At 49.4% G+C, this 70,033-nt stretch overlaps 6 protein-coding genes across 6 annotated transcripts; all 6 read right to left on the bottom strand.

Moving 5' to 3' along the window:
* Positions 1-397: 397 nt before the first annotated feature.
* Positions 398-2,030, bottom strand: HOXB1 (homeobox B1; the record flags this gene model as incomplete). Its single annotated transcript, XM_080359782.1, has 2 exons — positions 398-723; positions 1,433-2,030. 2 exons carry the CDS (start codon positions 2,028-2,030, stop codon positions 398-400), a joined length of 924 nt encoding a protein of 307 aa, XP_080215908.1.
* An 8,072-nt stretch (positions 2,031-10,102) lies between these two features.
* Positions 10,103-12,122, bottom strand: HOXB2 (homeobox B2; the record flags this gene model as incomplete). The annotated part of the gene is made up of 2 exons (XM_080360054.1): positions 10,103-10,704; positions 11,738-12,122. 2 exons carry the CDS (start codon positions 12,120-12,122, stop codon positions 10,103-10,105), a joined length of 987 nt encoding a protein of 328 aa, XP_080216180.1.
* A 5,126-nt stretch (positions 12,123-17,248) lies between these two features.
* HOXB3 (homeobox B3) lies at positions 17,249-19,519 on the bottom strand (the record flags this gene model as incomplete). Its single annotated transcript, XM_080360001.1, has 2 exons — positions 17,249-18,012; positions 19,084-19,519. The coding sequence occupies 2 exons, from the start codon at positions 19,517-19,519 to the stop codon at positions 17,249-17,251; spliced, it is 1,200 nt and encodes a 399-aa protein (XP_080216127.1).
* A 22,242-nt stretch (positions 19,520-41,761) lies between these two features.
* On the bottom strand, positions 41,762-43,271 carry HOXB4 (homeobox B4; the record flags this gene model as incomplete). Its single annotated transcript, XM_080359848.1, has 2 exons — positions 42,845-43,271; positions 41,762-42,078 (listed from the first exon to the last, which is right to left on the bottom strand). Exons 1-2 carry the CDS (start codon positions 43,263-43,265, stop codon positions 41,762-41,764), a joined length of 738 nt encoding a protein of 245 aa, XP_080215974.1. The 5' UTR covers positions 43,266-43,271.
* A 13,723-nt stretch (positions 43,272-56,994) lies between these two features.
* HOXB5 (homeobox B5) lies at positions 56,995-59,478 on the bottom strand (the record flags this gene model as incomplete). Its single annotated transcript, XM_080360021.1, has 2 exons — positions 56,995-58,024; positions 58,929-59,478. 2 exons carry the CDS (start codon positions 59,476-59,478, stop codon positions 57,777-57,779), a joined length of 798 nt encoding a protein of 265 aa, XP_080216147.1. The 3' UTR covers positions 56,995-57,776.
* Positions 59,479-62,460: 2,982 nt separating this feature from the next.
* HOXB6 (homeobox B6) lies at positions 62,461-64,363 on the bottom strand (the record flags this gene model as incomplete). Its single annotated transcript, XM_080359918.1, has 2 exons — positions 62,461-62,720; positions 63,955-64,363. 2 exons carry the CDS (start codon positions 64,361-64,363, stop codon positions 62,461-62,463), a joined length of 669 nt encoding a protein of 222 aa, XP_080216044.1.
* Between the last annotated feature and the right edge of the window lie 5,670 nt (positions 64,364-70,033).

Genomic DNA, 70,033 nt, shown 5'->3' with positions numbered 1-70,033 from the left:
TACAGTCTCGCAGGGAAGAAAAACACATGAAACGCAGGATTCTTGCGGGCAAAAGTCGTTGTGCACATTTTGAACACGGGAGAAAACTAAATTCGTTTTAAAGTTTCTGTAGTTGAAAGTGCAGTTCCTGTAAGGGAGGGAGAAAGGAGAGGGAGAAACGTCCCTGAGCCAAACGCCTATTGCTAAGGATGTACGAGGACACGGCTGCTCCTTTGGAGTCCAGTGTTTGACAGAGGGTCTATAAATTAAGAGAGAGAAATGCAAGTGGGGGAATTGATATCACACGTGTGGAGACGGCCAAAGGGACTGCGTGGAGGCTGCGTGACCTCGCGCGTCCGTGTGTGTGTCTGCCGGGTGTGCAGGGAGCAGCTGGTCCTGTGTCCCGGGGGGACACGGCTCAGGAGGACACGGAGCTGGGGGAGGCCTCAGGTGAGGTGCAGTTGGACTGATCTGAGGCTTCACTTGCTTCCTTCGCAGCCCTGGAGGCAGCAGCCGGGGCAAGACCTTCTTTTTCCCTCTTCTTCTGCTTCATCCGCCTGTTCTGGAACCAGATCTTGACCTGGGTTTCGTTGAGCTCTAGAGTAGCGGCGATTTCCACCCTTCGGGCCCGGGTCAGGTACTTGTTAAAGTGAAACTCCTTCTCCAGCTCCGTCAGCTGCTTGGTGGTGAAGTTGGTGCGGATGGTGTTGGGCTGGCCCAGCAGTCCGTACTCCGACACTTTGGCTGTTAAGAAGCAAACACCAAGAGGGCAGAAGCAGCCAGAGCAATTAATTCCCTGGCTGGGAAGGGCGGGCTGTGGGTGCGGGATTTCCCCCCGCTCCCCTCCTCTCCTGGGCGTTTGGTCCCTTCACCGCCCGGAGCTCCGTGCTCCCCCCCGATCCTCAGCTACTCCTGGCTTCCCAGCCCAGGGATCCAAGCTGGAGGGACAGAGCTCCCCCGGCTCTGCAGGGCTGACCCCTTGTCTTACAACCATTCCCTCCCAGCTCCCTCCAAACTGCCATGAAACTTGAACGTGCGTGGGAAGAAGTGGAAGGGGAGGGTGATGATGGGGGGAGGAGGGAAGACTGTGATTTAAGGAAGATTGTGGAGAAGGAAGTTGAACAATGGGAGAGATGGAAGCCACAAATGTGGAAGAAGCAGGAAGCTTGGAGCGCTTCCTATTCTGAGCTGGGCTTAAATCACATTCGGCCTGCGGGAAACTGAGCTCAGGGACCCTCCATTAGATGTGTTTGGAAAATCTCTAGCTGGCTTTTCCGCAGAGAAAAATAAAAAAGGCAAACCAGATCCGTGGTCCCCTGGAAGATGAGCCCAGTTACCTTGGGTACCAACCCCGGGGAAGGCAACTTCTCCTTGTAGGGCTGAGGACCTGTCCCACCGCCCTTCTCCCCGACTGCGGCCCATCCTCGCCCAGCTCTGAGCTCCCCAAACTCACCTGTCTTGGGTGGGTTCCTCTTCACTTTCATCCAGTCGAAGGTCTGCGTGGCGTTGGGGCCCGGCTCGGAGGGGCACGCAGGCTCTTTGTCCTCGTTTAAAGAAGGCGAGAGGTTGCTGTAAACGCCGGGCAAGTAGCTGGGCTGTTCCTGCCCGTAAAGGTGCTGCTGCTGGTACTGGCCAGCGGCCACCGGCCCGCAGTAACTCTCTGCCAGGGAGCTGAGGCTGGAGCCCGCGCTGGCCGAGTACCCGGCCGCTGGGAAGTACAGCCCATCCGCGTCCTGCTGCCCGAGATACAGCTGCGGGTGCCCATAGCTGGGGCTGCAGGTCTGGGCTGGGTACCCTACGGCTGGGGCAGCGGCCGCGAAGGGGCCCGGGCGGCCGGCGGAGGGCGGGGGGCAGCCGGGGTTCGGCTGGGGCAGAGGGGCGGCCGCGCTCCCCCCCACGCCAAAGCGCCCGTCCCCATTAAAAGTGTCACTGGCGGGGCTACCTGAGCAAGAGGGGAAGGAAGGGGAGCTTTGCTCTAAATGGTGGTAGGCGCCCGTCCCACGGTTACAAATTGCATACTCCAAGAAGGAGTTCATCCTAGTATTGTCCATCTGCCACTGATGGAGGAGGGTCAGCCTGTTTTGGGGGGGATTCCGCCTGCCCTACAACCTTTAGATAGTATGTCAAAGCTGTAAAACTTCCTTCCATGCATCGCTGGCCCTCGAACCCCGCAGCCTTCGGCGGGGCCGGGGGGGACCAGGGGGGCGGGCACGTGGTCCGGCCCCAGCCCAATGAGCGAGGGGCTCCTGAAGTTTGTCACATCTCGGAGCTCATCCATCAAGGCCCTGACATTTGCATGACAAAGGGGTTTCAATCAAACCCTGCCCATCAATCTGATAACAACACGAATACGTCAAAATCTTTCCTCAAAGACTTTAAAAGAGAAGAGGGAGGTGGGGTGCGGGGAGGTGGGGGCAAGAGGGGCCGGGGGAAGAATTAGAATTATCCACGACTGTTTTAAGTGCTAAAAAGGCCTCCAAGTTATGCGTTTAGCCGATTTCAGCAGAACTTCCCCTCGTCCCAACTTAAAAATAAGATTTTCCCCAGCCCCAGCTCCATGTGACAAAAAGGGATACGGAGGGAAGTGGTGGAGCTTCTCCCGAACCACAAAAGGATGCTCTTCCCTTCGTTTCGAAACTTTTCCCTAGCAAGTGGCTTGAACATGTTTGGTGTTTTCTGGGCTGAGCCGTCTCATAAAAGCTCCTAAGAAAAATACACTCCATGTGTTTTAATTTTGCCGCACGGGCTTTGTGTCTAGGGCCAGCGTGGGTAAAAGCACCGTAATTAAATCAATATTCTAATGAGGCAATGAAATAAAGTTAGGAAGACAGAATGTCTTTTGTTGGAGAAATACCATGCCCAGCTTAGCAGTTGGAGGAACGGAACGAAAAATAATCCATGTGTCCACCTATATATCTCTCTGTCCATCTTTCTCCCCTGCATCCACATATCTGCACATTTACCACTGAAAACAGGGCAAGTTTGAAGGGCTTTAACCAATGCTGGAACTTTGAGCCCTGCTTTTCTATGGCGAACCCGGTTTGATGTTTCCCCTGAATCTGTGGTCAGGCTGGAGCAGAGTCCAGCTGATGAGTAGGTGGAAAGACCCTGAGTTCAGCACAGCCACTCCACTGCTCACAGAATGGAAACATAGGTAGGCAACATTTATTTACTTGTTAGCAGAAGGAAGACAAGAGCACCCAACAATATGACGCCCACAGTCATTTGTTACTTGTCAGGATATTTACTGGTTGTTCAGCCTCTAAGAAGAACCAGGAGGGCTCTTTTTTTCCCCCCCTAGGCCAAAAGTTCACTTTGAAAGGCATAAACACCTCCTTTAGTTGGTAGGTTTGGCTGATGCAACACGTTGGAGCGACATTTGTTAAGAAACTGCGACACAGGCAGCGATGGCACCAACATTCTCCCTCCCTTAAATCCCCCCGGGAAAACGTGAGTTTTAGCCACATGCAACTCTCGTCCTTCAATAAAAAGAATAAGGAGAAAACGATTTCCAGAGACGCGTGCCTATTTATTCATTTATTCTGCCCACTTTGCTGATACTGAGATATTCAATAAGAAAACAGTTTAGGTTACAAATGTTCTCTGAAACTCGCTCCCTCCTTTTTTTTGCATAAAACAACCGAAAGCGATTATAAAGATTCAAAGCAACTCTCATGTCATTCCCCTTGCAAAAGAAACCACTTTCTAATTTGATTCCAGGAGTGCTTTTTGTATTATGTTGCATTCGTGTTTAAATTGGATGTATTATATTTAAATGATGCTTACAATAGATGATTTATGGGTGTAAAATGAAAAAAAGAAAAGGATAGATGTTTATTTCATCCTTGAATCAATTGTTTCATATTGTCTGATAATTTTCCACCATGATCTCACTCCACTGTTACATTAAGGGGATGCTTTATGTCATTAAAATGGAGCTGTCTTGTGGAGTTCCAGAACTGGCTCCGAGAGCTCTCTGCTGTCGAGTTAGGAAGGAAAAACTTTTGCTATCCATCTCATCCCCGTGAAAGTTAAACCAAAGTTTAGACCTGAGGCGGCTCTGGGGTGAAAGTGCAGAGTTTCTTTGGTTGATGCGAAAATCGAATGGGAGAGAATCAAAATTTGAGGCATTAAAAGCAGCAAACAGCCCGGCCCGAGCAGGGGTGAAGGGCAGTGTTGGGAGCCCCCCTAGGCCCGGCTTTGGGCCAAAGTAGAGATACGGGTGAGCTGGGGGAGTGGGACAGGTTGTTGTTAACAACCAAGTATTGGGTGAACCTCATTCGATCACTTACACATTTATTTCTTAAAAACCTCCTTTATGGGAGGTTGAGAGAGGGAAGGTGGTCAAACAAAAAGTATCGGTGAAGATTTCGCAAATTATCAGAGCTCAGTCCTACACAGCCGACAAACAGTTGCTTAGCCTTTCGTTATATTTATTACTCGATTTTCACTTAGCTATTGAAGGAAACCGTAATTATTCCAACTCCCTAAACCACAGACAACTCTTTTTGGTGGCTGCTGCTCTCTTTCACTCAACAGGATTAAAATAAAATATCTGGAGATACATGGAGACAGAGGATGAGGGGGATTTTTAGCTCTTTGATTCCTGGGAAAAGAAACTGCTCCCTCCTCCCGACACCTGATGCGGGCCTGAAGCTCCTCAGGAGCCACCACGCCAAGGCTCAGGCTCTATTCGATGAGCAGGCAAGAAATCAGGGGCTCAGCAACAGCGTAAGATGGTTTTTCCGCGGAGCTCTTGGTGGCAGGGGACCCGTCATGTCCCCCAAAGGCACCCCGTGCCCTTGGCCCCTCCATCCACCCCGAGGGACACGATGTCACAGAACCTGAGGCCACTCATCGGTGAAAACACACCCTCACCCCTCACCACTAAATCAGCAAAATGCGGCTTTTTGATCCCCTAGGGAAAACCCCGCCTTTTGTTCCAAGACATCTTATTAAAATCAACCTTTTCTTGAGAGCAGTTTCTCCCTTTTAGCGGCATAAAGCAGTTCCACCAAAGCCGGGGCTGAGCAGCCTGTGCGGGGAGCGAGGGGACGTTTAGTCCTTCCCTAAGGGATGGATTGTTGGCTCTGGAACAGCCCTCCTGGCATGTAGGACAGGGCCCTTCTGGAAACACCTCTTGCAAGAATCCTGACCCGAGGAGTTTTCTATTAGGCGACACAGAAGGACTGAGGCATTTCCAAAGGCTCCAGAGTGCTCGGAGTTTTCGGATGCTTCGTTTTAGAGTTAAATATAACTCTCTGCGGAGAAAGTTTGTGTTGTGTGTAAGAAATGTCACTTCTGGCTCCTGGCGAGGTGATTTATAAGAAGCGCTACTGACGCTTGGGGTGCGTGTTTGGCTGCGGACTTCGTTATCACAAAAAAGGACTTGTCCCTAGAATTTGTCAGAGACATTTATAGCCCCGGCATGTGTCTTGGTTAAATCATAGCCTGCTGAGATATATTTGGGGCCGAAAACTGAAGAGGGAAAATAAAATACTCTATGGAAAAGATGCTTTAGAGTTTGGGAGTCTAAAGAAGCACAGAAGGAATCCTCTGAACGAGTCGCAAGCAGCGAGCTATCTCCGAGCTGCGCAATAAATACGAGGCAATTAAGATAAAGTGCACTAATCCTCGGGGCGGGACCGGCGGGGCTTTCCAGAGCGGGACCGGGACCGCGCCGTGAGGTCCCTGGCCGGGCACGGGTGGTCAGTGTCCCCCGGAGGGGTGGGAAGCTTGTCAGCCAGGGAGAGGGACACGGTTTGTGTTCTTGGGCTCCTGACCAACACTTGGAGTGGAAGATTTGGGTGGGAAATGCCTCTTTCGATATTTTTCCTTTTCAGGGTGGCACAAACCCTTCACATCCCATCTCCTGCGCCAAAAGATCCCATTCTCCCTCCGCGGGCTCTGAGGAACCTGTTGTGTTTCCTTGTGAGTGGCATCGGCTATTTCTATGTGGTTCCCAAGGCAGAGGTGTGTCTGTAAGCTGGGTCTCCTCACTAATGAGGTTCATTTAAGCCTTTCACCTCGGTGAGAGCACAGGACAGGTCTGTATCTACTGCTTCTGTGCACAGCGGGGAGGACCCGATGGGCTCTTCACCCCGGCGCAGGCCCGCTCCGGGCGCTCCCTGCCCGCCCCGGGGACCCTCGCCCGGGCCCGGCTGGCTCTGCGCTCAGGGCCGGCCTCGGACAGCTCCGGGAAAAACCAACCGGCAAAGCTGGGATCGCTGTGGGAGGTGCCAGCATGGCGAGCAGAAGGTGGGTCCCTCTGGCAGCCCCTTCCTTCGCTGATCCTGGAGACTTGGGAGCGTCCCTCAGCCGCACAGGACTGGGGAAGGATGTTCAGCTCAGCTGGGGAAATACTCCCCGGAGGGATATTCCCGGAGAGCCGGAGTCAGAAGGAAGGTAGGGGTGGTTCCTCTGGTGAATTAACTCTTCCCACCTCACACCTCTAAAGTTCAACTCCTGCCTCGCTGCTTCACCCGCGTTTCCTTCCCAGAAGCTTTTCTGCCTTGAGCCTTCTCATGGCTCCAAGGGGTTGGGTCAACATCTTCAGGGCTTCGAGTAGCTCTTTAGCAAACATATCCCCAGACTAGATCAGCACAAGATAAATATTACTTTAGCATCCCTAAAACACGTGTGAACGTATCTCATTTGCATATTTCTAGGTTAATAATCGTGAGGCAATTGCAGTGTTTTGACAACGATCAAGAGCTGAATACGTTTAATATGCTTAATATATGCCCTCCAGTTGCACAGAACAGAAGGGCAGGGTTGCAAATATGCATTCCCCATTTGTTTGACATTTTGAAGAAGGTAAAGAATGGCTGAACTAATGGCAAAATCTTACAGTCATTCAATAATTTAGATTTTATTGAATATTCCCCTTCTTTCCTCCGACATTTCAGTCTTGCTAATTAGGACAAATAAGAAGGGGCCTGCTGTTAGCAAGGATAATAACTGGCGAGGTTCCATTTATTAAGTCACTTTCCGTGGGTGTAGAATTGATCTGTGGCTGTGACTGGCATGCTTTCTAGACCTGCAGCAACTTGGAGAAGTCATTATAATCTGCAGAAGGGCCCTTGTTAGAGATTTCTATTGATAAGGTGTCAGGATTTACTTTGGGGGGTTCGTGGAAACCCCTTCCCTGTCTCCGTCCCACCCCCGCTGCTTCCTTCATGTGTCCCATGCAGAGAGGGGGACCTTACAGGAGACGATGTCCCTCTTGTCCCCTCCCCTTCCCCTCCTCCCATCCCCACGGAAAAGGCGTGTGTGTTTGTGGAAATCCGTTGCAAAGAATCGATTTGCGGAGAGATATATGTCTATATGCACGTATTTTGCAGTGGAACAAGAGGCAAAAGGAGACCGGGAAGGGCTGAGCCACGCACACCAAGACCCCCGAGTGTCACCGGCCACCCCAGCCCGGCCCGCCCGGCGACACTCGGGGCTCTTGGCGTGGGCCATTCCAGACCATCTGATCCCCTGCTCCCGCCGTCCCCCACTAAGCCTGTATTCAAGATTGCGAGGGGGAGGAGGCAAGAGGGAAAATATGTAAAACACTGGAACAAATGGCTCTTTGATAGACAACGTCTGGCAGTGCCAACTCTGCCGCTGAGTATGTTCCAGAAGCTGGAGATATTAAATAAACTTAAAGATAATGAATAGCCTTCTGTGGTACTTGGGCTGTGTCTGGGCTTTTTTTTTCCAACCCCCCCGCATGGGACTTCGAGAGCGGAGAGGAATCGGTGAGATGTGGGGGGGTGATGCGGACTCACAGCCTGGGATGCGAAGGCAACTCGCCTGCAGGCACTGCAGACGGTGCACTGGGCGCTCCCTTCTATTTGTGGGAAGGTGTTAAGTAATGTTCCCTTGCATACTTTAATTGCAAGCTACTTCGATTTTCAATATAAACCTACTCCTTCTCGGAGCGAGGTCTGAAACGTCTGCTCATTTGGTAGGGAAAGACGCTGGCAATATTGTTAAAAATACAAAGGTAGCCGTAAAATCAACCTCCTCTTTGTTACAGCAGAAGAGATAATCCAGATCTTCGAATAGCAATTTCGAAAACATCTGTCGAGGGCTTTCTGTGCTTCATTTTATTTCATTTTACAGCCCAGAGTAGAAAGCAAGCCCAGCTCCGATGCTTTTAATCCGAAATAGAATATCGGCCGACCAAGCGAAGCTTCCCGGACTCCACGCTTTCCCTGGGGACTCCGGACTGGAGGGGGAGGATGTCACCACCCAGGCGAGCTCCAGGCACCGAGCAACCCGGACAAGGGCCTAGATCTGTGCGGGGGGAGCCGGGGGCCCCAGCGGGCTCGGCTCCGCTCCCCGCGGCAGCGCCTTCCCCGCCCGCAGCCCGGAGAACGGGGCTGGTGGCCGCGCCGCCGGCCATGGCTGCTCCGCTCCTCTCCGCGGCTCCCCGCACCATTTTAAGGCCACCTCCGCGGGTGTGTCACCCCCCCGGCCCCGCCGCTCGCCCCCTGCCCCACGCCGCCCCCCCGGCTCCTCCGTTCCGCGGCCCTTTTCGCACAAACCCCGCTCGAACGCCCACCGAATTTCTGCCGTGTCTGAGGAAACACCAATGACTTAGCAAAGACGTAATATGATTTATTTTGGGTGTCACCGCGATTGATTTCTGCGCTGACCCCTTTTCATTCGTAAGCCTCCCCACCCCCTCTGCCTCACCCTCCCTGATATATGAGTTTTGTATTTAAAATTACATGTTGCGAGAAAGCTTTGGGAAAGGGATCGGCGAGCGGGACGGAGCAGCACAAACGGCCGTGGAAAGAAGGAGATAATGGATTTATAAGGCCGGGGAGGTTCTGGTTTGTACTGCTGAAAAAGGGGCAAGGAAAAAAGAAAGAAAGGCCTCTCGGCCTGAGCTCTCAGCCCTCTTCCCTGTGTAGCTTTTATTTGTTGAGCAAAGTGCCGGCACGCACAACGTTCCCAGGGTGGATTTTTTTGTACTTACATCGAATCCTCCCTTTCTGCCTTTTTTTTTTGGTTGTTGTAGTCTGGAACGTTTAAAATACCAAGAACTGCGCTATGGCACGTCTCTATTTTCTGCTGCAAGAGAGGAGAGGAGGAGGAGTAGGCTGAAGAAGCAGAGCTGGCTGGGGGGTGAACGGCCTCGCCACCCCCAGACCGGCCGCGGAATGTGCGGGGGCTCCGCGGAGCAGGCGCGGCCCCAGCGCTGCCTTTGTGTCCTTTGCCATCCCTCCATCCGGCCATTGCCTGCTAGCAGGGATGGCTTTTTGAGTTACCCAAATATAACGGCGAATGTTAAAATTGGAAACAAATGTCCTACTTTGATTTAGTAAAAAATACAATAAATAAAAACCGAGCTGAAGGAAAAGGCAGACAGAACTCAATAAAGTAAATATTTCTGGCTCCCGAAGCCTCTTGAATTGTTAGTTGGGAGCAATTCCTTTTGTCTCCTTTCTCAGTGCACACGAGGAGATTATTAGGAGATCATCACTGCAAAGCACGAAAGAGAGGAGCAAATGATTGAAATAAAAACCAGCACATTTTCGAATTAAATATGTAGGAACACACGTTTCTTGGTTTTATAAATACATTTATTTACTCTATGAAAATAATGTACAATAAATAATTTCCCTTTTACTATTAAAGGATTTGAATAAATAGTCTACATCTAAAACTTAAAAAGAGGAAGGTAAATTCCCCTGTTGTTTTTTTATTATTATTTCATTTTATTAAGAAATCTAAACGTCTCGTTCTGATTCCTGAGATAGTCATTTGAAGGATTTACAAATGTTTTCTCTGGAGGGCTGACATCTCTGATGTGCGTGAGAACCATCGGGTGCTTTCGTTAAAATAAATAAGAAAAAATAAACCTATCATTAAATACCTGCATTTAGCAAAAAAAACGGGCTGATTTTTCACGTGAGACTTTTAAAATAAACACTGGGAAACTGATTCTCGTCCCACAATGTGAAAAGATTTAAAAGAAAATGTTCGGGGGGCGGGAGGTGGTGATTAATGAGAGATGGCTTGGGGTTATTTTGGGGGGTGACCCCACCTCTGATGGAAGATTGGGGTGACTTGGCAGTGGCTCAGGAAGGGGCAGAAACGGCGAGCGGGCGTGGAGCGGGGGTGGCTACTGAAAATGGAAATGTTGCAAATCTATAGTACAAAGTGCGCTTGTAAAGAAGTCCAGGTCTTCCTCGGAGAAGTGGACGGGGCTGTCCAGGGAGCCCTGCAGGACGGGGGAAAGCCCCTCCGAGAGCTGCAGGCAGGACTCTGCCGAGAAGATGCTCAGCTCTGGCAACAAAGGCGAGTCCTGGCTCTCGGGGCAGCCCCGGGCCGAGGGGCCGCTGGCGCTGGGCTCCCCCGCAGCCGCCCGCTCGCTGCCTGGCTCCTCGGTGCGGGGGAAAACGTGGGGCTCCGGGCCCGGCCCGGCCGCCGGGCTCCCCTCCGCATCCTCCGCGGGGTCGCTGCCCTCCTCCAGGCCGGGGTAGGCGAGATCCCCGTCGGGGGGTTCTTTGTACTGGGTTTGCCTCTTGTGCTTCATGCGGCGGTTCTGGAACCAGACCTTGACTTGCCGCTCGGTGAGGTCGAGCAGAGCCGCGATCTCCACCCGCCGGGGCCTGCAGAGGTATTTGTTGAAGTGAAATTCCTTCTCCAGCTCCAGCAGCTGCGTGTTGGTGTACGCGGTCCGGAGCCTCCTGGAGCCGCTGGTGTCTGCCAGCCCCTGGGTGTCTTAAACACAGAGAAAACAGCACGTTGCAAAGAGAGGGAGCGGGGCAACGGAGGGTCTGGATCCGTCCCCTCCTTGTTGCAGGCAAGGCAGAGCATGGGAGCGGGGGGAGCCGTACGGGAGAAAATAAATGTTTAATTAAACCCTTCCCACTGTGGAAAAGGGTTGGAAATCACTCCGGTCCCCTTGCGCCGAGGAGAAAGGATTTTGCTCCCTGGCCTTTCCATTTCCTTCTCTGCCACCTTCTCGTAAAAGGGGAATTTCGACCCATTGCGCTTCTTCTATTTATTTTTTTATTTCCCCAGTAGTTGAGGGACGAACACGGCGGTGCTTTGATTTCATTATTGCTGTATTATCCGGCCAATGAGCTCCGGTGTCCGCCCTTCTCCTGCCCGAGCATTTACCTGAACCGTGCCGTTAAAATACCGAAACAGTGAATTGTGCCTTCAGCGTTTTGTCCCGGGGGATGAGGGTCCCTGGACAAGGCTGCTGAGCTGTAGGGGAGAGGCTGCTGCTTTACCGAGGGGCTAGGGGGTGTATTTTATTTTGCAATGGAGAGCTGGCTCTCCCCACGGTGCTGGACACTCAGAGTCCGGCTTTCGCTCTTTCCACTCCCCACCCTGCTGGCAGCGGCCTTCCCGTTGCCCACCCGTCTTTCTTTTTATTTTTCCCCTGTAGGCTGTAAAAATAGGGAAAATTCTGGGCTGGGAGGGAAAGTCAAGCTCCTGGAGGTTCCCCCGTGGAACCCACAGCCCGACTCCCACGGCCCCTTCTCCCTCTTCGCTTTCGCAGGAGTTACAGGAATTTTATCTTCTATTGGGATGGGGGGGGGGCAGAAGACACCTCCCTTCCCCGTCTGTGTGCATTGCTGCGCTGTATTTTATTGCGTGACACAGTTTCGGGGGAGGTGCGGGGTAAAGTCTGGTTGGGGGGGGCGGGGTGGCTGGGGTAGGGCTGCTCTGGGCCGGGGATTGTTTATTATTCGGCTTCTCTCCGATTTCAGCAAACACCCCCTCACCCCCTCATTATACGAACCTGCAGGAGATCCTGCGGCAGGGACCGGCACCGAGGAAGATGATGGGAGGGAAGAGGAGGATGGAGCCTGGGCAGCTTTCTTGGAGGATTTCTTCTCTTTCATCCAGGGGAATTCCGCGGCCAAGGGGCCGGGCTGTGCCGGGGGCCGAGGCTGCAGCTGGAACAGGCCATGGGATGCTCTTTTTTGGCTCTTCGGTCTTGCTTGGCTGCTGGAACAAGGATTCAGGCTGAGGACGGTTTGCTCAAAAGGAGGAGGAATTAATGTCGAGTCCTTGATTGATGAAGTTTGAAATGTCTCCAGGACAGCGGGAAGAGACGTCAGGCACTCTGCGAGCGAAGGCTGGCTATTTATAAACCCGATCTCCCTCTCAAATTCAAAATTCATGGCTTTTCCAGGGCCCAGGGTTTAAAAAGCGGGAGGGAGGGAGAGGGAGGAGGATGGGGAGAGGGAAAGAAATCTTAGGGCCTCAGTTTTTATGGCAGTGATGATGATGGTTCTCAGGCTTTTTATAATTGTTATATTGCTGATAATACAGGCGTATGGGGACCTTGCTCTATTAAACTCGAGACTGGGGCGAAATTGCAGCCAATTCCTGGTCACGTGGCCAGCCCTGGCCAATGGCAGGCGGGGCCTGGTGGCAAACAGAAAGCATTATTTTATTTAATTGATTTAAAAGGAAAAAAAAAACGGCGAGAGAAGATCCCCAGAAAAGCCTCCCCCAGCCCCGCCACCCCTCCTCGGCTGGGCAGGGAGCTGCTGCCTGCGCTGCCTGTGCTGCCTGTACTGCCTGTGCTGCCTGTGTTGCCTGCACTGCCTGCGCTGCCTGTGTTGCCTGCGCTGCCTGCGCTGCCTGTGCTGCCTGTGTTGCCTGCACTGCCTGCGCTGCCCGTGCTGCCTGTGCTGCCTGTGTTGCCTGCACTGCCTGCGCTGCCTGTGTTGCCTGCACTGCCTGCGCTGCCCGTGCTGCCCGTGCTGCCTGCACTGCCCGCACTGCCTGTGCTACCTGTGTTGCCTGCACTGCCTGTGCTGCCTGCGCTGCCCGTGCTGCCTGCACTGCCCGCACTGCCTGTGCTACCTGTGTTGCCTGCACTGCCTGTGCTGCCTGCGCTGCCCGTGCTGCTTGCATTGCCTGCGCTGCCCGCGCTGCCCGTGCTGCCTGCGCTGCCTGTGCCGGGGCTCCGACCGCCCTCACTGAACTGCCAGAGTTTGTACCCTCTTTGCAAATCCTATATATATACACGCACACATTTCAGAGCTTGGAAAGTTCAAGTAGGAGCGTTTGGTCCGGTTTGTGTCTGAGTCTGGGAATGAGCACTTAGGAAAGTCAAGTATAGTTAGACCGGCCTGATTTACCCGTTTAAATTACTTCTAAAGAACAGTGTAATCCTTGTGCTTCTAAAGCCAGATTTCATGGACCTTTTACACTTTCCTTAAAGGCCAAACATCTTTTAAGGTCACGGATATCTTTGAAATCACATTTCTTCCTTCTCATCTTTTTTTTCCCCTTTCGCCCCACCGTCAATAACCAGCTCCACTTCCACAGTTTACAAAATAAATACATAAAACGAAAAGTCTTTTCCCAGGAAGAGTTTTTTTTCCCCCTTTAAAGTGCCCGGATCCACACAAACCAAAAAGGAGAGAGAAACGATCAATCTTTTCCTTGAAAGACTTTTGACAGCTCGGCCTAACTCAGCAAAGAAATTTGCCTTTTGCTAAAGAGCGACTTAAACCAAGAACGATTCAAAGAGTTTCATCCAAGGGCCTGAATTCGGGAAGTCTCTAAAATCAAACTTTCGGGGGGGAAGAAATAAGCTGCGTGCTGCAGAATGGAGATGTAGCCGGTTTGGGGTTGGTTTGTTCAAGCTCCATTTCTCCTATTTTGCAGCGGAGGGACCGGAGCCGCATTCACGCAGGGACAAGCCTGGAAACTTTTGTCACTTCAAGCATCTGTGTGGGTGGCAAGAGGTTCTGAGAAACACATAATAAACCGAAAGCTGCAGCCGAGACCAAAGTGCAGTTTAGCAAAGGGGTGAAGAAAAACAACGTTTTTAAGCATTTACAAAACGCAGCTCGGTTGACGGGAGAATTTCCCTGAATATCTCGTATCTGTGAATGCGTTTATCAAAACTAGCATAAATCTACTCAGCCTCAGGACCGATGTAAAAAATAACCGTTGAATTTCCGTTCATTTCTTGCTTGTTTGGGTTAAAATGGCATTTTGGGGGTCTCGGCCTCCTCTTTGAGGGATGGTGCGAGTGGATAAGGAGAAAGAGTTTGGGATGCGAATGGAAACTCTGCCCGGCCGCTCCCACTGTTCGCGCTGCTGATGCTGACACTGGAGTCAGAAAACACATACACACACACACACAAAAACAACAACACACCCCTTCCCCCCAATAAAAACCACCCCGAACCTCCTCGGGAAGGATTTAAGGATTTTTCCCACGCACCACGCAGAAGCAGAAGGGAAAAAATATCACTGTGCTTAAGGGAAAAGGCATTACCTTTAATAATAATAATAAATAAATTCACAGGGTTAACGAACGACAGAGAAATGCAATAATTGTGAAGCAAACCAGGGCCTGTTTCTTTAATGCAGCAGCACAAATCCCTCGGAATTTGCTGCTTTTTCCCCATTTTAATGAGTTCCCGGGAATTCCGGCCACAAACCCAGCAACATGGCGACCGCGGGGCGACACTGGGAACATTTGACTCCAGGGGGGATCGGGGGCGGGAAGCCGCGGAGAAGCCCCAACCCGAGCTCTTGTGCTCCGAGCCGATCCCATCCCAGCCCGCACACGGTTCTTCTTTTACATTCCCGCATCTCCGGACGGTAAATTCTCCTCTGCATGGCCAGAACCCAGCCCAGACCTGGGAAGAAAAACAAGCCCTGTCTCTCCCTTACACCGTTATTTATTATTGCGCGAAGGTTATAATTATTAACTTGGAACTTCATTTATTAAGGGAGATCAGAGATGGAAAGGAGCAGGAGACCATTTCTCATGGAGAGCTTCCTCCAGTCCCTTTTCACATGGGGGGTTTATCCAGCACGTCCCTGGGTGTGCGCACAGGTGGATAAAACACACACACACACACTCCCTGGTTCTACAGCCCGGCCCTTTTCTCGGTACCTTTTACAGCCTTTTCTCCCGGCAACAGTCAAAATCCGCCTCTGCTCTCCTTGAAGGGCACCGTCCCCTTTCAGCAGCCACAGCGACGGAGCGTTTCCAGCCTCACAAGCACTTCACACCTTTTCCAGAACAGTAAAACTTTTATTTGCCCTCTCTGCTTTAATATAAGTTTTCTCAGGGCTTTAGAGCATGAAAAGCAAATTATTCACGGTATTGACGCATCTGCTTTTGCTGCTGACAAAGGGATTTTCTCCCTTTAGCTTGCACTGAGAATGGAACCTTTGACGGTGGCTTTCCCCCCCCTTTAATAACAATTTTAGGGTGTAGGCCTGTGTATGTTTGTGTGTATGTTTGTGTGCACATGCATGTGTGTGTGTGCACGTGTGTGTGTGCACATGTATGTGTGTGTGCCTGTGTGTGTGTGCACGTGTGCGTGTATTTTAACAACAATTAATTATAGTAAGTAATTGATTTTCTCTTCACTTTTAAGGTCTCCGTATAGAAACTCTGGACTCTTTTTTTTTTTTGTGATTAATCCTTTTCCTTTGTTTTCATTCGCGGCCCAATGGCAGCCCGGCCCCGGCACCACGTGACCGCCTTTGTGGCCGCGGGCGCGCACGGAACGCGCACGGAGCGCGCACGGAGCGCGCAGGGGGCGCGCAGGGAGCGCGGGGCCGCCCCTGCCCCAGCCTCGGGGTCTGGGCCCAGAACGGGACACAGACACGAACCCCGTTGTCTGGAGCGCTCGGAGCGGCCCCTTTCCTGCCGTCTCCTCCCGTTTGACTTACACGTTTGTTTCTTTTTGCCTTCAAATCCGACTGATAGGACAAAGTAAAATTGATAACAGAAAGTTTATTTAAGAATTGTTCAACAGACAATCCTTAAGCAAGGAAAGAAAAGAACTACCATAAGAACAAAGAAAGAGGAGGGGTGAGGTGGGAGGGAGGGATTAGCTATAGTTCTTCTAATTCAGGACTATACAATTACAGTCTGGTTCTGCTCTCATGCCTCCAGTAGAACTAATTACATTATTCATAAGTACGAAGGTAACATAAAACTACTGGTCTTTCTAAATTACAATAACTAAAATAGGCTTGTTGTACAATGACAAGGAAACACAATGTCCTTTATAACAAGTAAATACTAAAAAAGTACAATTTGTTTCTTTTTTCCTCATATAAATACATAATATTGGGGATAAATAATACAAAAAAAAAAAGAAAATATTTTAAACTGGCTATAACCAATAAATATATATGAATGTTCACCAGAACACACACCCATTGAAGGACATCTCGACTGAGTTGGACGAAAGCCCTTCAAAGTTGCTTTTATACCCATTATATGTAAACTCTAAGTGCAACAAAGATGTCCAGACAAGAAAGCATTAGCAAATATGAGAGATCCATTCACTTCTGCTTTGATGGAAGGACATTCCGTTTGTTCAAATATACCCTGTTTTCACATAAGGTCAAGAAAAGAGGAGGAAAGAAGCATAGGACTTCCAAGTCTTAAGATTGCTTTTCTGTTAATGAACCCTAAGAAAAATACCCCCAAATTAAAAACCCCGGCACTGTTGAATGGAGACTTCACGTCATCAGAGGCAAAGGTGGGAAAATATTCAGACCTGTCAACTCCTCCTTCCTCCCTTTGGGCTGCGGTTATTGGTGGTGGGGGCTTTTAGGCATTTCAATTTTGATTTCCCAAACCTTTTGCAATCCTTAGACCTCTCTTATTCTATTTTTTGAAATAGTTTTGAGAGGGGAGGCAGGGGCCAGAGGGGAAGAGCGTGAATCCCACGTGTTGGCAGGTTTGTATATTTGCAGTTTCCATGGGGACTGGTGGCAGTTGCTCCCAGACAAGGATGCACGAGGTTCCTCTGAGGAGCTGGAGAGGAGGGCGGCTCTCTTGCGAATCTCTTTTGATTGCATACGTGTACACATGGGCATGTTTACGTGCAGAAACACCCACTGGAAAGCCTTGGCTGGCTGATTATTCTCCTTTCCAGTGTCCAAGAATTACGAGTGACGATCTGTACTTGCTTTGGAAACGAAGGGTGTTGCTGCTTCGAATCTGCTAGATTGCCACAAAACTACCCCAAAGCCATTTCAGAAGCATTTGTGTTGAAACACAGGAGGTATATCTCTTCAGAGAGAGAACTGATCTTGGCAGGAAACACTGAAATGATTGGAAATTGTGCCTAATAAAACCCAGAAATAATAATAGCAAGCACAACAACCTGGTGGAAATTGCCCTGTCAAAGAAAATAAGAAAACAGCTCAACACAAATGTTCCTGAAGCCGATCCTGCCCTCTTCCCCTCTCCCTTGCCCTGTGATGAGGTCCTGTCCGCGTCACCTGAGCCCGTCCCCGCTCCCCATCACAGGTGGGTCAGCTTGGGCGCCTCTTGGATTCTGCCCTGAGAAGAAGCGTGGTGCGTGGAAAGCTCTGTGTAGGTGGGGTGGCTCTCGCAGGGTCCGTGGTGCTGGCTCGGGGGCATCTGCGGGGGCCCGTTGTAGTCCATGGTGGCCGCCTGGTGATGCGGCAGGTGGTTGAGGCCGTACAGGGACGGGCCAGAGGTGGGCATAGAATCCACATAGTTACCTCCAACATAGACGGGGCTGCCCTGCAGACTGGGAGTCCCGTAGGCCACCCCGTTCCCTTGTAAGACGTGGGGGTCGTACTCGGGGGCCGTGTTGGCGTATTTCTGTTGAGAGGGGCAGCTTTTGATGGGATTTTGGTAGTTAGTGGACATGGCGTAGGCATTTTGGTGGGGCTTATTGAAGGAAGGCGGTGAGGGGGCATCATAGTTACTGCTCATGGTGTGCAAGGCGTTGATGAAGCCAGCGGAGGATTGCATGGGCTGGGGTGGGCTGCCCGTGGGGGACGGCCCTCCAGAAGAAGACCCCATGCCTTTCGACTTCTGATCTTTCTTATATTTCATCCTCCTGTTCTGGAACCAGATCTTGATCTGCCTCTCGCTGAGGTTCAGCAGGTTGGCCATCTCCACGCGCCGCGGGCGGCACAGGTAGCGGTTGAAGTGGAATTCCTTCTCCAGCTCCACCAGCTGAGCGCTGGTGTAGGCTGTGCGGGCTCTCTTGGAGGCCGAGGAGCCTGGAGGGCTTTTCTCGCCACTGCAGGTTTCTGCCGGCCGTGAAATGAAATAAAAGATAATTACTTACATGCAGAAATTGAATGCATCGTTTCTTAATAAATCCTGGAACAGGCACAAGAGTTCGCCCCCCCTCTTTCCTCACCCCTTTGCATTAGCCTGCACTCCATAATCATGTCATTTATTAAGAGTTCTGTTCTCCAAAGCTGCCCCTGGTTTATGAAAATTTGATCATGTCATGTAGAAAAGGATTCCAGGGCCATTTATTTAGGAGTCGATTATTTCCAACAGATAATTTTGAGAAAATAATATTTGACACGGGGGCAGTCACTGCAAAGCCAATTAATACTAACACAGGTCAGTGTTGGGAGGTATTTTGTTTGCCAAGGTATGAATGCACACACACACACATCTTGTGTGCGTCTTTTATTTGTGTAGTGCAAATATTTGTGTGTACATTGTTAAACACCAAATCGCATCTGTGCCTACCTTTTTGTGAGATAGACACACATATAACAGATAAACTATATTAACACAAAGTATGTGCTGTGAAGTTTGTATGAATGTATTTCTCTCAACAGTAGTATTTCCATACTGATTTTTTTTTCTTGATTGCATTAGGGATGTGCGTGTATGCACACAAGAATACCCATGTGTTTGTGCATATGCTTTATATATGCACAGACAGAATCAGAGCACCACATTCAGTGCTGCGTCTGGAGGCGGAGGGTGGGAAGAGAACAAGCCCTCTGCTTGGGCATCGTGGGGTGAGCAGTGGGGAGACGTGTCCGTGGGTCTGTATCTACCCAGCTGGACACGGGCTCTGGACATGGGCCTGGTTGTATCGCCTTGCGGTGCTCTGGAGATGTTGAAAGGAAACCGAGTGTGCACAGTCAGTGCTGCAGGAAGGGCCAGGGCTCGCTCGGCCAGGCTGGGCTGTGTGGCTGGCAGCCTTGGGATCCTGCCCAGCACCGGGATCCTCGCTGGATCCTTCCTGCATCCTCTCCCTCTTTCCCCTGCCTCCAAACAAGCCTACTCCGTCCGGTGGCCTTGTTACCTCGCTGTTTAGGAAAGCAGAGTGTTAGAAAAGCAGAACGCTGTACCTGTGCTAGGGGAGCTGTTTTTCTGTTTGGAGTTTTGCCTCGATTCTTTCATCCAGGGGAATATCTGCTTGGTGAGACTGGCGTTTGCACTGAGGTTGGCTTTGCTGGGGGCAGTTTTACCGCTCCCCGCCTGGTTATTGCTGTTGCTGCTGGTGCTGTTGGCAGCCGGGTTTGAGGGCGGCGAGATGGGGGGAGCCGCATGGTGCTCCTGGGCTAAACTTGGGCGCATGCAGCTCCCGTTCAGGTCTTTACTTTTGGCGTGCGGGGTTGTGTTGCCCAGGGGCTGGAGCGAGCAGGCTGACCGCTGGTAGTCGTTCTCCACGTGAGAGCCCGGCTGGAAGGGCTGCTGGGGACCCTCGTAGCCAAAGCCATTGGTGCCCCCATAGGAGTAACCCCCGAAGAGCGTGGAGCTGTCGTAGTACGTCGTCTTCTGCATCTCTGGGCCTCTCCAAAATGATTTTTCCGGCTACCAGGGTCTTGACACCCCTATGGCAGAACATTGGCACCCCAAGGCCACGTGACAGGCCGTTTCCAGCTGTCTGTTGGAAGCTGACCTGAAAGGTTAGGAGAAAACACACAATAATAGTACCCGGCCTATGAATCCATCTTGGGGCCTGAAAGGCTCATGACATGAATAGGGTCCCGCAGAACAGGGCGAACAGATGCTTGGAGCAGATTTTGTCCTGCGTGCAGCCTAAGGAGGCTCAGCAAATGTTGCAGGGCAAACGTCTGGAGCTGATTTTGGGGAGCAGTTTTCCTGCTTGGTTGGTTGCACCTTTTTTTCCCTTAGGGGTCTGTACCCGGCATGTATAACTACACACGTGCTCTGTAAGTACACGTGGCTCCGTCTGTCTCCATCTATTTACTTCTATATTTATCTATATACATACAAAACACCCCTATAAATGTATGTCTATACATGCAGATGTGTCTGTCGTGTTCACACATACACATCCATGTACAGATAGCACACACATTAAGGTAAATATAAGAATACAGAATGGATAATTGCTAGCAAGCATTAAAGGAATCAAAGTCTTGCTTTCTTACCCCCGACTTGATTCCAATCAGCCATTCACACACAAAATCCAGTGAGATGCTACACTGTCAGAAATTAAAAGTCTCTTAAGTTTATTGTAGGACCTCTGTCCGATATATTTGGTTTTAAACTGAAAGCAGCAAATAGTCGATATGTTTTATATGGTAATGGTGTTTTGACACAGTTGGCTTAATTTTCTGTTTGTATGGGGACTCACAATGTCTTTGGAATCCAGTGCAAATATTTCCAGCAGATTTAAGCAGGGGCATGAATTCAAGAATGTGCTTCCCTTGGCCTGCTTGGAGGTGTCTCCTCTCTGGCAGCACAGGTTGTATTTAGCAAACAGCCCCCTCGTTGCCTGCACTGCTTTGTGCTCTAGTCCCGGCTCTGCAACTCCCATTGCCAGGAGGTGATTCCCAAACCGCTTTAATTGCTGTTGGGCTTTTTTTTCCTTGAAAACAAATGCTCACCGGGCCATTTGCTCTTAACTTTCTACCCCTTTGATTTTTATACGTTCCTCCTTCCCTCAATCCAGCTCAAAAAGTCTAAAAACCCCAGCCAAAGCCTCAGATTACAAAACGAAACCTTCCTTTTTTCTTTCTCTCTCTGGCCTTTTTATTTTTCTTTCTCTCTTTCTTTCTTTTCTCAAAGCATAAACTTACTCTACCATAAAGACAGGGTAGAAATACCATTAGAAATATTAAAACTGTCTTGAGCTGCAAATAATCTGCATGCGGATCAATCAAGCAGCGCACGGGTTTTAAAAGGGCAGAGACTTCTCTGTGCAGCTCAGAGTTTGCGAGGAGCCACGGTGCATTTTGTTTTGAAATTGATATCCATTGTATATTTAATTGTATCTCTTGTATATTTAATTTTATCTGCGCTCTTTCATTCTCTAAAATAAAATAAAATAAACTCTGTGGAGATAAAGTCTAATGCGATATTCTAAGTACCGGTGTTTAACAGAAGCCACAGCCAGACAATAAATAACGTCTTTTTTTCCCTTCCCTGACTGCTGCGTTCTTATGTCATGTCATATGAAACCTCCACATAGTCCTACCACAGCCGACGTGTCCACGAAGGGGCTGTTTCGCTTTTTTCCACTGATTAAATCCTTTCTGCATTCCCAAATCTGCATTGTATCTTCCACGGAGATGTATTATTGTCTACAGAGGGGCTGATATCCTTGCAGGGAGTTATTCTCATTTTGTTGCCTCGCCATGATAAATATGTCTTATTAAAAAGTAGACTGCGCTACCCGAGCCGAGGAGCTGTGAATTAATTAACAAACAGCAGCGCCTTTATTATGAATAGGTTTGCTCAAAATATCTACTAGGGCAGAGGTGGGAATTTCTCCGAGGCCTTCCTGTCTGGCATCGGGGTCTTTCAAAAGAGAAAGATATAGCAAACCACAAAGCAAACCCGAACTAGAGCCGAGGGGGGAGACTCAGCTAAAGTAGCTAAAAATAACACCGGCGATTTTTTTGTTAAATGTCCATTAAATAAATTTACAATCCCCTTCGCCCAAACGCTCGCTCGCTTGTGGCTTCCACAGAAGATTTGCTTTGTACCTCATCTCTCAGCGCCTCGCAAATGCCGCTCATTTATCTTCGCCGAGGACGGCCGCAATCCTAATTATTTACTCCAAGGAATTGTTTAAAAAAAGGAGAATCTCAGGCAGAATAATAAATATTCGATTACCTCCTGCGCCAATTAAACCCGGGCAGGATCCGTGCCGGCTGCTTCAGCACGCTCCAAGTTTCACTTTGCGAGCGGTTACATTTGACCACAAACTCTTTGCCTGCAACTTTGGAGTGCGAGGATTTAGAGATATTTTAAAAATAAATACATAAAATCGGGGGAAGGTGCGAGAGGGAAAGGGCTGCGGGAGGAGGGTGCTCGGGGGAAGAGAAATGAAAGCCAAGCAATCCCGGGAAAAAGAGCAAAGAACGGTAAGGCAGAGGTATTCTCCTGCAAAGCCATCCCCTCCATGTTGGAAACCCTAAATTCACAACCTGCCCGTGTTCCTGAGGAACAGCAGCGCCTTCCCCCTCCCCCGCCCCAACAAGGTCCATTGCCCCCGAACCGGGCACAGCCCCGCTTTGCAGTCCAGTTATTAGTAATAATAAATATTCCAAACGTGCCCTTAACAATAGGTCGGCTGCTCAGAAAGAGCTCAAATCCCAGCGACTGCCTTGCGGTGTGTATGCCTGGAAAATAGAGACACATTCCTAAAATTTCCCTCCTCCCTCCCCCCACAAACGAGCTTCCCCCCCAGCAAACTCCCAGTTGTGGAGCAGGGGGGAAACGGGCCCTGGATGGGGCTGCAAAAGCGGCTCTGCGTGGAGGGGAAGCTTAAAGCTTGTGAACTCTTCTTGAACCGAGATTGGAGTCATATGGTCATAAATCATTGGGACATATACTCCGCCATTCACAAAGTGATAGCCTATTTGAGTCCGGCTTACCTTAGTCTCTGACGAGCAAAGCACAGGCAGACATAATATATTTTCACATCCAGCATCCACGCAATCAATAAGCAAGGAATGACCCCCTTCCTTTAAAAACGTTACAGGAATATACGAGAGAGAGGAAAAAAATCCAGCATATGCATGTATATGTGTATGAAAAAAAAGCCAAAACAGAGGGGGAGGGGGCTCAGCCAGTGGAGCTTTCGGTTACGGCAGCTCAAATTGTCTCTCTGTCTCCGTTTGGGGAAGAGCAAAAAAAAATCAAGATGCTTTCCAGCTTCCAAGATGTGCAGAAAAGCTGAGGGCTTTGAATGGACAAACCCTGAGATTCTAGTTGCCCTATAGACTGGTACGCGCTGCTCACTGATAACAATGGCCTCTGCTTTACCACAGCAAAGGGGAAGAAGGGAAAGAGAAGGGAAAAAAAAAAAAAGAGGAAAGAAAGAAAAGCTGAACACAACACACACACCCCCCCCCCCCGCCTTTAACTATGCAATGCTTGGCTGGGATTAAAATAATAACGAAAAGAATCCAGGGTGCGGGTGAGGGGGAAAGAAAGCGGAGGGGATATTTAAAAATCAAGATTTGGTTGGGATTGCCGGGCAAAGCCAACGAGCCTCCCAAACAGCGTCACTAGTGAAAAATTATGCTAATTGCAGACGTGGTGGACAGAGGCCTAGGCAGAAAGATAGCAAAGCTTGCCTTTGATTCACGTGTTTAACAATTAGGTGTCAATTTATGCTAATAAAGCCTTTCAACATAGTCATAGTCGCCCCCCCTCTCCTTCCGCGGCGGCGGTCGCGGCTTTTTCAGGAGCTGCTGGTCCCCCCCCCCTCCCCGGCCCTTCGGCTGCGCTTGGCCGCTCGCAGACACCCCGCCATGGGAAACCCCCTTTTCTGGTGCCGGGGGGGGGGGGTGGGCTGGAGCCCCCGGCCCCGGTGTTTGCAAGGGCGGAGGGGAAGGGGGGAGGAATCTCTTGTGTTGCTGCAACTCCGCAACCCCGCGGAACTTCGGCGTTAAGTTTGTGCGTCCCGCTGGCTGGAGGCTCCGCTCGGCCCCGCCGAGGCGGGGTGGGGGGGGTGGGGGGGGTCAGGGCGCAAATCACCCCCGGGGGAGGCCAAGGCAGAGAGGTGTTGAGCAATAAAGATTATAATGATTCTCGCTATTATTAATAAGGGCGGTAGCGCTGTGCCGGGCGCTGCTGCTGTCGCCACGGCACATTGCAGATTTATGCGTTTCCCGCTCCCACGCGGCTGCGAAAGCACAAACTCGCCAAGACTCGGCTCGGGAAAGTCCGTGTCGAGGAGGGGCCGGCAGTGGGAGGAAGGCAGGGCAAGGAATTGAGGTGTCTGCACTTTTTTTTTTTGAAGTGCTACTTTTGTTTCCCATCGCAATTATCTGCCCTCCTTTAATTCCGCCGCTCGCTCCTTTGGGTTAAGTGCTGACGGGGGGAATTTACGTTTAGCAAAGCTAGAAAAAGAGGGACCACAAAGGCTCTCTGGACTTCGCTGGGAAGGTATGACCCGTCGAGGAGGGGGGGGTTGCATCGCACTTCTCTTGTGTGTTTGTGTGTGTGCACCTTCAGACCGATACGTCTTGGTGGGGGGAAAGGTGTCGAAGTAAACATTTGAGTTTTGAGAGGACAGCCAAGGTTTTCTAGGTGACGGATAAAGTCTTACCCCAAGGACTATGGGGTTTCCAGCTATTGTTCTGACTGCAGCCCCAGACGGGAGGGGTTCGACCAGGAGACACCATTAATGCCATTTTTTTTTACCACATCTGACTTTCTATGAACTGATCCGAGATAAATCCTCTGCTACAAGGTAGTTGCTATTTTGGAGCCCCGGCGTTGAAACTCCAAGGAAGGAAAGAGGAAAACCAATCTTGGACTATTCTTTTAAACCCGGCTCTGTAGGTGAAGTGCTCTCTGGGTTTCTGAATATGGATTTCCAGTGATTTATTTGGAGTACCTGGGCAATCAGAGGTACCTTGGGTTCTGCAAGTAGCTCTTCCGAAGTGCAAAATTTTGTTTTAACTTTAACTGTTAAGAAAGTCGTTGCACGTTTATATGTTGATCTCCTGTAAGTACTTTTCAAATTTATTTATTTATATTTTATTTTTAGGCTCCCTATGCATTGCCATCTTTGCTTTGGTTGCAGCTTATTTTTCTTTAAAATGTAACTCCCTCGCACTCGTCACGAAATCCGCAGCAAATGTTGCAATCTGACTGGGTTTCCCTTCAAAGGGAGCACAGGAAATATCTTCCATTTAAAACACTCCCTCGAAGTTACGGTCATAAATCACAAAGTTTAAAGACAAGCCGGTAGCAAAATGAAAATACTCAGCTGAAATCCAGGGCAGCCGTGCTTATCCTGGGGGTGCTGGAGGGGGGAAAGACCAAAAACCAAACACAAGTCCCGTTGGGTGAGTTTGGGGAAGGAATGGCTGCCCAGGCTGCTGCAGAGGGACACACGGACACACAGACAGGGACCAGGTAGGAGATTCAGCAAAACTCACCAATTCTTGAATGCCTGGTCCAGCAAATACGAGGCAGCGGTGAACTTTGAGAAAGGAGAACTAGGGGGAAAGAAAAAAAGAAGAGGGGGGGAAAGGATGAAACTTCCATCAGAAAAGCGTGGCCAAGGGAACTGATCCCAAGGAGAACCTTGGGGTGGCAATGGGCAGACGATGGGCTGAGGAACAAAGCCCCAGCAGCTCCTCTGGGATTCTCCCACCCAAGCAAGCCCAGCATGTCCCGGCACTGCCCGGGCTCCTCATGGATAATATTCCCATCGGGAGGTGAACACCAGGTGGATTTCTGGAAATCTGATGCAATTCCCGCTCCCGATCGTTCCTTCCACCTTCCCTGTGGAAACCCCCGGCCCGGGAAGCGCTTCTCCCGTCCTGGCGTTGGGGATGGAAACGCTTTGGCTCCAACCGGGAGTGGTTTGGCGAACTCTGAATGTCATTTAAAATATCTATACATCGGGAAGGCTCTTGGTAAAATCCTGGTGGTAATTTCAGAGTTAACTATGTGTAAGAGATTAAATACACGCAGTCAATTAGCTCTGGGTTCAACAACAGGATAATAATAGGGAAAATACGAGGCCGTTTTCCTGAGGATTCAGAATTTGGGTGTTGGTATTTTTTTCCCCTCCAATGTGATCGGAAAATCGCCATGAAGAGGGGGAGGACGGAGAAGCTTTCTAGTGTAGGAGGACATCATCCACACAGCAGTGATTTGGTATCAGAATTAACGGTATCGAGCCGTAAACATTTTTAAAGCCACGCCGAGATTTATCACCGCAACTTTAGCGCGGAGGGCTGGGGAAGGGAGAAAGAAAGGGAGAAAGAAAAAGCAATCTCATTTAAAAATATTTTCGTTTTGGGAAACATTCAGTCGCTTTAATAATCCCGTTTCCGTTCTGTATGTTGATGTTATTAATCTCAAATAAAAATGTTCCCCTCACACCCTTGCTCTGCTTGTGACAACATCCCCGAGTCCATAAATCACCCGCGGATGCTTCATGACCTTCTCTAGTCGGCGGCCTGTAGCTGTATTTTTTATTAGTATTATTATTACACGCGCGCACGCTTTAATACACAGCTTTGGCAATATTCCACTTACATCACAGCCTTCCCCGCTTAACTGGGGCTTTTCAGTTCCCTCTGTAGTGTACACACAGAGATTTGTAAACAGGGAAAAAAAACAACCACCAACCAACCAAACCAGCAGCCTCTGCTGTGTGAGCTCAGCAAAACCGGGCCGAGCCTCCGCGAGTTCCTCCCACGCAGCCCAGGGAGGGGGGAAAGGGAGAGATCGCGTTTATTCCGAGTGGATTCGGGAGGGAGGAGGGGAAAAGAGAAACAACCAAACAACCGAAAAGACACTGTAATAAAGAACGTCTCTGGCAAGGAGGGCGGGGATTGTGGGGCTGTTTTGCTTTGTTTTTCATTTATTCCCTCGCAGTACAGGCAAAAGGGGGATGGAGAGAGGGGTTTTTCCCCTCTCATTGTTCTTTGTTTTCATTGAGGTTTGTTGTTTTGTTTTTCCTCTACTTGCACTGATTTGTCCCTCAGGTCCAGCCCGGCCCCTGCTCGTCCCCCACCCCACGATAGGCTCCTGCCCACGGCCCCACCGCGTCCCCCGTGGGGCTGCCCACTCTGCCCTGGCCCTTGTTTTTTGTCTAGAGGGAAGGAGTTTGGGTTTTCACGTTGCACAAACAGCCCGAGGGATGGGAGAGCTCCGAGGAGGAAGGGAGAGTTATGGAGGGTCCAGGACCTTCTGAAACCCCAAACAGAAGCCAGCCCGGATAAGAAATCAAAATGAGACGGAGTGAGCAGTGGGCTTGCCTTGACAGATTAGACCTTTTTCTCTCCCTGACCTTTGCTTAGAAGAGCAATAACTCACCAGGTTAATGATCAATCAGCGGAAGTGCTTTGGAATTGTCTCAAAAATAACAAAACAAAAACAACCACAAGTCCCAGGCTCCTTAGGGCACTGAGTCGTTCGACCCCCGCCTGTCCCACTCCCACGGGTCCCCAAAAGCCCCAGCGAGGGGTGAGGTGGGGTTTGGGGGGGCCATGGGATGTGCGGGGGGAGAGGAGCCGGCAGTTCGCGCTATCAGCGTGCTACAAATCGCTATTTTGGGAGCAGCTCAGCAGAGGCGGGCTGGGAATCACCATTCTCACTCTCCTCTCTGCTCCCCCCTCGCCCCCCCCGCCTTCCAAATGCCAAAATAATAGCTTGAATTATGTGCTCACGTGACTGGGACACGTCAACCTTTTGCCCGTTTTGTACAGAATTGGTCCATGACCGACTCTCCCCTCCCGTCCCACCAATTCCCTAAACTTCGCAGGCAGTGGGGCGGGCGATGCCACTCGCTCGCTGCCGCACTGGGGCTGCCCTGGCTCTGGGGCACTCTGGGCTGCTTTTTTCTGCTTTTCTTTTAGTTTTTCCTTTTGCTTTTTAAATCTTTTAACCCGAAAGCGAAGGAAGGGAGCAAACACTAAAGAGGAAAGCGACTGCAGCAGCCACAGCGTCCAACCGAAGGGCAAAGACGGAAACGGAGGGGAAAACAAACGGGTTTGGGGGACAGAAAGCAAGGAGAGCGGCTGGCACCGCCGGGCGCGGCTCCTACTCCTCCTGCGCTCGCGTCCCGACTCCCCGTTTCTTCCCGTTTTAACCCCCACCCTCCTCCTCCCATTAAAAAGAAAAAAGAGGGAGAAAACGAGGATTCAAAGCTTTTTCTCCCTCGCCCCCGGGAGGACCAGGCACCCACGCTACCGCCGTGGATGTTTCTGTGAGAAAAGGAAGGAATTCGGGTGGTTTTTGCAGTGATACTCGCCTGAATCCGGGACCCGGCTGGCGCTGGAGAACGAACTGGGCGTGGGGGAGAAGGAATGAGTTCCATTGTACCTGCTTCCACCTGATCATTTGTAAAGACTCCAAATTTCTGAAGAAGAAGTCTCAGCAGAGGGAGAAAGAAGGGGTGTCAAGGCTTATATTTCTCTGGTTTGGGATGTTCACACTGAATATTTATCGGCTGTAGGGAACCGTGTGGATGCCACTGGGTCCTGCATCCTCCCCGCACAGCGCACCCCTGCAGCCCCCCCAAACACGCACACCCGAGGCGCGGCCCCACCGAATCCTCGGTGCTGAAGGGTGTTCGCTCTGTCACCCTAATCACCACATCAAAGGGCTCCCATCCATGCCTGGCTCTTAGTTAATTTTTAATTAGGCGAGAAAGCTTTGGGAACGGCAATGTTGAACGCAACAGAGGACACGTAGGTGGAAGCGGGGGTTTTAAACCCTAATTTCTGTTTGTCACACGGAGGCGAGCAAGGCGGTGCTGGCGCTGGGACGCTCCGCGCTGCAACACGCGTGTTCTCGCCATAAATATCCCTTCCCATGGCCTCCACACGCAAGAACTGAGAAACCCAACTATCCAGTGTTCATCCACCCCAAAAAGCCTCATCTCGGTGCTCCTGGATTGACCCACGAAGAGGAGTCGAGCTCCCAGATCCGCCCCCCACCCCAGGGCTCAGCGTCCCCACGATGGGGGGGCAAGAGAGAGAGGAATCAAAAGGGAGAGTGGGAGAAACGAAAACCAGAGAGGTGGAAAAATCCCTCCCCTAAAATCTCCTGTCCCAAAAGAGCAGAAGTGGGAGCAACACCATCATATAGATCTATACGGTTAGATTTCAGAAAGTGTCCATTAATATCAATTTGCTTCAATGAAAACTTTGGGTCTTCATGAAGTTGATGATTTATGATAAAATCAATTAAATTACGGCCACTTAGGGCCTGCGGTTTCTTCTCAGATTTCATTCGCCGACACATCAAGCGCTTGGTAAAAAATTTCGAGTGTAGCTGGAGGCGAGTAAAGATAATTCTGAAGCTGAGGAAATGTAATGCAAAGCAATTTTCAGGGAAAAAAGAAAAAGAAAAGGAAATATATATATAAATATATATATAAAAGAACGAGCCAGACGCTTGTGTATCCGAGCTCCTGCTCCTGCCAATATACCCGTTCGCCTCAGGAAATATTGGTCACTGAGTCAAAACTTTCCCAGTTTCACAATGTATAAAGACATTTTTAGAACTGGCAGCTTGTCCCGGGGACTGAGTTATTATCTCGCTCTAAAAGGAAAGGAACAAAAGGAGGACAGAGAGCACAAATACATATATATATATATATATATATATATACAAACTTTACAGGTTTAATTAGATTTCTCTGAGGTTTTTTTTTTCCTCCATACAAACGTTTTTCCTGTCTCTTAAAACACCCATCGGGCCGTCACGGGGGAGGGTGGAGGGGATTGTGGGGTTTTTGACCCAGAAATGAACAGCACAAGTCCACAGCAAATAACGCACCCGATATTCCCCCGCGAAATCTCGCCCTCCCGGCCATCCCAGAAACTCCAGTTGAGCCAAATGATCCATTTTCGAGGACATCTCCCCCCCAACCCAAACAAACCTTGAATCTTTTGAAAAGCCCGATATTTTGGGGCTCCCCCAGTAGCACTCGCTCCCATGCTGGACGGTTCAGAGTCTCAGTCTTACCCATTTCGACCGCCTAAAAGAAACAGCAGCTCAACTAACCAGATGTTCATTAGTCACATCTGGCCATTACACCCAGACCTGGGGAGGGAAAACCCGCTATGGACAGGCACTGAGCATGGGAAATCCTTTTTTCTTTCTTTCTTTCTTTTTAAAGAAGCTTTTGTAATTAAGGTCTGCTTCAAGTAAACAAAAAACTTTGTAGGGTCATAAATCACCATCACATACATTCTTCAGATTAACACCCCGCTTTTCCAATGGGCTTTTGTAGTTGCTTTTTCAAACACGAGAGAGGTGCTAAACCTTTACCAAATGTGTCCCGGACAAACCTCGCGGGGAACACGCACTCGGGAAGCGGCGCTTTGCGGTCGCGCTCGGTTAGGGACCCTACGAGAGGATTTTTGCTCAGCTTCAGCTTCCCCGATCCTGCTCCCGTGGCATCTCTCTTAATTTGTAACCAGGACTAAACCAGCTACAGCTCACGGGGACCGGGGAACACGCCTGTCAAAGTTTTCGGAGCAATTCATTATATCTCACAGCGTTGGAGCTGAGAAGGTACAAAAGGCAGAGCTGCATCATGCTTTGATTTATTTAACTTCTTACCTGCGATACTGTCCGACCCAGGATTTCAAGAAGAAGAAGGAGCGAAGCCGGATCGGGGTGGTGTGAATTCGCAACTGGAGCAGGCAAATTAAGGAGAAGAAACTACTTTATTGCACCCCGGTGGATCTTGCTGACAGCTTTCTCGGGTTTTTTTGTGGGTTTTTTTTTGTCCCCAAAGATGCTTTGATTATTTTTTTGGACTCGCTCTATTCAAACGGAACCGACTTGACGTGGAGAATAAAAGAAACTCTTCCAAAACAGCTTAAAGTGTTGCAAGGATGCGGCCCCCTTTGCAGAGAGATGGCGAGCAGGGGGAGATGTGATGGGGGTGTCGGGAGGGGGGGGGTTGCGCGCACATTCCCCTTCAAAAACAAAACAAAAAGCCCTAAAAAACCTCCCCCATTCCCGAATCCTTGGTATCTATCTGGAAAGCTGTTTCTCTTTATAAAGACTTAAAATGTTGCAAGACGATTATAATACTGAGTGACAAGGGGTGCTGGAGAGAAGGGAACCAAATGGATTCTGGTTTTTAGAGCCAGTAGGAATTGGCCGGCCTTCAATGTCAGGATGCAAAATTGATTCCATATGTCTCGTCCGGGGAAAGGGGAAAAAACGAAGGAATGAAAGAAAGAAGGAGAGAAAGATGGGGGGAAATAAAACTTATGAGAAACCCACGGCGTTTCTTTCTTCCTTTCAACTCCACCCTCCCCAGTAGCCCCGGATAAATACCCTGCCATTAAATCTTGCCCTTTTCCAGGGAATATTTTGGTCTCTCGTGTTTGAAACACGGAGAGGTACTAGGAGCAACAAGCCAGATCCTGGAAGTTATTTTTAGACTCGGCTTTGTTGGAACTGACCTGAGTGCGGGGAGAGGAAACCTGGACCTGGGTGCAGGGGAAAGGGAGAAGCCGCGGGCCCCCAAAAACCAGAGGGAAAGGGGTTGAGGGCGGGCAAAATCCCTTCCCTCACCCCACGGTAGGTCAGCAAACCCCCATCACCCGGGGGGGCGCAGTGCGAGCGGCCGGAGCCTGGACCCGGCGGCAGGTGACGGGCTCAGTGGTACCGGAGCCCCCGGGGCGGTGGGACTGGAGGTTCGGGGTGTGGGGAGGGGGGGTCGGACCCTCTGCCCGTCCGCCCCCCAGCTCCCGAGCCCACCGCCGGCCTTTCCCTGTTCATTTCACCGGGACATGCTCAGAGAGAATTTGACCCGGAGTTTTTCAGGCTTCTCTCCTGACCTCTAGATACCGCTGCCAATAAAGCCCTGATATATTTCGCATTGAGTCGAACATCAAAAGGAGACGATACAGCAACGAGTGGGGATTTCGCCTTAACCCCTCCCCTCATATCTACCCTAAAAAGAAGAAAAAAAAAAAAGAGTCAAATCTCCACCATCGCCTCTGATTTATAACCTCCCTTTTCAACTGGGATGGTTACGCGCAGGGAAGTGTTGAAATGTGGTTATTGCCTTTTATTTCTTTCGCCTTTCCCCTCCTACCGACAAAAAAAAAAAAAAAAAAGGAGAAAACTTCAAAGAAAACTGTCACCGTTTCCAAACTTTTGCCCATTTAACTGAAAAGAGACTGAGCTTTTGTCTCGTCTGCCTGTTGCCCGTGTTCGTTTTCCTTTTTAAATACGAAAACGAAGCAGCAGAATTGGCACCGGCTCCCGGGCCTGCAGTGGGGCGGGCTGGGGCTGACACCGGGTTTGCTCCGGCCGGAGCCGCTTCAAAACAGGGGGGGGAAGGTAAAGCCGCGTCCTGCCCGCCTGTCTCCGCGCCTCTCCGCGGGTTTCCGCCTTATCCTCCCTCACGGCTCCGCTCTCTGGTCTCCACGCTTCTGCAGCTCTCGCCCTCCGTGATGCTTTGATCTTAAATAACTCTCTCCTACCGCCTGCAATAAATTATGAATTAAGGTGCTGTTGACTCATATTTACAATGTTAATAGTTTCCTCTTTGGGCAAAGAGAGAGGGTACGTGTGGCCGAAAGGGGAAGGGAGGGAGATTTCTTCGGGGATGAACTGTGATAAACACGGATTCGCAGCTCGGATAGACCGGGAACTTCTGACTAGATGACAGGAGAGGGAAAAGGCTTCTTGCATAGAAATTCAAGAAATAGCGCCTGTTCGAGCTACTTGAAATAGCTGATTATCTTCTCCCGCCTCTTGAACGTTATTTCTGGCATTTGTAACTATAAGTTACAATAGCTGATTTCTCGAAAAACTCCGTTTCAAGGAGTTAATAAAGAAATAGTGCTTAGAAATGGTAAGGAGAGATTTGCTCGTTCTATTTAGCGGCTCTGGGAGAGGAGAAGCTGTTGCGCTGGCAGAGGCGGTGGAGAGCAGCGGGACTGCGCGGGGGATGCGCGGAGGATGCGCGGGGCGGGAGATTCTGCTCCGGACTTTCCGTCCCAAGCTGTGGCCGAAATGAAGCACTTTCCCTCGGGTCACCGTCAATCGCAGGACGGAGAAACTTGGTTTTTTGAGGACGATGGAGTTGACACGGGTAGAAGGAGAAGAGCCCTGAGGATCTGGGGCAGAAACAAGGACCGAGCTGGTGCTTCGGGGATGCCAGTGCCTCCCAGCCCGGATCCTGGTGAAGTTCTGCATCACCCAAGCCACTCTCTGCCCCGGCCCCGCTCCCTACCTGGGCTCTGGGGTCCTCTCCCAGCTCTGGCTACTACCCTGGCTCTGGAGTCCCCTCCAACGTTTGAGTCTCTTCTCCCGAGTTTTGGGATCCTATCTCTGTTACGGGATGTCCTCTTGGGTCTCGGGATGCTAATGGAGATGCGGAGCTATTATCCAGGATCTGAGCATCTATTCTGGCTCTGAGTTTCTTAATGGGGGTCTGGGGCTCTTACTCAGGGTCATATTTGGGGTCCGGAGCCTCGGGGTCGGGGCAGTGTCCCCAGCACGGAGGCTCGGCCAGAGCGACCCGGCAGCCCTCGGCCACCCCATCTCCTCCTGACATCTGATTATTAAAGGACGACACTCGCACAAAGGCGTCTGGACCGGGGATAAATAAAGCCCCGGTATTGATTTAAAGGGAGCTGCCGCCCAGAGTGGGGGCTGCGGGGCGGCTCCCCCGCACCGAGCCCGCAACCGCCCCCCGCCAAGGGCCAATTTCTCACGCTCAACATCCCAAGCCGACAGAAAGGGAAAATAAGAATGCAACAACATAAAACAAATACCACCGAATCAAATAAAGGGGGGTGGGGGTCTGCATCCATTTGAAGCCGACAACTTAAATTAATACTGGACTTGACAGAGAATGATGCTGTATTTCTGGCTCAGTCACCGTCCCTGGATCTCCCTTAATATTTAATGAAAGTCGCTGAGTTGCTCTAATTTTGCTACATAAAGGTTTACACTAGCAGACAGAGTTAAATATCCCGCTCGGGCGGTGTGAGACTTGGCTGGCGAGCGGAGGGAGGACAGGGAAGGGAAGGGGGAAAAGCGTTAAATTCTCATCCGAGAATCCGGTGCGAACATTTAATCTTTGCTCCTGTTGTCAGTTTTATTGACCCCTCGCATGTTGGAGCTTGTAAAATATTTAAAAACGCCATCTCCCACTTCCTCCTTCCCTTTCAACACTCTGGGTTAGGACCAATTTGGTCCAGTTTGGGGGCGGCAGGGGAGGGCAGTGACTCCTGACGCCCCATCCTCCGCGGGGGACACTGGGCAGGTACCGGTGCCCCCACTTTGGGACACACACCTCGGCCCCAGAGCTGCAGCTTCGCTGCCCAGACTCAGTGTCCTGACCGAGATTTCCCTGGTAGAGCTCAGCTGTGTTTTACATAGGATCCACCAAAAAGGTAACAGCTGCTGGCCAGGTCGTGCTACTATTTCAGCCTGTTTTCAGTGTTATTTCTCCTCGTAGCTCTGCTTTTCCCGAGGTAAATAACAGGCCTGGGATCCTAAATAGGAATAAATTCCTCAGAGCACCTTCTCCAACTTTCATCATAAGAACATTCTCCTCTGACTCTCTGTCCACCACCGTCGCAGCCTCAGAGAGACTCGGGCGCTCAAAGCCAGCCAGAGTTACCTTCCTGCCAGAAAAACACCGAATCACCCCGCAAGGACTTGATCCCCCTTCCTGTCCTCAGTGGTTATAGGGACAAACCGCCTCTGCTGGGGTGCCCCCGGCAGCGCCCCCGTTCCCGCAGGTCCCCATTGTTCTGCTTTGGATGGGCAAACTCCCCTTCCTGCCTGGACCAGAGCCGTGCCCCTCACAGGAGCCACCTTCCAGTCCTCTTGCTGGAAACTCTATTTTCTTTTAAAATTCCATTTTAAGTCCGATATCTGTGTCTAGTTTAAAATAGGGCATCTCCAGAAACGGCCTCGCAACCTGTGCCTGTTCTCCAGCGAGTCCTGCCGGGGATGGGGAGAAAATGAGATCTCGTTGATAAAGGGATGCTGCAAAGCAGGACTCCGAGCTGTAATTTTTATATTAAGGTCGTGCTCTTTTACTAGGTTCATATGCCAACGAGGCGTTCCCGCTTTACCAAATTTATACAAATCTTTCCTTAATTGGTAATCACAGATGCTGTAATTTAAGACCCCCAGCTACAGAGCTTTCATATTAGCTGCTGATCTATTACTGTAAATCGTCTGAAATAATCAACTCCAGGGAGTGGGGTAGAGAGAGATCCTCGCTCTAAAATATCATCGCTTGCACATCATTTTCACTCGAGAAATGATTTATCTTGGACACCACTATAAACAACACAACTCTCTCACAAACACACACACAATGGCAGCCGCACTGCTGCTGACATGTTTATTGTAATAAATCAAGAAAGGAGGGAAGGGGAAAAAAAAAAAAGGTTGCGAGGAGAGGGAGAGGGAGAGAGAGGAATATTCCTAAAAATATCAATGAAATGCCTCGATGGGTATAAACACACATACCACCATGTGAAGAGAAATGGGAGGAAATGAAGACGGCTATTTGTCACATTTTACGACAATAACATTAATAACAAACAATAAATTTACATGGACATATAGACACGCTAGGAATTGGGAAGCCCCTGCTACTTACAATAATCCAGCCCTCGGCGTGGCTTCGTGGTTCCTGAGAATTGTTTTATTGCAGACTCCTCTCCTCTCTCCTCCTCTCCCCACTTTCTCTCTCTCCCTCTCGCTCTTTCTCTCTCTCCTTTTTTTTCCCTCAGCTATAGGCTTGTTTTTTAAAGGACAGTTGAATTTCACGTCAGACACAAGGAGACCATGTCTGCGATTTTCCTGACGAATACATATCTATTCTGCAACCTCTGCATTAATTATTTAATGAATCACGTGATGGGGAAGGGGGAAGGGGGTCTCTCAGTTTCATACTCAAAGGACCACTGTGACCTTCCACCGGAACAGGATTTTTTTAAAGAAGTTTCCAACTGAACGAAGCTTTTCTTGCTGGCCAGAGATGCCCCTGCCCAGGGCCGCCTGGCACGGGGGGTGCGCAGGGCACCCACCTCACCCACTCCTCCATCAGAGGCCACGATTCGAGGTTTATTTCCCCATCCTCTCTCCTGCCTGGAGCTGGGAGCATTTAAACCCTTCTCTAAACCTTTCCTGGAGGTTGGCTTTGCTGGACCTTGGTTCAGCTAAGCTACAGCGTCCATTTTTCCTCCTTTTGTTGTTGTTGTTGTTGTTGTTGTTTCCCCCACCCCCCCTTGGCACTGAGATTTTATTACCATCTTGTACTGAATAGCACAACTGTTTGAGAGTCTAAACCAGCTGAGAATATTTTTGTACCCCTGGTTTTAAACAACTCGGCCCTCCCTTCGCCTCACTTCCAGGCCTTTCTCCCTGCCGCTGTTATTGTTTGGCCAGCCCTTATTGCATTAAAAAACAATCAGATTTTCAGTCTGAAGAGCTCTGCCAAGTACAAGGATCTCGGGAAAAAAACATCGCAACAAAGGGAGGCGATGGGAAAGGCCGCGGAGCAGCCAAGGCGCGGCCCTTCACCCACGGGGGAAATCGTCACCCGAGAACATGCAGCAACCTCGGGGTGTCCCAGAGCGCGGGGGACCCCAGGACAAAGCCTCTCCCACCCGCAACGTGCCAGCATCCCACAGTCCCCCTGGAGCAGCGACGCCCTGAAATGCCCCCCCTGCCCTTCGCGGGTACAACCCGGAGACAGCTCGTGTTACACGTAAAAAACCCATAAAGTCTCAAAGCGGGGTTCTGCCCCCCTTTAAGCCGAGCTTAGGGAGGTCTGGGCTCCCCTCGGCCAGCACGAAGCGAGCGGGGAAGCGCTTGGTTTTCAAAAGCCCTCGATGATATCTGAATCGATTTTATCGAGTGGAAGCGGTTGTCGGAAGAGACGTTTGGTGAAGGTGTGGGAGGAAGCGGGGGAAAAATGCCATTAAAAGGGGCTCCCGTCGCTGGGGGGGGGTGGGTCCCACGGGGGAGGAAATTTCGGGGAGGCCTTTTATGGGAGCTTCAGGTCAATTCGGAAGCCACAACTTTCGCTTTACTACCACTAGTTCTTTTTAAACTTTTTTGTTTTCCTTAGTCATAAACCCAAGTGTCCCTGTGAATGGAGACGAGTAAATACAAAATAAAAAATAATAATAAAAGAAGGAACGGAGCCCTCACAGGCAGCAAACGGGACACATACCCCCCCTGCCCCTCCGCTGCCGTTCTGGGGTTTGTCTCATGCAAAAGGAGGACCCGTTTCGGTGGTTTTTTTTAAAGCCCCCAGTTCAAAGGGTCGGAAACGCGGCCATAAACAGCGGCTTCGCCTCCGAGGTGCCGTGATCAAAGCCGTTTTCTTTCTAAAGATAAAATGAACGTTTATATAGTGAGAAAGCGAGATTGATTTACGGATTTAAACACGCCGTTCTTATTGCGGATCATAAATCTGTCACTGGTGCTGAGAAACTCCCAACCCGCTGGCCCGGCCGAGCCGCCTTTCCAGTGAGCAGCGCTGGCCGGGGCCGCACGACCCCCCCGGACCCCCTAAACCCGGCAGAGCCCCCAGCCCCGCCTCACATCCATACAAATATAGACTGATATACACAGATAGATTTATTTTTACTTCCCGTATACCCTTTCTCTCTAATAACTACATCTCGTTTATGCTGGGTTACGCTATTTTTCTCACACGAAGCCCGATTTTTAATCCAACTTTTAGACTCAAAGGAAACAAAAGGGTTCAGCAGCTCGGACAGGATCGGTGCCGGGGGGTTGGGTAGGGGTCCCGGTTAAGGGGTACCGGGGAGAGTCCACCCGAGCGTCCCTCGGCCCGCGGGGTCCCCCGCACCGCTCCGCGCAGCTCCGCGCCAACAGCTGGGCACAGAGAGGCTTTTGAGAGCGCCGTGGGCAGGGGCAAAGTGGGAGGAGGTGCGGGGAGGACAGGGAGGGGGGGAAGATGGAGAGGGACTCTCGGAAACAAAGGAATTTCTGAAAATAAGAGGCGAGATGATACGCGGGACAAGGGAAGAGCCGGCGGGTTGGAGGCTTTGCTCCGTCGCTTGGGGTTTGGGTTGGTGTTGGTCTTCCCAAATTATTTCTGTAGAGCAAACAGCGAGCAGCCCACTCTGCAGAGGCAAAGCCCTGCGGAACCCCCGCGCCTCTCTCCTTCCCTCCTTTCTTACAAAGAAGCGAACAAACAAGCAAACAACAGGAGCTTTCCATGTGAAATCAGAGAAGAAAGCGCCTGCCGGCCCCAGGCTCGGCAGCAGAACGATTAAACCGCAATAAAGTAGAAATAAACCCAGTTGTAAATCTCTTCTGCACCCCTTGTTCCCCCCACCTTTTCCTCTCGGAGCCGGTTCTCCGCTCGCACGGCCCGAGGCCGCGGGGAGGGCCGGCGGGACCCCGTACGGTTTCGCTGTTGCCCAGCACCATGTCCAGCCTCGGAGAGGTCAAGGGGTTTGGAGGTCACTCCCCGGCTGTAATACACCGCTAATCGCCTAGAAAACGTGTCCTCTGCGTGAACTCTATCCCCCGAGCCGGACTTGCCAGCTCTGGGTTTTGTCTCCCCAATTTTCAACCCGTTCCTGCGCCACCGTTTTCCCGCAGCGCCCCCGGGACGGGGCAGCGGATCCTGCATCGCCAGCTCCCCCAGGACACCCACAGTCCTGGGACACCCGCACCCCGGCACAACCGCACCCCGGCGCTCTGTCCCCTTTGGGACACCCCACCAAGCCCTTCCAAACTGTGACACGGGCAGGAGAACTTGTTCGGGGAAAAAAAAGAAAGAAAGAAAATAAGCAAAGGGGGGAATCCCCAAACTCGGGCCCCCTCCCTGTCCGAGGTCCCGCTCACAGCCCCCAGGACTGAGCCCCAGCCACGCACAGCCGCAAATCCAGGAGGAAAAACCCCCTCTCGCCACAAGAAACCCGCCTGCAAACTTTCTCTGCCCGCTCCCCTCGCTCACGAGAAGCCGAGAAAACAGAAGGAAAAACCCGCACAAGAATTCACGTCTTGTTTTTCTTTCTGCCCTTTTTTCTTTGCAAGCTTCTCTGTTCTTTTGCTTTCCCCCCGTGCTCTGGCGGAAGGAGCGCTAACCCGAGCCGGAGTGCATGCCAAGAGAGCAGCTCTGTTACCTGGTTCGCTCCCACATCCTTTTCCAGCGGCCCAGGGATGGCCCTCATGCTTTGGGTGGTTTCTTCCAAAGTGAGAGGTCTGGGGGAGGGGGTGACTTGGGGGGGCTTTGCTTTTGGTTTTTCTCCCCCAAAAATAAAGCTTTCACCTTTACGATCCAGATTTTATTATTAATATTATTATTTCCCCTGAAGATTCTCGTAGTACTCCGGGTGCTTTTTTCCCAACAGACGGTCTGCGGAGATTTGCTGTTGAATAACAATGGGAAAAGGATAAGTATTTAAAGAAAAGAAGTGATTAATGATTTTCTGTATAATTCTCGCATTTTTCTTGGCTTCTGTCTGCTTATAATGGCTGTGAACTTTTAGGTCCTATAGAAATCTTCTTTTCTCCCCCTTCTATTCTATTCATACTTTCCAGCTTTGATTTGCTTCTATAGACCCCACATTCCTGGAAGCATATGCTTTGCTTTTTGCCTTTTTTCTTTTCCTTTTATTTTTTTAAGAACGATTTTTTTTTTGCCATTCTTAGAAGGACTATCCTGAAAATAACACCCTCTTTACAACCCCAGCAGATCAAAGAGACAAACAGTAAAATAAAATGCAACAACAAAACACCCCAAGCTCTGGCATTACAATAAAATACAGCCCTTGCCACCCTCCCTGCAAAACAACAAAACCCCCCAAACTTTAAACGCTTGCAGTTGCTACCCTTAAAAACGCGATAGTTAACCCAAAATACATCCATAAATCCATTTCTTCTATATCAGGGTGTGCAGTGGATCTGTACCATGGGGATACATTAATATTATTTTAAAGTATTAAAGTGTCAATGGAAAGAAAAATCTAATGGCCGTGTGAGCTGGGGGCAGGGAGACTTGGGGGACACTTTATTTGCAAGGTGGTGCTGCGGTGACTTTAATACAACTGCGGGGATAGCACAGAAACACACCCCGGCTTCAAGTATTTCCAGCCCTGTCTTTGTTTCTGGATAGTGCACGGGGATATTTCGGTCCTGCTGGGGGGTCTCAGAGAATTCCGTGGACATTGAACAAATAAGCAAAAGCCTTTTTGTTTTAAATGATGATTTTCTTCGGCGGGTGCGGAGGTTTCCTCCCCCGCGGACCCCCTGCTCACAATAGTCTTTCTTTATGTACATTTGTAACTTGGAACTGGAATGCTATTTCGTCCTGAACAGTATTTTCGATACTTTCTATGAGAAAGAAAATGAAAATTAATACAAGAGCTGCGGCTCACAAAAGAAGCCATTTGTCTTCTTGATTATCTATTTGCTTGTCAGGCTATGAGCTATCGCAGGAGCCAGCTCCTTTGTAATATAAAAATACACAGAAAACCTGCAAACACCGAGAAACATCTGTGCAAAAATTAGACTCATTAATGCATTAACTACCTTGGAGAAGGAGATTTTTGTCTTTTTTTAAATCGAAAAGTGTCTCTAGAGAAATACAACGTTCCATCCATTCCTTACTCAAAGCAAGGCGCTAATGACTACCTCTGGTTTGTCTGAGACCAGTTTGGGAAGAGCATATTAATATATGCTTAGAACAAATAAATCATAATATGTAAGGCTTAGCAGTACTTAAGGCTGATATACCCTATAGTCAAACATCTTTTGTTTTCATTAGGGACTTGAGACTGTGCCATTGACAACAGAAATCCCTGGAAAAAGAGAAACGTGCTGTTTAATTAATTTCTTTCAAATAGATATTTTTTGCTCACCGGAACAAAAAGACAACACCCGCCTCCCCAAAAAACCACACAGGGCCAGATTCACAATGAAAAAATTTATTTCCAATTGCGCTTTTTTTGTTGGTTGTTTTGTTCCTTTTCTCTGCTATTTACAGGTATCCTGGGCAGCACGAAGGACAAAGGGAGGGGGTGGCCGGGCCGGGAGGGTTCGGGGGGCCCTGGCCGAACCCTCGCTCAGCCCGGGCTCCCCCTGCCCGCAGTTCACATTGTGGGTACAAACCTGGGCTGGGCAGCGGGAGAGGAGCTTCCCGACCCCCCCGGCCCGTCCCCCCCCGGCTCGGTGCATTCAGGTGTTCCTCGCCCAGTTTCTAATCTAAACCCCTTCGTTCCCCTTTCCCTCCCAACCCTTTTCCCAGACTCGCAATTAAACCTGCTGGACTCAAAAAAACAAAGCCGAGGGGTTCCTACATCACTCTCCATCCTCTCGCTTTCTTTGTCCACCACTCACTAGACCTAATTTTCCTTTCTTTGCCCCCCACAAGGGGTTGTCTCCACTTCCACCCCCCAGCACGACCAGCGCAGCGCCCGAGAGCCCCCGCTCCCCACGCTCCGTGCTCGGGGGTATTTTGGTTGTGTTGGTTGGGTTTTTCTTTGTTGTTTGGTTTGGTTGGGTTGGGTTTTTTCTCCATCGTAGGACTGTGCTAGAACCGCCGCGTCTTTGGGATGGTGGGGCATAAACTTTCCGTTTGTAGGCAAGAAAAGAAAAAGAGGAGGGGGGAAATTAAAAACAACAACAAAAAAAAAAAAGGTGGGGGTGAAAATTCAGTTCGTCTTCAAGAAACTGAGCCTCATTTATTAAAGTGAGCGCTGGTTGTCGAGGTAATAGCAGACATAAGGTCCATCCTTTGTACGGGAGAGTAAACATGACAAATGGGGCAGAGCTTGGCGTGATTAAAGATGAAACAAGGATCCATCTTAGCCAAATCTGAACACGACTATCTGCAGCCTTCTTCTAATGGAAGAGGCACAACGGCGCAGCTCGGCTTTGTTGCATCTGAGTCTCCCTCTGTTCCCCCTATAAATAAAGAGCAGCCCTCCTTCCCTCGTTTCTTGGAGCACTAACAACAAAAAAATATCATGTGTTCCCTACACACACACACAAACTCACACCCACAGCCACGCACATTCCATCCATCCATCCATCCATCCATCCGTCCATCCATCCATCCATGCACCCAAGGAACAGTTATAGGCTGCTGGCTGGTCCATGGGATCGGGTTTGGGATCCTCCTTGTGGGATCTGCAGGCTGGCCGAGGAGCTGGAAGAGTTAGACCTTATCTTGGTATTGGGTAACTTGTGATCTTTTTTCCATTTCATCCTCCTGTTCTGGAACCAGATTTTGATCTGGCGCTCGGAGAGGCAGAGGGAGTGGGCGATCTCGACCCTGCGCCTCCGGGTGAGATAGCGGTTATAGTGAAACTCCTTCTCCAGCTCCAGGACTTGCTGCCTGGTGTAGGCTGTGCGGGAGCGTTTCGGTTCCCCTCCGGAGTAATTGGGGTTTACTGAACAAACACAAAGGAGGAAAAAGAAAATGGGAGGGAAAAAAAAAAAAAAAAAAGGAGGAGAAAAAAAAAAAAAGAGCAGAAGAATTACTGAGCGGTTCCTTTAATGGGTCCTTTCCCCCACAAAAAACATCACACATTCTTTTGGTGGGGGGATATACTCAAAAAGCCACACCGCAAACCTTCTAAAAATACACTCAGAACCTATCTCCAAATCTCCACCTCCATCCTCGTTGCTTGACGTGTATTCCTGTCTAAACGTTTTTATAAGGTCCCCTAGACACATTTTCCATGCCCTCTACGTGTGTATATATCCATTTATACACACACCTCTGCCCGAGCATAACTCTGTTATCCCCAAATCTTTAAAGTTCCCCCTACACACATGCAAACAGGCAAACACAGACACTCCTTTTTATTAAATATCACACACGCACCAAAAAAAAAGATGGGGGAGGGAAAATAGTAAAAGTTTACTCAACCCGCCACTTAAATACAAATTACAAAAACATAAAACTTAACTTATGAAGATTCAACAGCCATAAAAAAGTAGCCTGCAAGAAATTGGAGGAGGATGGTAACAGAGACTTCAAAGGCACATGGCCAAGCAGAGCAATAAAAATTTATGGAGGATGTAATTATACCGCTCTGCAAACAGGCGATCGTAAATCTCCACGAATGGTTATTTTACAACCGGTGCAATAAGATTTCTACAAGACTTTGAGGTGCTACTTAGTATAAAGCAAAGCCACTTTAGTTCACTTACCCGTGCTTACATGGACTTTTTTCATCCAGGGGTAAACTACCGGCTCTTTGCAAGAGGAACTGGCAGGGCTTTGGTTCAGAGAGTTTTGGCTACAGGAGGGTGGCGGGCTGGGGGTGCCCGGCTCGCAGGGCGGCTGCGGCTCCGAGAGGCGGCTGTGCAGTGCGGCCGGAGGATGGACATGACCCCGGGGGGACAACACCGCTGCTGGGTGGCCGGAGCTCGGGCAGGACGCGTAGAGCTGCTCCTTGCAGGCTGACCGCGGCGGGTACATCGCTTCATGCTGGAAAGTGCTCTCTCGCCTCTGGCTGCTGTAATATTCCGGCGAGTGATTGGGAAGGTAATCGCTGTGGGAATACTCTTCACAGGGTGGGAACTTGGGGTCCACATAGTTGGAGTTGATCAAAAACGAGCTCATGGCCATTAATTTCTTAGAATTGCACACACGAAAAAAAAAATATATGTATCTCTCTCCTAAAATTTATTCCTGTCCCCCCCCTTTACTCGTTTTCCTGTTTCGTGAAACCCTCCTACTTACTGTCAAGTGAACAAAGTTGGAGTCCATGTGACAGCGCGGGCCAATGGCGAGGTGCCCTGCGAGCCCCGGATAAGGAAATCTGCCCAGCCCGGGTTCTCCCGGGGCCCCGAGCATCCCCGGGGAGGCGGCGGGGGCGCCCGCTCCCCTCCGGCCCCTCCGGCCGCCCCGGCCCCGCCGGCCCCACCGGCCCCAGGCTGCGCAGCGCCCGCGGGCGAGAACCGGCCCCCCCGGCCCACACCCCTCGGGGGTGTGTCCTGGCTCGGGGCGGGAGGGAACCGGGGGAAGGAGGGCGGGAAAGAAATAAAAATATCGCCCCCCCCGATCCAAAAGAAAGAAAAAAAATCCAGTGTAAAAATGATTTTTCAGGATTTTTTCAGCACATCATCCATGGCGGTCCCTCCGGGTGGCGGCTGCATCTCATTCCGCGCTAAGGTGATACGGGAAGGGACATTGCGCCCCGAGCCTGGCAGAGATGAATAGGGCTTGTATGGGATCGATAAGAAATTCATCAGCTAATTCGGGGTACCCGGTCTCCTAAATCACATTTAGCTGTGCTCTGAGATTGACTGGTTTCCCACGCACCGATGGAAAAAAAGGGAGCCCGTCCTCCGAGCAAGAAATCAGGGACTTGATGAACAATTACAAAAGCGAATTAGCCCGAGTCCTAATGCATCTTCGCCTCGCCCTTCTTGTAATAAAGACGCTTTAAAAGCCAGAGCGAACCAGCAGCCTTTCAAAAGCCACCCCTAATTCCTCAAATTCGCGTTTAAATCTGAAACGTGCAATAAGCTCCTCACAAGCGGCAGGAAGGAAAGCGATATTTCTTCTTTTTTTCGGTGTCAGTGTTGAGATTACACAAACTAAAGCAATAGCGGGATCCTGGCTCTCAAACCGCAGTAATAACGCCCCTGACCTCCCCCAGCTTCGCAGCTCAGATTTTATCTCGAAATGATGATAAAGTTTATCGCAGGAGCGCTGGAGTTGAGCTAAGGTCAAATCCAAAGTATTTCTTTTCAGCTATAAAACGGGTTTCTGGTTAAGACCTTGTTTTCACTATTTTATTTAGGGTTCTGGGGGCGTGGATGGCTTTTTTGGGGGGGTTTATTTTTAATGCCTTCTGGGATTGTGACCTGTAGTGTTTGTGTCAACTACATATTCCCCTAGATACGAATTTGTGACCCAACTTCCTTTACACAAATTCGGATCTACAGGGTACATATAGAAGACAGATGCATCCTCCTTGGTCACAGATCTCCGCCTATTGCCATAATTATCTTCTGGGGCAGGGGGGCAAAGTTTTGTGACTCAAGAGATCAAGAATTTATCTAATTTATCTAAAGATGGTTAAAATATTAACTCTTCAGAGTAAAGACAATGAAAGCACTAATTCAGTATCAGAATATCTGATACGAGGTTGGAACAATTAGAATCTTCCTCCCTTCTCCTCCGTAGCTTATACATCAGTTTACCGCTGTGCTAAAAAAATACCGCCTTCTGAGTTGAATATAGAAATGCAGACGCATAACGAGACTCGAATCCAAATAATCGCCATTTAAAAGCAAAACACCATCGCTCCGTCCCCCTCCACCCCGAAACCCTCCTAATTATTCCCTGATACGCAGCGCCGAGATTTCATCCATTTTTCGTTCTTGGAGGTCAACCAAGGTCTGAGTTGATACGAACCGAGGTTTGAGTTGATATGAACCGAGGTTTGAGTTGATACGAACCGAGGTCTGAGTTGATACAAACCGAGGTTTGAGTTGATACGAACCAAGGTTTGGGTTGATACAAACCAAGGTTTGAGTTGATAGAAATCAAGGTTTGGGTTGATACGAACCGAGGTTTGAGTTGATACGTGTGTATGCGCGAAAAAAACAAATGAAAAGAGAGAGAGAGAGAGGAAAAAAAAAAAAGGAAGGAGTAGATGAAAAGAAATACAGAATGTAAAGGCAGATGGGACGACAGGTTTTTTTTTTAATGACAGGCAATTCTTTTTACAACCCGAGAAAAAGATCAAAGGCGTTTCATTTCCGAAAAAGGGATATAAAGCAATAAAATATTCATACTGTCTAGGTAATGAACCTTCATTCGGAACTAATGAGGGTAGCATCATGTTGAGATTTCGTTTAAAATTACAGTTGCCCAAGAGATTAAAAGTAGAGCATCCTCTCATCCTTTCCCCCCCTCCCCTTATTTTTGTATTTCAAAAGACAGGACATTTTTGGTCAAGTGTTTCTCGAATTAATTGCATTTAAATGCCACAGCAGACAAGCGACTAGAGAAAAACTGCATTTCCCCTACATTAAAATTCCTGGGAAAGCATCTTAAATATATTTCACAAACTCCTGCATTTTTTTTTTCTGCCGAAAATAGTTACGACCAAGAATTCGTGTCCCGTAGTTTTCCCGGCCACATGATGCCCCGAGATTTTTCAGGTGAATAGTCACTTTTCCTGATAAAACACATGATCCCCAGGTAAGCAGAAAAACGAACCTATATTTTAATAAACAAACCCAAACGCCCTGAATCATTTGACAAGCCCGAACGAGCCCCAGGTTTGAGAACAGCGGAGCCAACGCCGCCGCGCTCCGGCCGTGGCAGCGGCTCCCCCCGCAGCGCCCGCGCTCGGGCAGCGAACAGCAGCTCTACAATTGACCTTCCCCTCTAAAATCTGCCGTGAAAGTAACAAGTCAAATCAAATCTGCTTGTACAACGTGTAGGTAAATGCCATAAAATAATTCTACACAACCAATCCCATTAGAGCTCTCCCCCCTCTTTTTTTTTTTCTCTCTCTCTCTCTTAAATTTTATTCCTCCTTTCCAAGCCCATATCTGATTTATTTTATTGTATTTCCTCGCAGACGGTACCGTAGCGATCTCCTAACTGAGGAGAGGAGCCTGGATGAGAATAACTAGGCCTATTCTGTATTTTTAACCCCCTCCCACATCCTTTAAAAAAAAAAATCGGTTTTAATTTTCCTACCCAAAGGCACACGGGGTTTGGAGCCAGCAAACCAGCACCCCTAGCGTTTACCAGAATTCTTCCCCCCACACACCTCCAAGAAATCTCCCTGAGCCCAAATTAAAGGCAGCCCCTCGCTGCCCCCCCGCACACCTTTCTCCCCCGAGCTGGGAAACCGCCCCACGCCGCGGAAGTTTCTCACCGCAAATTTCACTCGGACTCTTTTCCATTTCAAAGCGACCTCAATGGGGAGGAAGGTGGGGGGGGTTCCCCGCATCCCCCAGCCTCTGCTTCTCCCAGCCAGGGGAGGTCAGGGGAGCCCCCAACCCGCCCCAAAATCCCCCAAAGGCACCTGCCAGCGCAGCGGGGGCTGTTGAGCCGCTCCTGGTGCTCAGTGCCGATTTGGTCGCCCCAAATGAGGGGGCCTGAAGCGAGGCTTGCCCCCCCCGCCCAGGTGTAACCCCACCAACCGTACCTACCTTGGCAAAACGTGGGTCCCTTCCTCGGAGCAATCCCCGAGGGTTCAGGGCGCTCCCTCAAAACTTGGTAAGGTTTTGCAGGCAGAATCCTATAGAAACCCCCTAAACACCCCCCACCACCCCCCCGGCCCGCCACCCCCTCCCCAATCCCGCCTGGGCTCTTCTGCTCTCTCTCTCCCCCGTGTTGCTTTTTCAATGAGATTATTTCTCGATAAGAACACTAATTTCCCTCTCTCTTCTTCTTCTTCTCCTTCCTTTTTTTTTTTTTGGTGGGGTTTGGTGGTGCCCCCTCCCCCTCTCCCCCAGTATAAACCACTATTGTCCTTACAGGCGAGCGGAACTGCTCCTGGCAGCGCCAGGAGGCCCTCTGAGCATTTTGGGGTGGGAAACCCGCAAGTTTTGGTATTAATCTCATAGTTTGTCAGTCTTTGTTAAACAGCGAGGCGTGTCCGCAGCGCGGCGGCCGCCGAGAGCCGCGCTGACCCGCGCTTCACCCCGCGCCGCTCCGCGCCCCCCCAGCCCCGCTCCGCGCCCCCCAGCCCCGCTCCGCGCTTGCTTTTCATTTCTCACACAGCCCCCCCCGCTATATTCCCCAACCTCCTCCAGGAATCTCGCTCTCGAGTTTGGCAGCAATGAGGATGGGGATTTGACTTGATTTTTTTTTCCCTTTCTGAAGGGCAAACCTTTCGGGATTGTGTATTAAACTGGGAATTCCAGCCCCCCCCCCAGCAAACGGCGAGCTCTGGAAGCCTGAGATGCTTCTCTAGGGGAGAACGTTTAATAAGGAGCAACCAGCTCCTCGGTTGCGTCTGAGTTGTGTAAATGTATCGAGGGTGGAAACCAGCCCACACCTGTTTTGCAACGGGGAAAGGGAGGTTTAAGCCTTGCGTGGTTTCCCTGCCAGCCTTGGGTGTCCTTTCCATTTCTCATGGATTAAAAAAAAATCAGGCTTTCACCTCAAGCCCTCGATGCAGGGAGCGCTGGCCCGGCAGCATCCCTGCCGCCCCAAGAAACAGCTCATTTAGGGAAGGAAAACGGGATTAAAAAGCTCATTCCATTGATTGTCAGGTAGGGAAAAGAAAAAGAAGGGAAACCCACCCCGAACGGTGCTCGCAGCGCTCGGCTGGTGCTGCGGGACGCTGAGCCCGGGCCGCGCCGAGTCCCCCCCCAGCGAGGGAGATGAATTAGAAATAGCCTTGGAAATGATACCTTTAATTTCCTCCCTCTGCCCTCCCTCCCTCACCCCTCCAAATGAACCCACTTCACACGAACACGCAGCCTCGCGTCCCTAAATTGAAAGTTAAACGTTCTGATGTAGGAGTGAATATTATAAGGAAAGTTGGGAGGTGTTTTTTTTTTCTATCTTATTTTTTTTTATTGCCGTGAAATTATACCTTCTTGTTTTAATATCCCGAAAACAAATGGCCTTTATTATCCATTACCTGTTCTATAAACCTGGAGTAGAAATGACTGTTCTAGAGAGATAAGTATAGTAATTACAAGGGCGAAGAGATGGATCACCCAAGTTACAACTAAACGGTAGCCCTTATATAGTGATATTTTATAAATACCAACCAAATTCATGGCAATTAATTAAACCCGAGCCTTATCACGCGAAACAAAACGCTTTACGTTCTCTTGAATTTCACCTACTCCATGAATATATCCGCATCGGGAAAGCAAATGGATTTTCCAGAATGCCTTTCCCAGGACTCTAATATTCTCTCTTTCTCTTCTAAGAAAAATGACCCTTGTTATAAGTATTTAGTCACTCAAAATATTTAAAAGCCGAGGGGGGGGGGGGGGGGTGGGGGGGGAAAGGGCAATTTTGCAGGGCTTTTTTTCCCCCAGAAAAGTTTGCCGTGTTACGACTGTTTGCTTAAGAAGCGATTCGAAAGATCTACCCCGGTCCCAGAGCAACTAATATTTAGAGTTTGGAGGGTTCAAAGTCTGGCAGTGTAGAAATAACTTTGAAATGCCAAGGGAAATATTTATTACATCAGTTCATTAAACTGTTGCAATGACCAGAGTGGAGTCACATTTCAAGCAAGGGATAGAAAACATTTCATTCCAATTCTGACGGAAAGCGTGCTGCAAAACAAAAATAACTTCGATCCGTCCGAGCCACGAAACGGGCGCTTAAAAGAGCTTTTAAATACACACATTGAGTTTTGTAAAGCCACCAGTCCGCTGGTTTTGCACATAGATCATTATTCTAGGTTTCCTTGGGCTAAAGTAGAAATGCGGAGAGTAAATAATGGACGTTATTTCGTGTAATTCTTGTATATTTTTGGATGAGTATTTGCCCTCATAGTGAGTGGGAGACAGGAACCTCTCCAAGGGACTTTCCAAGGGAAGATGTTACAACACATTTCCACCAACCGTGTCAGCCCTGTTCTTTGGGTATAATTTAAACCCTATCCAAACAGAACTGACGCAGGAACGAAAATTATTTCTTAACTGCTCGCGTTAATATCCTAGAGGGACCTCCACGTAATTGGATTGAATAAATGCATTTCCCCCTATATTCTGCTAATTCGCCTCCAAACAGCGTTGCAGGGGTTATCTTAGACAAACACCACGCAGTTGCTCGACGTTTCCTCGCGGGAGCCCCGAATCAATGCAGGTTCTTTGGTACCGACCCCCCCACCCTGTTTCCCCCCCCTGCCCGGGTCGCTCCCACCTCGTCTGGTCTCTCCCATGGCTGCCGGGAGCGGAGCCTCTTCCTCCCACCTCGCTCCCCCCTTTCTCCCTCTCCCCTTTTCTCCACCCTGACATCAGTCTATCAGGGTTATACACAGGACTGAGTCACGCACAGCCTAAACTTTTGACCCTCAACTTTTTGACCCCTCGAGCTATAATGCTGTATTAACAAGCCCCCCAAGACCAGAGTTACTGTCTACGTCTCTAGAAATTCATGCGGCGCTGATTTCCCATTTTATTTATTTTGATTTAAAAGAAAAGAAAAAAAAATAAGCTGGACATTTCTTAGTGATTTTTTTTTCCTAGGGAAGAACTTAAAAATCAGAGCTTTGCAAACATTAGATGTTTATCCCCAGCTCACCCACTGCTGTCGCAGACCGTTTTATTTTTCGCTTTTCCTTCCCCCTACTTTTATAATTGAAAATATAACAGAGAAAAAAAGAAACAAACCTTAAATCACTGCGATATTTTATTTGGGATTTCACCTAGATGGGTTGTTGACTGCGCTAATTAGCTGGTTTGGTTGTTGTGGGATTTTTTTGTTTTCTGTTGTTTTTTCTCCTTTTTGGGGGGATAAAGAGGGAGATGCTTTTATGATTCGATGTTCCTGTGATTCTCCCCACAGCACCGGAGCTCAGAACGAGCAGCGCGGAGGCCGGAGCCCGGGGCGGGGAACCCGCGGGGGGAACCGAGCCCGGGGATCCCAGGGGCGGCCGGTCCCGCTCCAGCCCGGCCCGGCCCGGCCCGGCCCCGCTGCCCGTGAACTTGGTCTCAGGCGGGCTCTGCTGGCTGCTCGGGGACGTTACAGCCCCGGCGCCTGCACCGCGTCCCCTGCCCGGGGCTCCCCCCTCTCCAGCCCCAATTGAGCCCAAATTCCGCTCCCCGCCTCCCCATTTTGCAGACTCTCCCTGTATAAACAGAGCCCGGATTTGTCACCGAGCGAATGTCCTTTACACAAAATCCCAGCGCTGTAATTTGTTTTGACTTGAAGGATATATATATATATATCTATCTATATGTGTATATATACACACACACACACACATACACATGTTAAAAAGAGATAAATCAAAGTGGAAAAAAGCCTCGTACTAGTCGGATTCTTTCAACGCTCGCTGTCAAAATAGTTTCTTTTTAAAGCTATTTAGGGAAACAGTACACGGAAAAACTACGCAGGGTGGACACCTCTCGAGTTAAGTTATCAACCTCCTTCCAAATATCATTTGTTTAACCTTAGGAGAGGAAAGAATGGGAAAAATCAGTTCAGACGCCGAAATAGCCACGTTCTGAAAGAAAATTTCATTCTGAAATTCGTTCTAGGGCTGGAAAGAGACCCCCAGAGGAGGAGCTAAACCTCATAAAAAGTCCTTTTCGAGTTCCCTAATTGAGAAGGGACCTTTATCAAGAGGATTTTAAATAATCCCGTCAGCTCCTTCCCTTCAGGTCGGACGTGTAATAAAAAATAGGGGGGGGAAACAGAAGAAAAAAAGGAAGGGGTTGGGGCTGAGGGAAAGAAAGAGCAATTTCTCAGGCTGAAATTCAGCTGTGGGGGAGGGAAAGGGGCTTGAGGAGCTGGAGGGAAAGGGCTGGTTTCCTTCCAAACCCTTCCCTTCGGGGGAGGTCACGGTGTGTGTGTGGAGCCAGGAGTCATTTACAGGACTATCGCGAATAAATAGGTGAAGAATCGGATTCTTCCTTTAAATAGACTGAAATACAAGAATTACAGCCCGAGCAGTGCGATTTCTAGTCCCTGTCGCCAGCCCATCCCCGCCAAGGCAGATAAGCACCCAAAGCCTCCCAATCTTCGTTTTTGTGGCCAAGAGAGAAAAAAAAGGCGGGGGGGGGGTGGGGGGGGGAGATCCCTTTGGCTTCTCAAAAGCATAATCACCACATTGTTGGTGTGTGTCTGTACTGGAGCAGCAACATGAGGCACATCCAGCCCTCCCCCTCTCTTACTGCCGGTCCCAGCCGGGCACTGGGACTTGGTAAATTCAAGAAGAAATCAAAAGCCCAAATCCTAGAGCTTGTGTTTGCGTTACAAAGGTGCCCGGGCAGCCCCGGCTCCGTGTCGGGCTGGGATGCGATGCTGAGAGGAGCCGGGCTGTACAAGTCTGCTGACCTCGGAATGATCCCTCTTGCCTATGAATTATTGATGAGATATGAGCTCTGATTTCTCTTTTCAGTATGCAAACCCCATTATACTGTTAAAATGGCGATTTAATCGTTTAGAATAGCTGCGCTTTTTTCCAACTCATTTGTGCCCCTTCCTTTTCATTTAATTCTCTTAATTAAATCCTTTAACAGATTTTAATCGCTTTTTGGTGAATAAAATAAGATATCATACACATCTGTAACTAGGTTACCTTGGCGAAGTTTGGTTTTGGTGAGGTTTCTTTGTTTTGGTTTTAGTGTTACTTTGGTCTGCTTGCTTTCTTGGTTGAATTTTAAAAACCTGGCTGGAAGGAAATCTAATTTAGTGTTACGCCATACCCAGTGATCAAAGATGGTCTGGAGTCCACACATACTTAAAAGAAATCCCTAAAATACATTAAAATAAAGCAAGCCACGACGGTGGCCTGACAGCTTGGAGCTGCCTTTGGCATCGCAGCGCGCCCTGATCCTCGCTGCACAAACGCGTTGTCCCTCCCCTGTCTCACTGAACAAACCTGGCAACCAAGTGGGTATTTTAGGGGTGAAATGGCACCTTTTTCACCCCTCGGCAGCAGGCTGGCCATGGGGAGCTTGAGGGGGGCTTGAATGAATGAATGAACAGAGATGCTCAGCTCAGCTGGTCCAGCCTGTGGAGCCTGGGCTGGACCCTGAGTGAGAAATCACTGCTTTGGGGGTTCTTTTATTTCTTCCCAAAGTCCCAGCGACGTTTATATACTGTTCAGTAAACAAAACAGGAAACCTTCGGGGATGGGGAGAACATGAGACATGACAAGGGGGGGGGCGGGAAAGAAAGGAAGGAAGAAAGACAGAAAAAAGGCAAAAGTGTCTGTGGTTGCAGGCGATGTCAGTCAGTGAGGGGCTGAGCCAGGTGAGCCCATGGGAGGCTCCTCCAGACCGGGGCAGCCCCTGCACTGTGGGGCAAACGGCTCTAGGCTGCTCAGGCCGCCACTGGCCGCAGTTTTGGGGAGTCCCTAAAGCAAAGGTTTCCCCATTGGTACCCAGAGTCATCGCACAAAGATCTGTGCAACAGCAGGTTTTAAATATATATATACACACGTATTTTTGCCCTTTTAAATAGTATTCACGTGCCAGACATTCTCCATATTCTTAAACCCGATATTAAAGCACTTTGTATTTATTCTGTCTTCTCCAGCTCCAGAAGAACTAATTGTCCCATGTCTGCTGTATGCCATTAAAGTGAGAGAAATGATGAAAAGCGCAAAGGAAAATCCCCGCCTACCTGCACGGTCAGAGCTCCTTTTTCCTGTTTACTCTCCTTATACTTCCTTTGCACCAGCCACAGGGAGGTTTTTTTCTTTCTTTAAAGGATGGGGTGGGGGGGAAGCCTGTGCTAAGCCTGTGACGCTTCCAGGCTGGAACTGGCAGACAATGACACCTCCCTGTGCCTCACAGGAAACTGGAGGTTCACACCATGGGGGTGGGAGGGAATCCAGCTTGTAAAAAATATATTAAAACGTTTAAAAAACAAAGTTACATATTGCAGGTAGAAAGCAGATCTCATAGTCAGAGAACGGGGCTTCTTGTGAGCTATAGGCAGGAAGGAGAATGATATCATTACACCAGTCCCTGCTCCTTTGCTGTGACACAGGCCCGGTGCCACCTCTATGCTGAGGATGCCAAAATCAAGGGGGTGGCACAGGGTTGTCACCTGATGTCACCCATGCAGTCGTTTCCTCCTGTAGCTAAACTGCAAATTCCCCTCCGTCTGGTTGGCTTGACTGCTCTTTTTCCCCTTGAAAAAACATGTCGTGTACACCAATAATTTAGAAATGGTGTTACTTCAGAAAAAAAGCCCCCTGTGCTTCCTGTGATGAGAGAGAATTGGGAAGGAAAGTTTCCCTGGGACTGTATAAAAACTGAATATCTTCGAGTGGGGATGGGGCAGTGACGCAGGTGATGGATGGGGGAGAGGTGGATGGGTGGGTAGGTCTATGGACACATGGATGGATTAATATCCTTTGGAAACACAGTGTTTGTGGGTACATGTGTGCATTGAACGTACCGTTACATTTTTCAACATACATTAAGGTGAAGGGATATCACTTTTCTTCCTTGAATCACTCACTAACATTTGAATCACTCAGAATCCTTTCTAGTGGGCAGTATAGATCAGAAGGGTAAAGCGTTAGGCCAGCCCTTGGTCCAAGCCAAGTTCCACACCCGCTTTAACCCACCGCCTGCAGCCTGTGCAGCTAAATCCACCTCTAAAGACCACTCCATGGAAACCCTTCAGGATCTCATCAAATATCTTTATTATCGACTGAAAAGCAGGCACAGAGATTAGGGAGAGGCTGTTCAGCATAAACTAGTCTGCTGGGCAGGGAAGGCTCCCTGCACCTTGCTTCCCTTCCTGAACCACCAGCTTCTGCCTCCGTGTTCCCAGGTTTGGAGAGCAGAGCTTTTCCAGGGTGGCACTGGCCACCCCCTGACTGCCCAAGGACAAGCCAGAAGTTCACATGTTAATAGCAAAGATATTAGGAGCCACATGGAGCAGGACAGGAAAAACAGCCCAAGGAAGGAAAAGCAATCTCCAAAGTGTGCTACAGGGGGACATTCTGCTTTGTGTAAAAGAGACGGACATGTGTCCACCAAATGTTGACTTACCGTAAAGAGGAGGGGGGGAAAAAGAGAAGCTTGTGACTGCTCTAAATTTTAGAAACCCCCACCCCTCCCAGTACCTCTGCTTTGAACTCTTTCTGGGTTTAAATTTTTTAAGGAATAGATGTGTGGATAGAGTGTGGATGAAGCGTCCCCCCAAATCCGCTGCAGATTACTTTCAAAAAAAGCAATTTCTCCAGGCTTTTTTTGGTTGCTTTGTTGCGCTCTATCTGCTCTATTTTGCTCTGGTTTGCTCTGTTCTGCTCTATCTGTGCGGCCGCAGAACCGGAGCCTCCGGCCGGGGCCACCTGCCCGGAGCGGGGCCACAGCCCCCGCAGCCCCGGCCCCCCCTGCCCTGCCCCTCTGGCTTGTTTATTTGCCCGAAGGAAAAGGGCCGCTGCCTGCCCTGTCCAGAACCGAGTCACCCTCAGAGGGAACCTGGGAGATATGGGTGGGTTCCATAAGGTCTGGAGGGTCCGTGTGCAAACTGCAGCCTCTCTGATTATTTTTCTGTAGCACTTCAAGGCGGGCTGGAGACATAACAGCGGTCAGGCAGTGTCTCCATATGGTCGAAACGAACCACGGAAATATGAGGACAGTCGTTCGTATTATTGGGGGGAAAAAAAATAAAATTAAATTTAAAAAGAAACACAACAAGAAGGGGGGGAAAAATAATAAAGCCCGGGGGAGGGGGGAACCAAACCAAACCAAACCAAACCAAACCAAACCAACCTGTGTGTACAAAGGGAGAAAGGGGGGGGAAAAAAGTGCACACATTTCTTGGCAAGCGGTTGAAAATACTTAAAATAGAAAGGTGCTAACAACCTGAAGAGCACAGACAGAATATAGCTAATATAGCTACTTGAAATGCAAAGGCATGGGCCAGATTTGTGGCTCCCTGCGAGCAGTGCAAACCACACCGAATCATCTGTAGCCAGCAGCGAGAGCCTTTCACAGGGCGAAGGACAAACCCAAACTTTGTCTGAAGTCCCCCGGCAAGGACAGGATGGAGTTTGCTTTGCGATGATAATGAATCTTTACAGATTTTCTATCTCCCGCTCCCACAAAGTTTCCTTGTGGGCCCCGGAGCTGTGATGGAAATGTAATGCAATTGCAGCTCTCGGGAGGACAAGAATTAGGACCTTCTGAAAGTGAGAAATAAAGCTCTGAAAGAGAGACAGACCCTTTTTCCTTCCCCCTCAGCCTTCAGCCATATCAACCCGTTTAAAATAGTTTAAACAGATAATATTTCAGAAAAAACTTACTTTCAGGACTCCAGTCTATTGGCTCTCGGGACTGAAAACTGGACCCGCAAAACATGTTCCCTGCAATTGCAACGTTTATCTCATCTGGAAAAGTGCTCACCCATTGCTGCCCCTTACAAGCCAAACCAAGCAGTTAAAGTGTCACTTAACATTCTAGAGAATGTGAAATATATTGTACATTGTCAACTCCCCAAAACCATAAAACTAACTTTATGGACCTCACGTGACTTTTGAGAGCCAGTGAGGGGTATCTGTCTGAGCTCTGGGCGATTTTTACGATCTAACTTCTAGATAAAACCCTATCCATTTGACATCTAAATGTCATACCCACTTTTGGTATAGTTTGCTATTGGTAAAAACAAAAAAAAAAAAATCAAGGGAAGGCGAGCAAATGGTTTGGGATCTGACAGTCCACTTCACAACCCTCTCAAAATCACTTAAGAAGTACCTAAACAGTGGGAGATTAAGTTTGGTAAGTTTTAAGCTCCAACTTTACTTGCTACGAACAGAAAGCCTAAGCTGTGCTGTAGAGATGGCAGCGGCGCTTTGCCGAATCGAGTGACTTTAAAGCGGAGTTTCTTGTGCCTGGGTGGATTCCCTGGGCAGCGAAATGGCAACATTTGCCAGCTTTGAGGTGGTAAACGATCTGCGGCCAAAACGCCTCGTTGTAGTAGGTGTCAGTAGTTACAGAGCTGCGAGCTGTTAGTTACATGTTGAAGCAGAGACGAGGAGGTAAAAGCAGGAGCCACAACAAACCGAGGACGAGGGGTATGGGGAGAGCACGGCTTAGCGCAGAGATGTGTGATATGGAATGTATACATGGTTATCTATAGATAATAAATGTATCGATGCAAACACACGGATCTGTAATTGTGCAGAACACAGTTTGACGTGTACATAGATGTGCACACAAATACCTTTCGCTTTTAAGGTGTGCGCTGTGTGTGTGTGTAGCTGACAGTTGTGAAATGCACGGAAATCTGCCGGGGAAAGCGTTTATATCGCGTTATTGCAACTTGAACTACTTGAAACCAGTTTGTCTGATATGGTGGCGCGGGGGGGGGGGTGTCTGTGTTGTTTGGGGGGAGACGCGTTCGGGGCACTGAGCAGGGTTGTGGTGCCAGCAGGGGATTTAATGTGAAGATTTGGTGTTTTGGAGCTGCCCAGAGCGGCTGCAGCGGTGCTGGAGCCCAGGGCGGGCTCAGCTCCATCCAGGCACCGCTCCAGCTCCGGGTGAGCTGCGACTCTGAGCCTGGGCACAAAGTGCGGCTGGGAGCCTTTGTGAATAGGAGAAACGTTTATTTGACTTCAAGTAAAGCTACAAACAAATACAAAAAGCTTATTGGCAAAGTACTAACAGGCAGCTAGACATGACAGATGCCATTTTTACACATAACATTGCATTCACTCTGCCCACTACAAACCGGCTATTAGTCACATCAGAAATATTTCTAGTATTTACAAATATTAGAGCACTCTATTGTTGATCCGATTTTATACATTTTTCTTAATAGTGAAGTTTACCCACGTCTAAGAGTATGTCTCAGAATTAGCCTGGGACTAGAAACCCTGGCCTGAAGTTTGAACTAAAACACAGACTGGACAATTTTAAGACAGAAAGATACAAGAGATTTTTTTTCTCTCTCTTTTTTTTTTTTTAAATTTTTTAATTTTTTACATTTTTGTTTGTTTTTTTTTTAAGCTTTTTCTGTTTTCTGCCACTGTAGTGCAGGAACCCCCGATTTTCGCTTAGGCAGAGAAGAACTCACCCCAAAGCAGGAAACTCAGGAAAGGGGAAAAAAATACAACAAATAAACCACCGTATCTGTTCTCCATTTATAAATAAGTTATAACATTTAAAGGGCTCACATTACACATGCTAGCTTTCCAGAAAGCGCCAAGAGAGCACGGACACATACATTTAGAAGAACAACAAGAGCATGAGGAGCGTCTGGAAATAAAATTTAATTAAAAAAAAAACCAAAACCAAAAACAATAAAATCCCAAACGGAACACGACATGAACTCAGTCCTGGGATAACGGTACCATACGCGTTGGTTTAGAATATCAACAACATGCCGAACAGAAGGTGCCTCACTGTACAGTTCTCCGAAACTAAGATCTGCGGCGCGTTATCTATTCATTTCCGTATTTCTCGCTCGTCTCCTCTTCATCCCTCGATATTCCTCCTCTAGAATTTATGGCTGAAAGGCGCTGCCCGCCGAGGCCAAGCTCATGCTTTTCAGTTTATTATCCTTCTTCCATTTCATCCTCCTGTTCTGGAACCAGATTTTGATCTGGCGCTCGGAGAGGCAGAGAGCGTGAGCGATCTCTATTCTCCTCCTGCGGGTGAGATATCTATTGAAGTGGAATTCCTTTTCCAACTCCAGGGTCTGGTACCGAGTGTACGCTGTCCTCGCCCTCTTCCCGTCTGGTCCAGTCATGTCTGGATAACACGGACAACAGCGGGTTGGGGTTTCGCCTTTCTGCTACCATTTGCTCCTTAGCCTTAAAGCTTTTTAATTCGCTTTTATTTTTAATACCGACGTAAAATGTTCGCCTTCTTGGAGCAGCTATGAAAGCTGCTTATTCCCCAAATAACAACCCCCCTCCTCCTCTTTCCCGCACCCCCCCAAACACGTGTAAAACCCCCCACTCTTGGCCCCTCCAGAACCGACATTCGCAACTCAATATTCGTAATTTAACTGGAGAAGCGAGATGTTGAAATGTCCCTTTTTCGCCCCTGTCTGGGTGTCTCTGGGTCTGTTTGGGGGGGGCATCTGCTGCTTTCCCTTCTCCGGGAGAAAACCGGGGCCGGGGAGGGGGGGGCGGGGGGATCGCTATTCCCCGTGTATCTCCTCGCAATTTTGGTTTTGTCAAGAGCAGATTGTCAAGAATACACCCAGCAAAATAAGAGTAGGAAAGGGCTGAGAGACCCATCTGTGCATATAATGCCATTTTAATGGTCAATTCTTTCCTTTCCTCTCCCTCCCCCCCCGCCCAGGAACACCCCCTTCCCTCAATTTTTAAATTATCTTCTCCCACCATCCACATAGAACTAAGAGCTTGAAATAAACGCACATTTTGCGACAAGAATAGCGAAACTAGAATAAAATCCCCCCCCCCTCCAGGCGCCAGAGGCAGCTTTAAAGCAGCGATCAGAGCAAGAAATACAAAAGCAATAAATAGCTGCGTTTCTGATCAAAGAGCCTCCATCGACTAAAAGGAAGGAGAGGGGGGGAAAAAAAGGAGTGGGGGGGTGGGGAGGGAAAAAATAAAGAGAGAAAAAGAGAAGGGTGTGGGGAAATCAACAACAACAACGACAAGGACGGAAAAAGAAGTAGCTGTACCATGGCTAATGTGAAGTTTCCTCATCCAAGGGAATATCTGAGGTGCCTGCCCTTCTGGCGCTGCCGTGGAGGTCGCGATGGGCTCTGCCTGCGCTCGGGGGATGCTGCTGCTGACTGGAGTGCCCTCGTCGGCTCCCGAGGACGCGCTGGTCTCGTCTAGTTCTGTGAAACTGGTGGTGGTGGTGCTGGCAGAAGTAGCTTGTTCGGAGGGGGACGGGGCGGGTTTGCCTCCATGGCTCTCGCTGTTGGAGCAGGGCAGGGAGTCGGGAGAAGATAAGGAGCAGCTGGACGCCTGTCTAAACCTGCTCTCCTGAGCTGGAGAAGGGAAACCGCGGGAGCTCTCCCCCACAGCCCCAAAGTGACTAGAGGAGGCTGAGCGGTTGATGCTAAGGTCCATCCCATTGTAGTTGTAGCCATAAGAGCTGGAATGCATGGTGCTTGAATCTCTGTAAGAACCGTTCATGGAACTGCCGGTCCCATAATTTAGTAACTGATAGTCGGGGCCATTTGGGTAGCGCCCTGAGAACGAGTTTACAAAGTAAGAGCTCATTTGGGTTATTTTGGAGGGCTTGATTTGTGGCTCGTGGTCGTTATAACCCTGTGCTTGACGATTTATGATGTATTAATGAATTATAGCAATGCACTGTACTTCGTTTTTGCTATGTATGCGGCCAAATATGGGGGGAGGGTGGGGGTGCGTTTGGGAATCACGTGCTTTTGTTGACCAGTCGTAAATTCTCACTGATGACCTCAAGAGGTAATTCATGCTCTATGGTTACAAATAATGACGAGCGCGGAGCCGTTTAGGCCCAAGTCGGCGCGAGCTCCCCAAATCCCCGCGCGCGCCGCTCGCCCCCCACCTTGGCGGAGCGCGCCACCTGCCGGCTGCGCGGGGACACGCACCGCGCCGGGGCGGGGGGGGTCCGCACCCCCAAACCCGCATCGTCCCCATCGCCTTTTCCTTTTTCCTTCCGAAAAAAAAAACCAACGCAGACATAAAAAAGAAGGTGTGTGCGTGGGGGGGGGTCCCGCCGCGGCTCCCGTGTCCGCGCTCCCCGCGTGGGTCCTTCTCCCAGCTCCTTTTCTGGATTAAACTCTGAATTTCTTCCTTTCTGGCCCCGCCGGAGAAGTTGCAGAGGCAGCGAGGGCTGAGGCGCAGGGTCGCTGTGAGGCCGGACACTCTTCTCTTGGAATATCTGAAGCGGGGGGGGGGGACACAAAGCAAAGCTCCTCCGGAGTGGGGAGAGTGGCCGCTTGGGTTTATTTCGCGTGGTTATTGTCAGAAAAGTCGAGGTTTCCTGCACGCTGAGCTTGGAGCCAGCGATGCGGTCGCACCTTATTTCTGGAGGGGGAAAAAATAAGGGGGGGTGGGGGGGAGAGGAATAAAGGAAAAGGAGGGAAAGTCCAGCCGGTGGAAGTGGTTGGCAACGTTGCTTTTAGGATATTCTTGTTCCCGAGCGTTTCACGTCCTCTTTTGAACACAGCATTGTGCTACGTGTTTTTTTCCTTTCCATTTGCTAACCTGTAAGGAATATTGGGGAGTAAAAGCACTCTGAAATTGGTGAAAAAGTCACGAAAGAGCTGTGCTTTCTTAAACATTATTTTAGCTTTTTTTCTTCCTTTTTTTTCTCTCTTTTTTATTTCCTTTTTATTTTTCCCTTTTATTTTTTTTTAAGGCAGTTTAGGAATTTCATATGCTTGTCTGCAACTCATTGGGAATTATGCGCCATATTGAAAGTGACATATAATTATAATAATTACGGGCAATGAAAAGCGTGGCAATAATAGTAAATGTCCTACAGCTGTGAAGCTTCTGCATGAATTGATTTTAAAAGTGACTGACGTTAAACCAGCTTGTGGCAGGGGAGGGGATGCATTCATACATAGGTATTTCTTGGGGGTGGTGGGGAAAGGGGGTGGGAGGCAGGAGATTCTGTTTCGTGGCGCTTTCCCCCCGAGAAGCGGCACAAGCCGGGATCCCAACGCGGCCGGGCTGCCCCCCCCGGCCCTGCAGCCCCAGTAGCAGCAGCTCCCAACAGCCGCTTCCTTTCGTTTAATTCCCAAAAACCCAGGAAAAGTTCGCGTTTTACATGAGCGAGATTCTCTTTGGTCCAGAGCAGCGACTTCCCCATCCCATCCCGAGCAAATTCAGCCTCTCCAAAGGAGCCATTGAAAATGCTTTCAATTGAAAATAAAACCCTACTTTTCCGAAGAGCTCATTAGACTTAGTTTAGATTTTTGTCCACCTTTTTTCCCTCCCTTAAACGGAGGTTCTATTTCTGGAGCTGAGCAGCTACTCGTTTTGCAGGGCAAATTCCCTCGAAATCTGGACTTTTTTGCAATACGCTTCACTTTGAGTTGGAGAGATGAAGCAAGCTACCAGATGTTTGAAAGATGCTAGGCAAATGTTAGGTATCTTTAGTAGATAAATGAGAGCATATTTTTGCCTGTTTCCTTGATTTATTATGTATATGGAGAGCGTTTCGTCATAACTCTTTGTGCTGCAACAATAAAAAAGAGCGATACTAAAGCAGAATGTCAGCGAGGAAATACTATTGGTGAAAGGTCTTCCATTTGAGATTAGGAAAAAAGACGGAAAACCAGATTTATCTCTGCACTGTAACTTCCGTGTGCTTGGAGCTGCTTGTCCTTGCAGATTAGAGCCAGTGTCACCCAGAGAGGAGCGAGGGTTCCTTACAGCTCCCCTGGAAAAGGGGACAGAGAATCAGAAAATAATGACAGGGGTGGGGGTGCGTGAGATCCAAGACTTTGTTTTTATTAGAGAATTCCATGGTCATACCTAAGACAAACTTCAAACACAACACGTACAAAACTTAATAAAATATAACTTCTGTTCTTGTTGCTTTTGCATCCTTTTAGGTAGTACTCGTTCGTTCAGTAGATTTTCATTAAAAAAAAAAAGGGGGGGGGGATAAAAAGAACCCAAAAAAACTAATTACAAAGACCTCAGGGCTTGATTAATTTACCAAAGAAGGAAAAAAAAAAATTAAAAACCCCTATGTCTACCGTGCATGGAACATTTTTACAAAATTAAGACAATAAACACCCCAAATGACATATATTGCAGCACTTCCATTTAAATACAAGCGTTAGCAGATTACTAACAGTGACACCAAGGGTAGAAACACGGGTAGGAGTCCCTTTTTTTTTGTCTTTTCTCTTTCCCTTTCTTTTCCCCCTTCTCTCTCTATCCCTTTACTCTTTTATTATTATTACTTCATCTCGGGGAAGGCAGAGTGGGAGCGGAGGGAGGTTTAGGAAGGGAAAAATAAAACTAAAAAACGCAACTAGAAGCCTGATTTGTTTTTCCTGGACACGACAGATCACCGGGAACACGAGTCCATGGCATTGGTGGCCCAAACTTTGCAGCTGTCGCCGCTGCTGCAGGCGCTTGTCCCACCAATGTGCGGGTCGTCCCTGTCCTCACCAGCCCGCACCCCCCGCATCCTCTCACACACACTCATTCACTCCCTCTATTTTTTCTTTTTTGTGCGTGTTTTAAATAATACTTTCACTCCGCCGTTTTCTCCTCCTCCTCCTCCGCGCTCAGCTGCGAGGAGTTGAGCAATTTGTTCTCTTTTTTCCACTTCATGCGGCGGTTCTGGAACCAGATTTTGATCTGCCGCTCGGTCAGGCACAGGGAATGCGCGATCTCGATGCGCCGGCGCCGGGTCAGGTAGCGGTTGAAGTGAAATTCCTTCTCCAGCTCCAGCGTCTGGTAGCGGGTGTAGGTCTGGCGGCCCCTGCGGCCGCTGGGCCCGAAGGAGGAACCTGTGACACCCGCAAAAAAACAGAGGAAAAAATAGGAAAAAAAAATAGAGGGAAAATAGCGGGGGAAGGGGGGGAGAGGCGGGGGGGGGGGGGAAATATGGGAAAGCCCTGAGGTTTAGAGGATGCGCGGAGGTGCGGGATCACCGCGGGGTGTTGCGCGGCTGGGTGCGGAGGGCTGTGTGCCCATCCCCTGCCCTCCAAGGCTTTGACCAACCCCATAGTGAAGCCCAAGGGGGGGCCCCCTCGGAGCTCCCTGGCCGGGCCGCCCCCGCGGAGGATCCGCGGCCGCGCTGCGTGCAGCGGGGCAGGAGGGTTAATGCTGAAGTTGCCAGGCAGGGCTGGGGAGACAGGGAGAGATCCATCTTATTCCGGGATGAAAAATCGCAAGGTGTTCTTCCCCCCCCCGCCCGCCCTCGCTATTTTCCACCCTACCGGCAACTGTAATAGATCTGAGCATTTAAGCAATAATGAAGTGAATCGATCTGCCCAAACTCTGCATTAAAGAGGACACAACACTTTATGTCCCTACGCTAATGGACATCAATTTGGAACTTAAAAGGCAACAAATGCATCTAAACATTGGGAGGAGGGTGGTGAGCCTCGATTATTTTTTCCCCCCCTTCTTTTTTTTTGATTGAGGAAACAGCACTTAAAGAAGTCATATATCACCACGGAGGAAAAAAAATTCCTCCCCAGGCAGACTTTTCATTATGTGCGAGTTTCATTAAAAATGTAGCCCTCTCCTTTCAAATATTTAAACACTTCTATATTATTTAACTCCAGATCGCGCAGCCAGCGAGAGAGGGAGCAGCGTGGGGTGCGGGGCCGTGCGTGTAAAGTCATCCAGATCTGATTTAGAAAAGATATCTCCCTGTGCGTGTGGGGAAAAGACAGAGACAAATCGTTGTAGCTGAGTGACACGCGAACTGGAATGTGAAAATAAAAGGGGGGGCGGGAAATGGAGAAATACTGTATCGGGGTTTAAATATGGGGCAAACTTTTTAGCTGGGAGGGGTGTCGGGAAAAAATACTTCAGCGGCGTGAAGTTTTGGTGCGTGTCAGGAGCAAGTTGGAGCCTCTCGTGTCGCCCAACTTCCCCGCTGGAAGTTTGGGCTGGAAAGTGAACCTTATTTCTGCTGCCCTCGCTCGCTCGCTCTCTCTCTCTCTGGCGGTAACAAATAAGAAAGGGGGGGAGGAGATTGATGTATTTATTTCTGTAAAAGAGTAAACTCACTATTGCAAGAGTTCATCCGCTGCATCCAGGGGTAAACCGGGGCGGAACACTTTTGCTCCTCGCTCTCTCCGAACACAGTTTTGCTCTGCGCGCAGTCCGACTTGCGCGGCTCGGGGGCGAAGGGCACCTCGTCCAGGCTGGGGGGGCCGCACGCAGGGTCCTTCTCCCTGAAAAACCCGCCGGCCCCATAGTCACAGGCGGAGCTGCGGCTGTAGGCTCCGTTGCTCTGCTGGTAGTAAGGAGAGGATGTGTAGCCCTTCTCCTGGACGCCCGCGGCTCCATAGGTGCTGGGGTAGTGCCTCAGAGGATCCGCGTAGCCCGAGGGATACAGCGGGATCTGTCCCAGGAACGGCTCCTGCCCCGCCGCCAGACTCACCGGGAACGTCGAGTTGACAAAATAAGAACTCATTGGAAAGAGCCTCGCCGTCCTTTCCCCCGGCTTTATGATTTGTTGTGTTTTATAGTCCAAGTGGTTTAGCTATTAGTAGTATATCGGAGATTGGGTTTTAGCTGAAGGGAGATGGCGTGGTGCCAGCGAGGGACACAAGGAAATACAACCATCTGATCAGGGGCTGACCAATAGCAGGCGCCTGAGGTTGCAAAATAGCACCCATGAGGAGCGGAGATTGCACCAGGGACCCCAAGAACAAACCATCCACCCCCTCTTCCCTCCCTTTTAAACAACAGAAATGCACCCCCTTAACCAAATATATAATATCTGCCGAAAGAAACATTCCCGGCGCGCTCGGGGCTTCATAAATAAATAACCGTGTTCCCCCGCCCCCGGCGCGGAGCAGGGGTGCGCAGAGCCCGGCTGCGCGGACGCGGAGTGCGCGGCTCCAGATATTTACACACACAACGTACACAAACGGAGAAGTGAGGGGAAAAGTTAATTAAGCGCATTCGAAAAAGTTTAACCCCTAGTGTTTGCAAATCGTCCTGAAATGTCCGAGCACTTCGCTGCAGTTAAGGAAAACAAAACAAAACCAAAAAAAAAAACTGAAAAGAGAAAAGTTTGGCGTGTGTGTGTGAACTTTGCAGGGAGGAGATCCTGCCGGCTTCATTAACTTAGATTTGCTATAGGAGAAGAGATGGGGTTTGACAACTTATTTGGGTTCATGATTACCTAATTATCATAGATTAGCATTCCCTGTTCAAGAAAGCTCCGCTCGCTTGAACCGAACCTCCGCTTTTCATATAATGCATATTTTTTTCTCTCTTTTTTTTTCTTTTTCTTTCTTTTTTTTTTTTTCCTCCCCCCACCCCCACCCCCCCGATGCAAAAGCTCCATATTCGGGAGACAAATGGAAAATCGAAGTATTTCCTTTATCCCTGCCTAAATCGCCATCTCCTCCGGAGTCCGGTACCGCATTGTGCCCTCTTGCGTTTTTTTGTTAATACCAAATCTATGCCCGACCTTTTCTGGCTCCAAGGCAGCCTTGGGTTCCGGGCAAAAGCGGAGTTTATCGATCGTTACCGATGCAGATTTTTTTGTTTAACGAGAGGAAACCGGCGGTGTGCTGGGGCTGCTGCCCCGGCGGTGCGCAGGGACCCCGCGGCTTTGCATCCCCCCCTTTTAAGCCTTTGCCCGCTGCAGGATGGAAGGGATCATTCCGAAAGTCTCGAGCGATTCCCTCTCACCCTAAAAGCTGCAGTTTGCTCGGGGCTTTGCCTCTCTCGGTTTTGTGTGCTCTGCTCTACCTGGTGCATCCCCCTCAGATCCCTGTTTGCTCAAGGTAGAGTGGGGGCTGAGCGCTGCCTTTCCTCTTTGCCACTGGTAAAATCACAGACATCTCACAGGGAAAAAGAAAATAAAATACACCCCCCCAACATTAAATTAAGGGCAGGACTGTCTCCTCATCATTCGCGTTTTATCAAGGATTTGTTTCCTGTCCGAATTTGTAGCCATCTGCCTGTCGGGTTCTTAGATGCAATGCAATGACACGCCTTATAATACACACTCCCGTGTACTTGAATCTGTGAATGTGTGTGCTACAAATCTAGAATTACATCTATTACATGGTGTCTGTAGAGCTGCCAATGCGGCTTTCTCTGACGGAGCTTTAAGTATCTACGAAACTGGTATCTTATTACAAACTAATTTATTTTAAATATCGTGTTTACAGCAGCAAAGCCAAGATTGTTTCATGCCAGGGCTGCAATGAACATTGCGACTGAAACATAATCCTTATAATTCAAGGAAATAACATGCAAAGGAAGTAGTTTTCCAACCTCCACCCCCTCTCTGACTGATATCTCTTATATTTGTTCTTGCAGAGTTTCCCTTTGTGTATGGAATGGACCCAAACTTACGTAGATCTGCTTTATTGGTGTGAAAGGGGAAAAAAAAATAGGGAAGAAAAATGTTAAAAGTGAGTTTGAAAGGGAACGATGACAAGAGAAGGAAAATAAAGAAGAACGCAACAAAACACCCCACACAGGATCGGCTGGGAGCCTGGAATTAAGTGCCTTGCAGGAGCCGAACAGCTCAGCCATTTGATTTGCGAGTTACGCAATATTTGTAGATCTGCAAAACCAGCGGTTATCTGGCGTGATCGGCTCCGCATGCAAATTTTGGGCTGAGAAATAGGATGTGCAGATAATCCAACGCGTGAGTACATCTGCTGGAAATGTTTGCTCTGTTTGTTCTCTCACTTCTCGTGATTGCTCAGCAAATAAATCCCTCGAAATAGTTTGGAAAAATATTCTGCCCCCCCCCGCTTCAAGTTGTACTGCATTAAAATAGCCCTCATCCCGGTACCTTTGCGGCTAAATCAGGCTTTTAATGTAGTTTAACAGTCCACATTTAAAGGAAAATTCAAATGCAGTCATTGAAGCTGGCCGATGGCTAATTGCTTATTGCTGTCATCTTAGACACGCTGTAGATAAAAAATAATACGTCTTGCCTCTTAGAAGAAGGATGATCCTATAGATGGTTATTTTGGGAGAGAAAAAGGGGAGAAATTGTTTCCCAAAGTGAAAAAACCCTCAAGCCTATCGTAATTTTCATCTTCCACAGGGTCAAGCCCGCGGTCTAATTGATTTGCCACCTATAATACATGTAAATATGAGAAGAGGTCTTAAATCGCACTAAATCTCAGAGAACCGAACGTTTACCACAGAGCTGGTTTCTATTCCCAGTTCAATAGTTTAAAGGGGAAAAAGAAAAAAAAAAGTGGAAAAGAAAAAAAATACATGAAACCGTTGAGTTCTTAGTGTAGCTTAGTGTGCTCCTGCCTTCCCCGCTGAAACCCGAAGGTAAATCTGAGCCCGGTTTTGTGAATGTATTTTCTTTGGCTGCCTCCAGCGCCAGCCCAGCCGGAGGGACACGGAGCAAGAACGGGCGAGATTATACAGCAGCCCTGAAGTTAGAGCTGGCTTTGGAGGCACCGATGGGCACATCTTTATTCCGTCTTTGGCCTCACCCCCCTCAGAACCAGGCTCCGGGTTTAATAAAAAGGGAGCAATAAAGCGGGGAAGTTGCGAGAGCCCCCCGAAGGTGGTGCCACACATTTCACTGCTTTCCCCTCCCGACACACATCACTCAGCTGACAGGGTATAAATACAGATAAAGAGAAGTATTTACAGTATGTACAACCCCAGCTCTCTGGCCAGGAAGGTCCCGCTTTTTGTCGCTTTGCTTTTCTGGCCAGGAAACGCCAACCCCCCCCCAAGCAGAGGCAGGCAGATAGATGAGGGGATTAAAACAACACCTAAATATTTCGAAACACAAACAGAACAGAGCATTGCTTGTGTGAAAGCTAAACCCGCTAAGAACTTGGTAGAAAGTTCAGTGCAGTTGGTTCCAATAAAAAATGAAACTCTCTTTTTTTCATGTGGAGCTGGAATTCCCGATCCTTCTGAAGTGAGAACACAGCGGGGGTTTCCCTACCCAGGGACTTATTGCAGCCATAAAGTCAAGCCAACACCAAGTGTTTTACTTGAAACAACCCCTTGTTCCTGGAGTCAGGCACATTGGCAGCCCTGTAGTGCTCATGCACACCCGAAATCACATCAGAAAAAACCACCCGACAGAGCCATGTACAGCTCCAGGGCTGGAGGATTTAAAACAACCATCCCCGAAGGTGTAAAACAACACCCGCTCTCCCCGCACATAACCGCACACAACCGCCTGAAACTTAATTTCCAGCAATTTAAGTTTAATTTACCTGACTTCCCGTGCAGTGCATAATAACCTTGTTAATGAGATCTTTGAAAAGAAGCAATAATAATCTACCATTGTTCCATTAAAGAGTGCAGCTAATTATTAACAAAAAAAAAAGGGGGGGGGAAGAAGGAGGGAGGGGGCAGAAGGGCATTGGGGGAGTCAAAATGCATCCAGACCTAAGTATTTCTGTGAAAGTAAAGCCCTGGGAAGGGAAAAAGGGGAGGCTGCTGGTCAAAGAATATTGGGAAAGCAGGGAGAAGGAGAGGAAAAGGCGAGACGGATTGTGTGATGTGGAAGGCGAGTGCTGGGAGTGTTGGGAATTACAGCATGGAACAAGTTAATCATGGCTGTTGCTGGTCAAAAGAGAGAAACTTTTTTCTTTCATCCTTTTGTTTTTAACATAACCCCTGGACATCTCACTTTCTTGGAGAAAATGTCCTGGTCTAGACGCAAACAGTTGCCAGGAAACTGTGTGGTAGAAGGAGAAAACGAGAGGGAGAAAGCGAGAGGGAGGGAGGGCGAGAGAGAAACCTTTGAAAATAACAGGCACGCATTGTCCCTTCAAAGCTACAGTAACTTAAGAGTGATTCGTCGTCTGCTCCTTCCCCAGCGACCACCTCCTCTGTGCGCACCCGGCCTGTCGTGGCTTCTCCAGCCCCACCGAAATGACCACTGGCGGCAATAAATAAATCCGAGCTCCTCCGCCGTTTATGATCAGATGAAATCCCCTTCGTCTCGTACGTCATTATTGCATCGCATTTTACAACATCTCCGCTTGTGTTCGCGCTCAGCAACCAGCCACCTCTCATCTTCCATGTGCATACAGACAGACAGATGTGAGCCTTTATGGTGTAGGATGTATAGATTTGTCCGCAGCCCGCACGGCGCAGCCCCGCAGTGCATCAACAGGGCTCGGAGGCACATATAGATCAACACACGCATCCGGGGTGCGCACAGCTCACATGTGAATGCACATACATGTGCGAGTGCACCCTATAAACATATCTCCAGACACTTGAAGGCCGAACACATAGCTATAAGCACACATGTGCCGGCCGCAGCGCACAGCGGGACACCGGAGCTCGGCGGGGCCGGCTCTACCGGGGGAGCTCCGGGCCCTGGCACCGGCCGGGGACACGGGAGGGCAGCCAGGGCAGGGTCCCCCCCGGGACACCAGCTGCGAGAGCCCCCCGGGAGCCGCCGGCCGCCGCCGCCGACGGTAGATGGCAGCAGACGGCGGGGAATGGGCCGAGCCCCGCGGCGCGGCGGCACCGGGGGACGGGACGGCGCTGCGGGGGGTGCCGCGCTTCACCCCTTGATTTCCTTATTTTCTTAAATAAACAAGCAGGGCAGGATGCCGGGAGGGGAGCCCAGCCCGGAACGTAGCGGACACCCCCACACACACCGGGGGTGCTCGGAGTTTTCTCGGTCACCTCCCGCCGGAGCGGGCTGCAACGGGTCAATAGACCTGCCCACATCGAGCTGCGTGGCTGCCACAGGTGGTTGCCCACGCAGGATGTGGAGGAATCGTCATAAAAGCTTTTTTTTTTTTCAAGTAAGATTTCTAATTTTTGTTCTTCCCAAGGAAAAAGAACCCAAAAAAACATCAAACAAAACACACCAAATCAAACGACCACGGAGAGACTCAGGGAACAGGCGTTTGAACCGGGATTATTTTTTCCCCCGTGCTTTATGAAAAATGTAACAGGTCCGGGAAGAAATAGCTTTTAAAAATGACTTTCTGTTTATTTCCACGGCTTACGATCATTTAATCTTGCCCACACCATATTCAGGCGCAGTTAGTTTATGTGAGATAAATCGTCACGTCATAAAATGGTTTATGTGTAAGTAATGAATCTCGTCTTACTCAGTCTTGCTTCACATACAACAGCTCTTACATCATCTTATTTA

This window comes from Nesoenas mayeri (genome assembly GCF_963082525.1).
Source record: "Nesoenas mayeri genome assembly, chromosome: 26".
NCBI lineage: Eukaryota > Metazoa > Chordata > Aves > Columbiformes > Columbidae > Nesoenas > Nesoenas mayeri.
The sequence above is the reverse complement of the archived record's forward strand: the minus strand, read 5'-3'. Positions and strand labels throughout refer to the sequence as shown.